This window comes from Myotis brandtii, unplaced genomic scaffold, assembly GCF_000412655.1.
Source record: "Myotis brandtii unplaced genomic scaffold, ASM41265v1 scaffold125, whole genome shotgun sequence".
Lineage (NCBI taxonomy): Eukaryota > Metazoa > Chordata > Mammalia > Chiroptera > Vespertilionidae > Myotis > Myotis brandtii.
The window spans coordinates 13,125,699-13,186,186 of record NW_005354385.1 but is presented as its reverse complement, the minus strand read 5'-3'; the positions used below and the strand labels follow the sequence as shown (position 1 = coordinate 13,186,186).

The window sequence follows — 60,488 nt, the reverse complement described above, 5'->3', positions numbered from 1 at the left end:
CGGGGGGCCCCAAATTGGGGGGGGGGGGGGGTGGGGGGGGGGGCCCCCCCCCCCCCGCCCCCGCCACATGCACGGATTTTGTGCACCGGACCTGTAGTTAGAAAATAATTTCTCCAATTTCCTTTAACATGTTTTCTGAAATACCAGCAATTTCATTCTTGCTAATAATCTGCCTTGGTAGCAGGTAAAGCTGAATTGGCTTGAATGGTTGTGCATATCCATATCCAGTGAAAAAATAAAGTATAACAACTCTTTATACGTATTTACTTACATTTAAAAAAATGTGTGTTGTCTACAAGACACTTTTTCAGAAGGAAGTTAAATTGGTTGAGAAAAGTAATCTGCTTCTTTTCAAATAAATTGTTGGTGCCCACTCATCTAATAAGTATGTATCATTGAGGAGAAAAGAGAAAAGTTGAATTGTATGGGATCCTAAATAATAACTATCTAAGGAATAGATTCTTCTCTTTTAACTAATAATGAATCACTGATAAACTCTCTTTGGGTGTGTCCTCTCTATTTCTTATCTCTCCCATGACAACACTGAGCCCCAAATGGAATCTCCTTAGTTTGTTAAGATAATTCAAGACAGAGGAAAAGAACCTAGGAAAAGTCAAAGGAAAAGAAACTTCCAGAGGCCAAAACCTGCTGGACTCAATAGAGATAGAAAGAAATACACTACATGATTTCACTTCTTGTGAAATATATAAAAAATAAGTAAATAAAAATAAACAAAACAGAAACAAACTCAGATACAGAGAACAAATTGACGGGAGGGTGTTGAGGGGATTGGTGGAAACTGTGAAAGAGATTAGGAGGTACAAATTGCCAGTTATAAAAATAATCACAGGGATGTAAAGTAACAGCATAGGGAATCTAATAAGAATGTAATAACTATGTATGATGTCAGATGGTACTAGACTTATTGGGTGATAACTTTGTGAAGTATATAAATGTCTAATCTTTATGTTGTTTACCTAAAACTAATATAATATTGTATGTCAAGTGTAATTGAAAAATAAATTTTAAAAATTTAGACTCTAGAATCTAGATCAAAACCAACACGTGTATGTCTTTAAATTTATTTAAAGCTAAAAATCAGGAGACTTAATCCAGGAATCTGGATTTTTAGCATCTTTGGCAATTCTGAAGGTGAAGCAATAACGGGCCTGCAGTCCTACTTTAAAACCTCATTGCCACTATGAGGGGCTGAGTTATGCTGCTCTCTTTGGATGAAGCCTGGATTCTTCAGTTCCTACAATTCAGAGTTTGCATGAAAATTCAGTTACACCTGGCTCTGCTTCACTAGTGTACATTATCTTCCCCCCTCACGAGTTATTTGACTGGGACAGGAAATCAAAAATAGAAGTTCCATAGTCAGGTATGCTGTACATTTACTATGTGAGCTTAGGCATTTTCTTGCCTGTGTCTTAGAGTCTTCATGTGAAATGTCCCTGGTCTTAGCAATTCTCTCCAAGTTTCTTTCTTGATCTAACATTCTATGGTCCTGACAATCTCTAAGTGTCATCTCATTCACAGAATTTGTAATTTTATGGAAGCAAATAAAGTAGGAACAATTTTTACTCCATACACAGCAATTTTCAGCCTTGAAATAATAAATAATAATTATATCTATTCTATCTGACATAATTTTCAAAACAAGTGGACTTTTTTGATTTGTGTCATAAGTGCAAAAATAATATCCATTGCTTTTTTTTTCTTTTAAACCAAACAAATCATAGAGCTGAAGACTACATTCTTTGAACTGAAAATATTCAATAGAAAGATTCAACATCAGACTAGGTCAATCAGAAAAAAAATCAGCAAATTCAAAGACAGGACATTAAAAGTCATCTAGTCAAATGAACAAAATAAAAAACAAATTTAAAAAGAGTGAAAATAACAAGAAACTTATGACATAGCATTAAGTGAACCAATATACACACTTTAGGGATCCTGAAGGAGAAGAGAGAGTGAAAAAAACCTGAAAGTTTATTCAAATAAATAATGACTGAAAAGTCCCAAATCTAGAAAAGGAAGTAAACAGACACTCTAACCATTGAGCACTGGCCAGAGCAATAACTATTGCTTTTAAAGAACAGCTTTGATATATAATTCACATACCACAAATTCACGCATTTAAGTATGTAATTCAGTAGTTTTACTGTATACACATATATATGCAGCTATCACCATAGTTGATTTTAGAACATTTTTATCACCTGGGACATGCAATTGGAATCTGAAGTTGAGGGGAGGTGGTTTTGTAGGACGGAGCCCTTAATTTGTGGGTTCTGACATTATCTCTGGGTAGGTAATGTTATAATTGAGTTAAATTGTGGCATAACCTGGTGGTGTTACAGATAATTGCTTGATGAGTGAAAAACCTACACATATTTGGTGTCAGAAATATTGCCTGTGAGTAAGGGAGAACACAGGAAGAGTGTGCTTTTACTTTATAAATATTTTCATCTTTTTAAAAAATATATTTTTATTGATTCAGTGAGGAAGTGAGAGGGAGAGAGAAATTGAAACATCAATGATGAGAGAGAATTATTAATCAGCTGCCTCTTTCTTGCACACCTCCTGCATGAAACCCGGGCATATGCCCTGACCAGGAATTGAACTGTGACCTCCTGGCTCATAGGTGGATGCTCCACTGAGCTATGCCAGCTGGGCAATATTTTCATCTTTTCACTTTACACTAGAATTAAAAATAATTTACTCATTGCCATTACAGTAATTCAGAATTCTGTGTTTGTTTATATATTTACCTATACCCGTGGTCGGCAAACTGCGGCTCGCGAGCTACATGCTGCTCTTTGGCCCCTTGAGTGTGGCTCTTCCTAAGCCTTAGGAGTACCCTAATTAAGTTAATAACAATGTACCTACCTATATAGTTTAAGTTTAAAAAATTTGGCTCTCAAAAGAAATTTCAGTCGTTGTACTGTTGATATTTGGCTCTGTTGACTAATGAGTTTGCCGACCACTGAGTCCTATACCAAAGAGTTTCATACTCTCTTATGCTGTTGTGTTGCTGTTTAATGCCCCCTTTTAAACTTAAACTCCCTTTAGCATTACTTGTAAGGCATGTAACTGCTGAAAAATTCACTGATAATTATTATGAGATCTTTCTCTCAGAGGCAAGTTGCTTTCTCTTTCAAAATTCTCTCTTTGTCTTTGACTTTTGACAAATTGATGATGATGTGTCTCAATGCAGATTTCTTTGGATTCCTCTTAGAAATTCTGGGGACTTCATGGATCTGTCTGTCTGCCTCCTTTTCCAGATTTGGGACTTTTCAGTCATTATTTATTTGAATAAGCTTTCTGGGTTTTTTTCACTCTCTCTTCTCCTTCAGGATCCCCAAAGTGTGTATATTGGTTCACTTAATGCTATGTCATAAGTTTCTTGTTATTTTCACTCTTTTTAAATTTGTTTTTTATTTTGTTCATTTGACTAGATGACTTTTAATGTCCTGTCTTTGAATTTGCTGATTTTTTTTCTGATTGACCTAGTCTGATGTTGAATCTTTCTATTGAATATTTTCAGTTCAAAGAATGTAGTCTTCAGCTCTATGATTTGTTTGGTACTTTTTAACATTTTCTATCTCCTTGTTGAAATTCTCACTTTGTTTATACATTGCTATCCTGATCAATGAGCATCTTTCTGACAGTTATTTTGAATTGTCTGTCAGGTAAATTACGTATCTCCATTTCATTGGGGTTAGTTTCTGGAGATTTCTCTTTTTTCTTTTAATTGAAACATACTGCCTTGTTTCTTCATTTGCCTTGACTGTTCTTACTGGTGTCTGCTCAATAGCTAAAACAGACACCTCTCCCAGTCCTCGCATATTGAGGGCTCTGATTTGTCTCTTTCCTGACCACACCTAGATATTAAACTCTACTGATCATTCAATTGAATGCAAAAATTCCCTGGGTAATAATTTGCTCCATATACTAAACCAATAAAAGTTGGGTTCCTTTGAAGAGAATGTTCCTCAGTTTGAGATTTGTTCTGACCCCAGAGTGTCCTCCTTTCAGTTATCTCTTCACCAGTTCTTTTGGTAAAACTACTATATTTGTCCAATAAATATACCAATCTTCTAATTCCCGTTTTACCACAGCCTCAACTGTTTTTAAGAATGTCCTCAGGCTTGAACTTCTCCATGCTCTGTTGCAAATGAAGGCGATTTCTTCTGAAATAAATTAGAAACTCTCTCTTTCATGGCTTCTCTTTCCAGGCAAAAGTTCTGATAGCACTGAAGGTAAGGATAATAGCATGCTTCTCTCTGAGGCAATTGCCCCTGTGTTAGTAAGTGAGAGATCGGCAGAAGGGGCTCAGTAACCTCATGCCTTCTTGGCTTACCTCTCTGAGCACAGAATCACCACTCTATAAATGGGGCTAAGGGCAATTGGGGTTCCAGTATTCTTAGCAGTATCATGCCCAAGCTAGTGCCTTCATTTCACGAGTGGGCGCTGGGCTAAAGAAGGAATTCCCACCTCCCACCACATATAGGCTGAAATTAGCCTCAGCAACAGGTAGTTTGGGGAAAAGGAGAAATGCTGATGCCCTGAACTCATGAAAGACAGCACTCCAAATGGGAGCGAGGGGGAGAAAAAGCTCTGTGTTCTTGGCTGAACTAGTCCAGAGTGGACTTTCAATCATGCTGATGTAGGAGGTGGGAGATAGTGAGCAGGTCTTGTTTCAAATACCACAGGCTCGTGCTGTTATTGAATTTTAGATTTTCTTAAATAAATGTTTCATCTGCTGTGGTATTCTTGGAACCATTTTCAAATATGTTAAATGGTTATTTTTATTTCTAATTTTCACCAGTTTCTCTGGAGAGCAGGTCCACTGAGCTCCTCAAGCTGTCATGCCAGAAGTCCTTCCTTCATCAGTTTTCAAAGTGATGATGTCACTGAAAAGTTTGATTTAGAAAAGAATGACTCTGTTAAATATTTGAACATTAGGATTATATTATTGTTGTCAATTCCTGAAAAAGGTAAACATGGAAATACTTCATAACAACAAGATGTCAGCATTATAACATATTAGTATCGTTGTTGATTCAACTTACATTCAGTCAACATTCACTACTCTATAATGCCAGTTATTGGGAATAAAAATAAAGTATGTACCATAGACTATATTTTTTAAATCATAAATTTAATTATATTTACAAAAAAAGTTACATACTATCTCTGATGGTAATGAAAATTGGATCATTTCTGTTAAACCTCCACTTACATTTCTATAGCTACTATGCTAATATATATCTGCCTACTTTTCTTGACTCTTATTTGCCAGTATGTATATGAAGAGAAATGTTATTTTTGACAACTTACATTTATTGTCGGGTTTTTACTCATCTTATAGGAAAACCAAATTATGAAAAACTTCTATCATTTGACCTTTTCTAGGTCTCATTCTTAAATGCAATGCTCTGTCTTTGCAAATGCACCACTCATATTTAACATAACTTTTCTGCTAGTTCTAAATGTAACAGTGCTGTTTAAAAGCATGAGATTTAACTAATAGCTTTATCAAACCACTTTATAATAAGTTATAGAAATTTCAAAGCCCAGAACTTTGTTGCAATAATGTGGCCTAAGTACAATCAGAATCTTTGTCTTCCATCTATCAAGGTGATACTTAGCACAGTCAACTTCTAATTATATAAACCTTTTCTACATCAAACTTTGTGTCATTTTCCAGGGCATTTTTGGATCATCCTAGCTTGCCCATAATTTAAGAAATGTAAATAACTTTTACTGATAATGTTAAAATATAAACTTGTGAGGATTTACTCTTCCATTCTTGAAAGTCACATGATTTATTGTATAAACCTAGAGGGACTTTTTTTTAAAAAATAGCCCTTATCATTTAAAAACTATACCACTCTACCTGCTATTAATCAGAGTCATTGAGAGTTTATGTATATCAATGAAATTTTAAAAAGAGGCTTGTCAAATATATGTAGAACATGAAGATATTTTTAACCATCCACAAATTAAATGATATAGAGTTATTGGTTGTTATTGTAGATTTTCTTATATAGCAAACCAGCTTGAGCTAAGAACATGTCAAAGAGATTTGAACTAATGCCTAAATTTGCACATTACTCAGTTAACTTTTTCAAGTACAGTTAAAAAATTTTTAGGAGAGTTGTGTTATATTAAAGGGTGATGATGAACTTGTATCTACTGTAAGATTTTCCATATGGCTCACTTTCATACCAAATTACCCCTATTATTTTTCATTGGAAACTACTTGAAGGCATGGTCTATGCTTTTCTTTTCTCTTTTCAATGTCATATCCAACATCTAGAACATTTTACACAAAATGGGCAAAATAAATGCCTGAGTATATATTTAATTTTCTTGTTTGTTAAAATTGCGGTGAAATTCACATTCAGATGACATGCACAGAATTAAGTGTATTATCGGTTCAATGAATTTTGACAAATGCTTATATCCAAGTAAATATCATGCCAATAAATATATAGAACATTGTTATTGCCATAAAACTTCCCTTATGCTCCCTTCCTGTCAATATTGACCATCCAAAGATAATCAATGTCTTTACTTTTACCACTACATATTCATTTTGACTTTTCTAGAATTTCATATAAGTAAAGTTATGTAAGTTTTCTTTTATGACTGGCTCCTTTGTTCACCATGATGATTTTAGGATTTACCCATATTTTTGTGTGTATCACAAAATTATTCTTTTATTTTTATTGCAGAATAGTATTCGATTGTATAAATATACCACAAATTGTTTATTCATTCTCGTGTTGATACATATGTAGAATGTGTCTATATTTGGGCTATTACAAATAAAGCTGGCATTTCTACATTACATAATGTGTGACATAACTTTTTTTAAGTTTCTAAGAAATTACCTATATTATTGCTATCTCCCAGGATTCTTGCCAGGATGTCAAATACTGTATCATGACAGGGTGCTCCCATATCAATAAATTCTCTTCTTTCAATTTATATTCTGTTTCCCCTGATCCAGCACATTTGGAATCCAATCCCAACACACTCTCCCAGTTATTACTGGTACATGAAGGCTAAATGTTGCAGTTGCTTCAATGTATTGTTTCCTTCCACTCTTAGTTGACTAAGCACTTTCTCAGCTGGATTTTGTTGTAAAGAATCCTAGTTATTAGTCTTTCAGCCAGGAGGGAAGATGGAAAATCATTGGAGGAAAGGAGAGGCAATGCATCTTGTTTTGCAAAAGAGAGGCTTCTGCAATTCTTGGAAGCAAGTTCAAAGCACTAACCTTTAATAAGAAGGAGGACAGCCCTTCTGCAGGCCCAGAGGGTTCAAGCAATCTAGGATTTCAATGTGCTTGAGGGTATTGACCTGAATGTTGTATTCCAGGTTTCAAGATTCCACTCCTTCTCTGCAATAGCTCAATGAGCTTAGCAAAAACAGTCCTGCCTAAGCTAAGTTAATGTTCTCAATAATTGAGTTGGGTGCCTTTTCCTCAGTATTTGTGACCTCTGGTGCAGGAAATGAGTCTCTTTACATGTTTATAAGTAGGCCTTCTGCCTTATAAATTAGTGATTAATTACACTCAATTATTAATTCTTTCTCCAATGCATTAATAGCCTTCAGCGATCACATTTTATTGTCCTTACAATTACTACTTCCCCAAACCTCTCAAATGCCTGAAATATTGTACCTCTGACCCCTCCCCAGCACATTCTTTTCAAATAGTATCACATTGCATTTCACAACCAGTAGAAATACAACTGCACAGGTACATCCATACCTATAATTAGTAATTGAATATTCATGACCAGTCTGCTAGGGGGTGACCCAGCTTCAAAAGCCCATTTTAGGATTTGCTTAAAACTAGTAGAATTGAAACTGATCTGAGATGAAAAGTTGTATGCAGAAACATGGGACCAGGCCTTGTACTATCACACCATCTCGTCACTGGACGCAACTGCTCTCCAAGCAAGGGCGTAAGTTTGTGTGGGGAAGCTCTCTTCAACTGAATGCAATTCTTGCGGAGGAATTCAGATGTAAGCCATCAATAGGCAACTAAAAACCAAGTACCACAGTTGGATGGCAACAGAATTTTATTTTCTCATAATTCTGAAAACTAGAAGTCTGAGATCAAAGAATCAACAGAGTTAGTTTTCCTGAAGACTTTCTCCTTGGCTTGTAGATAACCATCCTTGTATCTCCACATCCTTGTATCTTCTTTCTGTGTATGTCTGTCTTAATTTTTTCTTCTTATAAGAATATCAATTATATTGGATTAGTGTTCATACCAATGACCTCATTTATCCTTAATTACCTCTTTAAAGATTCTTATCTCCAAATTATAATAGAATTCTGAGATACAGGGACTTATGATTTTAATATATAAATTCGAGGGGAGCACAGTTCAATCCACAAGAGTAACACTCCCAGAATCTGTAAGAATGAGTACCTTAGTCCTGAAAGAAAATGTGGGCTGTGTACCACAGTATCTTCTACATGTACATTGTGAGATAGCAATCAAATTTAATTTTATTCATACACTTTTCCAGTTGCTTTAGTAAGTTTTTGGCCTCAAGAATTGCCTTGGTGTTATTCTAGAAATCAATTGACATTACACATGTGGGATGACTCCCGATCTCTCTATCCCGATCCATGAATCTTTTGTCTAGATTTACTCCAACACTATTCTGTCTTAATAACTGTAGCTTTAACCTAAGTGTTGAAATCAGATCATATGAGCCTTTTATTAACATCTCCCCTTTTATTGGTCAAGATTGTGTTGGCAATTCTGCGCATTTGCATTACCATGTAAATTTTAGAATCAACTTGATGATCTCTCAAAAAAATACATACATGTGTACATACATACACACATACATACATACATACATAAAGAATGCTGAGATTTTATTTATGTTTGCATGGAATTTAAAGTTCAATTAGGGGGAAATTTATATCATAACAACACTGGATATTTTGGATCTATGAACATGGTATATTTCTCCACTTATTAGTTCTTTTTTCATCTCAACAATATTTTGTAGCTTTCAGTACAGAGGTGGTATTGGGTATTCCATAGTTTGAATGTTATTGTAAATAGTATTTTAAATTTTTATTTTTCCAACTTTTGGCTGCTAATGCATAGAACTATAATTAAATTTTGTCATTGACCTTGCACTCTGGCTTTGATTAATTCATTTACTAGTTCTATTACTGTTTTGTAAACTTTAGAAGATTTGTCATATAAAAATTATGTTGTATAAGGATAAAAACAATTTTATTGCTTCCTCTGCAATTTATTACCTTTACTTCTTATTTTGCTTTTTAAATTACATTTATTGTTGAGCATATAACAGATGTCCCCTCTTATTTTTCTCCCATTGCCCCCCTCCACCCTGCTTACACCCCACCACAGGCTTTTGTTTGATTTTTTTATTGTTTTAGTCTATTGAACATGCTAAGACTCCAATATAATGCTGAATAGAAACGGTGAGAAAAGATATCCTTACATTGTACTTGATATTAAGGGAAAAGTGTTCAATATTTTACTATTGAGTGTAATGTTAAGTGTAGCTTTTCTGTAGATGCTTTTTATCAGATTGATGAAGTTCCCCTCAGTTCCTAAATTGCTGAGAGCTTTTTTTTTTTTTAAGAAAAAAAAAAGAACATTTTTATTGATTGCAGAGAGGAAGGGAGAGGGAGAGAGAGATAGAAACATCAATAATGAGAGAGAATCATTGACTGGCTGCCTCCTGTACGCCCCCTACTGGGGATGGAGCCTGCAACCCAGGCATGTGCCCTTGACTGGAATCAAACCCGGGATCCTTCAGTCCGCAGGCTGACGCTCTATCCACTGAGCCAAACCAGCTAGGGCTGCTGAGAGCTTTTTATCAGGACTTTTGTAAACTGTTTTTTTCTGCATTTATAGAGATTATTGTTTTATAGCCATATTTTTTTCTGTTAATGTAGTGAATTACATGGAGTAATTTTCAACTGTTGTACTAACCTTATAATCCTAGAAGAAAGCCCACTTGATCATGATTTATTATCATATTTTATTTATTGTTTTATTTGATATTTTTAAAAGACTACTGCATGTGTATTCATAACTTATTAGCTTTGGTATCAGTGTTATGCTGGACCTCATAGAACAAGTTGGGAAGTTTTCCTCCTCCTCTATTTTCTGAAAGAGCTTATGTTAGATCTATTAAATTGGTGGTTTGTGAACATTTTTTTCTTCAAGATCCACTTAAATTTTAGAAATTGCTGAATCCCCAAAAAGCTTTGTTGATGTAAGTTACATTTATGTAATTTTTAATACAGCTTACATTTATAAGCTGTATTAAAAATTAAAACAGAAAAATTTTAAATGTTTATCTACCAACTTATTCAAAAAACAGTACATTGTAATAACATTTTTAAAAACATAAGTCTCTTCCAATAAATCTTTTGTGAGAAGGAAGGTGTTGTTTTACTTGTTATCAGTCTCTAATATATAGCTTAATAGAAGACTGCTAGTTCTCACATCTGCTTCTGTATTCAAGCTATTACAATATCACACATTATGCCACCCATGAAAAAAAAACTCCACTGGAGAGAGACTAAAAGTAGAAAGTACAAAAAGTTCCTAGTATTGTTATAGAAATAATTTTGACTTTGCAGGACCCTGCCATTTTGGATTAATTGTTTCTTCTTGTGTCCATCTTTGTAAATTGTGTTACTTAAGTAATCTGTTCATTTATTTACGTTGTCAAATGTATTTTCATAAAGCTGTTCTAAAATTCCCAGATTACCTTTCTCATGCTAGTAGGATCTGTCTGATAGCTCCTGCTTTGTTCCTGCTATTGGTAATTTGGGTTTTTCTCTTTTTCTTAAACTGTCTATTTAGAGTTTTATCAGTGTAATGATTATTTTGAAAACTACTTTTTTTGGATGTTGAATATTATGTATGACACATTGTAAAAAGTCCAGATTATGTTGTCTTCCTTTAAAGGGTGTTGAATTCTGTTCAAGCAAATAATTACGCTACCTGTGGATCTTTTTTATCCTGTCAAGGTTAACATTATTGTTTGTTAGTTCAGCTCTAGTTTGGTTTTGCCTAAGTCCTGGAACATGGCTCTCACTTTAGAGTATAGTGCATACCTATAAGGTTTGGCCTCTCTAGGGTTCAAATGGAATGTCTGAGATATTTAGTGAGATCTCTCCGTTGTAACGTAACAGAACTCCCATGTTGTCCAGCACTGCATGTCTGCTGCTGTCTTCGTTTAGCTTCTCCTGGTTCTCTCTCCTCTCCATGCAGCTTCTTCCTACCAGGTCCCCTTTCCTGCTAATTCCAGTCACTTCAGTCACTCCTTACTCTGACCTCAGCTTTGTCCACTCCGCAAAGCTGCCCTCTTTGCTTTGCCTCTAGCAGCCTGTGCTCACTGCCGGTGTCTCCAGGCAGAAAGTGAGGGAAACATGGGACTTAATGTATGTGTTTTCTTTCTCTGGAAGTTCACAACCCTGTGGTCACATTGTCTAATTACTGAGAACATTCACCTCCTGTATATTGTCTCATTGTTTATGGCAGAACAAGTCTGCTGCCAGTTACTCTGGCATAGCTGTAACCACAAGTCCCTGCATCCCTGCTTTTTAAAAAGTACTGGTTAGCAAATTAAACTTTTGGATTTAACATCATGCTTTAACACAGGAATGAAACTTTGAAATTTCAAGAAAACGAAATTTTTGGTCTCAAACAATTAAATGTAAAACAATAATGTCACTTGATTTCTATGACAAGATGATCATCACATACTAGATTTTTGCAATCCTAAATCTTCTTGTATCTAGTTAAATGTCTTAGAATTTTCCAGCAATTAGGATGCATGTTTTACATGTTCTCTCTGTGCAGTTGGCATTATTTATTCTCACACTATCTTACACTTTCTACATTTTTTCTCTGATCATTCCTTTCTGTTGAATACCATTTCTTCCTAAAGTTGTCCATAACATCTACTCTTGCCTAGAATTCATATATATATATATTTGAATGATAAGCTCCTTGATTCTTCTGGATCTTACATCTTCTAGGAGATGTCTTATTTAAGGTTCTTCTGAAAGCAGAGCATGAGACAAAGTCTCATTACTGATGGTAAACTTGAAAGTGGTCCCAGGAAACTGGAATGAAGGGGAGAGAAACATGAAAAGGGGAAAGAGAAACAGCCAATATTAAGGTTGCTGCTGTAGAAACAGGTGCTTGATTTTTGCTGAAATCTCCTGAGAAACTACAAAAGACCTACCAGCCTCGTCCATCTGAAGACTGGGAGACTGCAGCATTTATTCATTGACCCGCATTGCCTATTGGCTGTGCTTGTGCTTTGGTGAAACAGGCACCTGTGGGGCCAGAGAGCACCCTGGAGCAGAAAGTAGAGCAACAAGTAGGGGTGCTGAGAAGGGTTGCTCTTAGGGAGGTCAGTTTGAGCTGCAGGGAATTGTCCATCGCAGCTGCAATTAGAAACAGGGTGGGCCAAGGGACTGTGTCATGTGGCCCCAGAGGCAGATGCCATGGGTGGAAATATTATACACAGATAGTCCCTGAAAGATGTAAGTACCATGATAAAACCCTGCAGTAGGATAGAATAAATGTGTGTGTGTGTGTGTGTGTGTGTGTGTGTGTGTCTGTGTGTGTGTGCACGCACGTTCACAGGGATGTAGGTGTGTGTGTGTGTGTGTGTCTGTGTCTGTGTGTGTGTGCGCACACGTTCACAGGGATGTAAATTTAGATTGGCTGATTTGGGAAGGAGTCTGGGGAGATGGTATTTGAGCTGATACCTAAGGAACAGGGAGAAGGCAGGAGGCAGAGGAAGGGGCTTTTAGGCAGAGGAAGAGCAAGTGCAAAGGTATGGCATGTTTAAGGAGCAAATGGCTGAGGCCTCCTGAGAGCAGAAGAGGGTGGTGAGAGATGTAGGCAGGAACTAGATCACTCAGAGTCTGCAGGGCCATGTAAGGAGCTTGGAATTTATTCTAAGTCATATGGAAAACTTTATGCAAGGGAGTGATACGATTTTATTTTTGTTTTCAATGATACTATGGGCATATAGTGATTCTTTGATTCATGCATCTCAAGTATTCCTAAAGGCTTAAATGCTATTATAGTAGCTAACACTAGAAAATATTCCTTATTTTGATTTTATGCCCAATTGCATAAGTCACTGTCTCTGACTAAAATCCCAGTCCCTTGTGTTCTGCTATAACCAAATACAATTCTCATACTTCAGAGTTCATTGAGATAGCAGCAATAGCAACTAATGGATGTCAGAATGTCCCAGCACTCCTAGACTATAAAGATTCACTCATTTAAATAAATCATGAAATAAGTCAGTGTAAAAATGCATTTGAATGGTAATTCACCAAGATTATTTAGGAATACATTTATTGCTAGCGGAAAGATGGTTGCTTTTTAGATCTTATAAAGTTTTACTAAATGTTAAGACACAAAAAATTCTCATATAAACTCTTTAGGTTAATACAATTTGCTTTTTCCCAATCAAAGTATTTTTATTGGTGATCTCATAGAATAACAAAAATCCTAAACTGGGGCATAGAATACCCAGTTTTAACTTTAATTTGTTCTGTGACAGTGAATGATTGATCCCAAAATGATCACAAAGTATTTATTAAGTATCTACTGTGCATGTGTCTTACAGACTGTGTTGAGTCACAAGTTATAAAAATATAAAATATACTTAAGCCCATATGGATAAAAAATATAGTCCTTACCTCAAATTTCATTTGAAATGTACAAGAAATATTGCATTGGCACTCTGACACATGATTAATTAAAAAAAAATAAAAACAAAAAGACTTGAGTTTGAACTAGGCTCAGAACAATGTGTCCTACCTACAACCCACTATAAGGGTTAAAACTAGGCTTAATAGGTTTTTGAAAGTCATAGATCATATTTTCAAGGGTTAAGATTTTCCTGTTAAGTGAAGCCCTTATAGAAGATATACTGCCCTGTTCCCCAGATATCCACCCTTGATAACACCTGCTTAATGGTCCATCTGTCTGAGGACAGTTGTAATTCTAACACTTTCTCTAGAATTACAGGCGACAGTGAAGACACCTTCATTTCCTTGTGGTTTGTTCTCCCCTGATTGAGTACTCAATGGGATTCTGGCCTGACACATTATTGTCCTGGGCTTAAAAAGGTATAAACTCAAGTGATCAGAATGCCCAGATCCACATATAACATTTTTATACTTATTTAAGTGTCAAGTGATTTTTCTTGCTTTGAAGTTTTCACTGTTCTTCAATTATTTGTGATCCAATTTGCTTCCTTTGATTTACAAATCAACATTTGAAAAGGTGTAACCACTAATGTGGGTGACTTTGCCAACCTCAGAAGGAAGATGACTAGGAGAAATCTGTGACGGGAAGCAACTCTTTGATCTGTGAATTGAAATAGCCTCTTATAGGAAAAGTAATATATACATTTGTATATACCTACTGATCTTCATGAGTTTAAGAGAGGTTTTGCTTCCTTTTAATTTACTATGTGTGTCTCAAGAATTAGGAGTTATTAGGTAACTACTGTCTAGTTATCTAACTAGATGCTGATGTCTTGGTAAGGTCATTCTATAGTTTATTCATCACTATTGGGTAAATAACTACTTTGTAATAGCCAGTTTATAGCAGTTTTTTTTAATTTTATTTTTTATTGCCTACTCTTTATGTTCAGGTCCAGCTCAAACCTTTCTGTATGTGCAAAGGGAAGTAGGTCAGTGCCATCTCTTTCAGAGACAGAGCTATGGATTGAGTTGGGGGGTATGAAGAAAAACGGAAAAGTTTGCTTATAGGAAATGCATCAGGAAGCACTCATAAAGCAGAAAGGACACAACTTATGGATAACTCTAATGCATTTGAAATTGATGAATCACTCACCTCTGTAACCTCCTAGCATTGTTAGAGCTTGAAAACCTTTATGGTATCAGATAAGATACATTTCAGTGGAAGGAACAAAAGATCACACGAGAAAAATCAGAGGAAAAACAGGAATTTTGCTCTAAGCCAGATTGCAGAGATCTGTTGCCCTCCTTCCCCGCCTCCCAACACATGCCTAAGTCAGAGGGAGCTTTATGAAAAATAAAGAAGAAAGGTCGCTCTTAAAGTGACTCTTGGAGAAAACAATACTAATTAGATCAAGAGGAAGGGAAAAGTTGGGCCTGAGTAAAGAAAACATGGCAAAAGTGCTACCACTTTTTCTGCAGCTCTGCTAGAACAGACTGAAGTCTGGATTTCCAAGGGAGGCATTCCAAAGATCAACAAAACACAAAAGGATGAGGTCAGGAGAAGAGTAGAAGCTAATGAGCTGAGGGCTGGGAACAAACATTAACGAGTGAGGCTTAGGCCAATGTGTTTGCCAGAAAATCTGAATGCTTGGTTTGAATCACCCAGATCGATTGCTTTACCTATGCCATAATCAGACAAACATGGGTGTCTAAATATATTAACACACTGACTCTAGCTGTCGCATGATTTTTTAATTTCCAGTTTGAAAATGCTTACATTTGTGATAGCTACTAGATGCTGTAAACAGTTTGCAGGGTGTGGGAGGAAGAGACATTTTTCTGTTACGTCCTCCAGGAAGACACCAGTGTCAACATTCATTTAGGCTCAGCATTTCAGCACATGGTGCCTCCCTAAGCACAGTCCCAAGCATGTGAGGACAATTGAATTCAGAAGGACTTTCTAAAAATTCTATCTTGTAGGATGATGAGAAGGAGAGGCTATTAAGGACTGCCAGCCTTCAACTTTTATGTGTGCTCAAGTTTCAGAGGGCTAGACTATATCGTCCAGTCATTGAAAAGAAGTAGCTTAATATGTATTTGTGCAGAAATTCAGCTACAATACTGATCCTTATATGGGATGGACTTAGTAAAATTAGAGATAAAATATGCAAAACCTGTTTCCAAGTACCATTAAATAGTTGGATGCTTGGCAATGTGAGCACAATTTGCAGATGTGTGATACCATACATTTTCCTAAAATGTAAAAAGTAGTTTCCAAATATACTTGCAAAAGCATCTTGATGATGGAGTGTGCTGGCTTTCTCTTGGCAGAATGGTAAACATTTTCAATTACATACCAGGAGAAAATTGTGAAATCTATTAAATTTTTAAAAAGAGTTGAATATATACTATATATTATATATACTCATGGGAAATAGTAGCTACACTCAATAATTTTTCAAATGATGCCTCTATTGTTAAATAATTAGAGCTTTTTTTCCAGACCCAACCCAAATGGACAAATTCCATGAGCAAGTTTAGATTTGTGTTCAAGAATAAAAGCATCTTTTAGACTCAGTAAAAGGGGGGATTAGAACAATTCTACCTAGTGGCACAGAAAGCAAAAAGAAAACTTTGGGATTTGTTGTAGTAAAATATAGAAATGTTTAAAATGCTTAAAGAATGTTAGAAAAGTTTTAAAATGGTTAAGCTAACTTTCTTTAAAACTTAAAGTGTAATATTAAAGACACATTCCCCACTGCCTTGAAGCGTGTGTACCCCAGAGATAAGGATTTGAACTGATGCAGAGTGACTTGTCAAGATAAACACTAGCGTGAGTGATGTACTCTCCTTAGCCCCCTCGCCTTGAGATTAACATATGTGCATTGACATAAATCATTGATAGCCACCTGAGCTGCTATGGGTACAAACAAGCTTTAATATGGACCTCGGCCAGCTAACGATGCTCGCCTGTCAGGACAGCTACAAAGGCCCGTCCCTTTGTTGGTCTGAGAAGCGACGCCGCTCCACGCTCCTCTCTCTGCCAGAGGACAGAAGAATGGCTAACAACCCCGGATCCAGCCGAGCTCTCGGTGAGGAACACCGGCCCCCGGCACCCGGACCAGACCAGCCTAGCTGCCGGACCCCAGAGGACAGCATCACGGGGATCCCTAACTAAGTTTGTACCCACAGCTCAGGAATTTGTGTGAGTAATAAAAGAGCTGTGTTATTTGCAACTGCATATGTTTCATGTGGTGTAATTCCTCCAGCAGTTAATTGAATTATTTTGCGTACGATTAAAAGTTAAATTAAAGCTTCTGGTCTGTTTATGGTCCTAAAGCCTGCCACTTTGGTCCTGCTTGCGTAAGAGCAGACTCTTCACTAGCAACTACTTGAATGTCCCACACCTGCACTGTTAAAGTTTATCTCACGGGATGCCTTAGATAAACACCCCAGGTCCTTTCCCAGGATCTACTTGGGGCAGGATTCTAATTGAGAAAAATAAAATTCATCTATGAAAAATAAAAACTACAAGTCTGTCCAAATTTCTGTTATGCAAGGGTGTGGACATGTCTAATCTGAGAAATTAACAACAAGACTGATCTCAGTTTGGTGAACTTCCTGAGCACCCAGCAAAATCAAATACAATTCCAGAAAGCAATTCTGTAAGTGCAAGAACTCCAACAAGAAAAACAAAACATACAAAGAAGAGAATGCTCTTCTGTTATAATAACGAGCTCTCACACACAGATAAATAACAAGCCAAGAGGAGAAGTAAGCATCACAGCATATATGAGGATTGTGTAACCCTCTCACCCCAGTTATGGTATAAGCAAAAAATCTGAAATAACCTATAAAACAAAATAATTAGAGTAAAAAAATAAGGAATAGAACTAAATCTCAAAGAATATGATACTATAAAATATATGGCAGATTTTTTAAAAGAAAAATACATCTTTAGAAAGGAAAAAGAATATTTAAAATTAAAAATTCAATTGACATAGATTAACATTAGACAGTTTGAGAGGGAATTAATAAATTGGCAAGCTGTCCTAACAAAATTACCCAACTGCAACACAGAGAGAAAAGAAAAGGTACAGCCAGGTCGGTGTGACTCAATGGTTGAGGGTCTACTTATGAACCAGGAGATCACAGGCTGGATTCCCAGTCAGGCACATGTCGGGTTGCAGGCTCGATCCCCAGTAGGGAGCGTGCAGGAGGCAGCCAATCAATGATTCTCTCTCATCATTGATGCTTCTATCTCTCTCTTTCCCTTCCTCTCTGAAATCAGTAAAAATATATTTAAAGTAAAGAAAAAAGAGTACAAAACAGAGATTAGAAATATGAAATATAGAAACTGTAATTTATGTTGAAATAGGAGAATAGAGAATGAGGAAGAAATCACATTAAAAAATATATTCTCTGAAAATTTTTCATGGTTGATGAAAGATATAAAGGCACAAGTTTCAGAACCTCAAAGGCAACAAGAAAATCTTAGAAGTAATCAGAGAGAAAAGACAGATTGTCTACAAAGGAAGAGTTAAGCTCTTGGCATGGAGAAAAAATGATAGAATTGAAATAAGCACTTATATTTGTGACATTTTAGTTCTTTAAAAAGTGATCTGGAGCACATATAAAACATATAAAATCTGGGTGATAAGTAAAATGGTGTCTGCTACATTACTGTCCTGCTTATCTACCTGTCTAACATATTTCAGAATTAAAATATAAAAAATTGAAAAGAAGTACACAATATTTACTGATAAAATATTAGTTGCTTATCACAATAACCTCAATCCCTCCATTTCCATGTACCTACTCCCCAACCTAAGTAGTAGTTAGTTATAAGTAGAGATGAGAAAACTTATACTGATGTTCAGCTTGAAAGATGCTTAACAATTATCCTATTTGCTACATCATTTAGATGAGGAATTGTCAAATTACAAACCTGGTACAGTTACCTGTTTTTATAAATAAAGTTTTATTAGAGCACAGCCATGCCCATTTTTTTCTCTTTTCTTTTTCTTTATTTCCTTTTTTTATGGCTGCTTTTTTTTGTTTGTTTGTTTGACTCTACAACAGTGGAGTTGAGTAACTGCAAGTCTAAAATATTTATTATCAAACCCTTTAAGAAAAAGTTTGTCAACCTCTGGTTTCAATAATGATGCTTCGTGTTATTTCCTTTTAACAAATTAGCAATATATATTGTAATTGAAGTCACAAATCTTACATAGATATAAAGATAATAATTAACTAAGTTTAATGGTCTTAGATTTGTACAGAGGGGAAACTTGAGGTAAAAATAAATACTGAGAAATTCTAAAATATTTTTGAGTATTTATTTAGCTGTATTTCCCACCCTTAAGATATGCCATAATCAAGCAAAGCTGGTTTGGGTAACATGAACAGTCAAATAAGTTATCTGATTCTGCAATTCAACCTAATTAACCTCTTGTGTATAGCACATTTCCCATCCTCGCCAAAGCTGCATTAATTTTATATTAGCTTAGAAAGCAGAGGAAGAAAGCATTTGTCTGGGCCTGTTATTTAAAAAAAAAAATCTCTTTCCATGCATCTTTTAGTTTCCTATGGGAAGGCTGAAAATATTGGCTCTTTATATATAGAAGATGCCTGAAAATCATGTTACACCATTTAATATATATTATGATGTTTGAAGAGAATAACTCATCATTTAATCATGGCTGTTAAAAGTGACTGGATTTCTCACCTTGATGTTGACTTAAATCTTGGAAAGAATTTGTTCTTTCAATTGGAGAAAGTCAGATTTTTTTTCATTGAAGACTAGAGGTTGTACTGATTAAATCACTTCCGTCAATAAAAACTGTAATTGTTTCTTTGAAGACACAAGTTACTACTTGCTGCACATGCAGTAAGAAAAATTGCCCTGTCACATCACTACTTCAAATCCCTTTGTCACTAGGCTCCACCTTCCTTCTCTGATCATATTTCATTCTTTGGACTTGCTCTTCTCAACTGCAGCCTACCCTGTCTCACTTCCTTTCACCTTACTCACCCCTGTAGTCAGCACATGTTTAGAGCTTTTCTTACATATCTTTGCTGAAGCCCAGCTCCAATTCCACTATCCTTATAGTAGTTTCATAAATAAATATTGAATTAATTAATTAATTAATCTTTGACAAATCCCATAATCAGGAATGATTTGTGCCCATCCCTGGATTCTTATAGTTCTTAATTATTATCTACTAATGGCCCAGTGCATGAAATTTGTGCACGGGGAAGGGGGTGTTCCTCAGCCCAGCCTCCCTGGATTCTTATAGTTCTTAATTATTATCTACTAGTGGCCCAGTGAACAAAATTTGTGCACGGGGGAGGGGGTTTTCCTCAGCCCAGCCTGCACCCTCTCCAATCTGGGACCCCTCGAAGGATGTCCTACTGCCGTTTTACAGGGATCGGGCCTAAACCAGCAATAGGATATCCCTCTCGCAATCTGGGACTGCTGGCTCCTAACTGCTCACCTGCCTGATTGCCCCTAACCACTCTGTCTGCCAGACTGCTCGCCCCCAACTGACCCTGCTGCTGGCCTGCTTGCCCCAAATACCACCCCCCCACCAGCCTGATCACCCCCAACTGCCCCCCCTGCTGGCCTGCTTGCCCCGAACTGCCTGCCCCAGCCAGCCTAAGCACCCCAACTGTGCCCCCCCTGCCGGTGTGCTTGCCCCCAACTGCCACCCCCTGCCAGCCTGCTCGTTCCCACCTGCCGTCCCTGCTGGCCTGCTTTCCCCCAACTGCCCCCCCTGCCAGCCTGCTCACCCACAACTGCCCCTCTCCACTGGCCTTATCACCCCCAAAGCCCCCCCACCACTACCAGCCTGCTGGGGTGCCTGGCCAGCCTGGGTGAGGGGCTGATGGCTGTTTGCAGGCTGGCCATGGCCCCTGGCGACCCAAGCTCCCAGCCCCTCTTTTTTTTCTTTTTTTTTTCAGCACCTCCTTGAGCGAAGGGAAGCAGGTATCTGAGATTTATTTATCTTCTATAATTGAAACTTTGTAGCCTTGAGCAGAGGCCAAGGCTGGCCAGGGTGGGCGGGAAGCTTGGCTTCCTCCATTGCCGGGGGCAACCCAAGCCTCCTGCTCACTCTAGCTCCATAGCCACCGCCATCTTGGTTGGGTTAATTTGCATACTAGCTCCTGATTGGCTGGTGGGCGTGGTTTGTGGGTGTAGCAGAGTGATGCCAATTTGCATATTTCTCTTTTATTAGTGTAGATAATAACAAAAGCATAATATGCTAATTAAACCAGACATTCTTCCCAATCCAGGACTGCTGGCTCATAACCACTCACCTGCCTGCATGATCACCACCTGATCGCCCCTAACTGCTCTCCCCTGCCTGCCTGATCGCCCCTAACCACCTCTGCCTGCCTGACTGATCGCCCCTAACCACCTCTGTCTGCTGGCCTGATCACCCCTAACTGCTCTCCCCTGCCTGCCTGATTGTCCCTAACCACCTCTGCCTCAGCCCCCGCCACCGTGGCTTTGTCCTGTCTAATTAGCATATTACCCTTTTATTAGTATAGATAGTGGTGAAAATCATGGTACATTAGTGAACTATACCTGTAAGTCCATTAGATGAATTTGTTATGGTCAAATAATGCTTATTTAAACACCCATCACATGTAGAGAAGAGCAAAAAGCAAACAATGCAGCCCCACTCAGATTCCAAGTCTATTTTTCAAGGTGATTTATTCTTGGGTTTATCTTTTAAGGGCTTCTAGGAGAATTGAGCCTGAAAACAGGCAAAAGTGCATAATTGTTCTTTTCAAGCCAGAAACAATTTTTCTTTCTCTTTGAAGGTTAAAGTCAGAATCAGTAGATTTGTAACTTACAGCTTAAGCCTCTTTACTATTTTCCTTCCTCTCCCCTTCATTTTATCCATCGACTTTTCTAAGACTTCAGTAAGAATTCAGTGGGTAGTTAATCTGTGTGTTAGCCCTGAGCTAGATGTTGTGAAGGATATTCAAGAGTTTTCTTTGAAGAAAAAAGGCTAGAGATATACAAATGGCGCAGAAAGTTTGTCCTCATCAAGTAAAACTGAATGAGACCTAGGTATTTCCATGGAATGACTCACCAGTGGTCCACACAGAAGGAAGAGTGTTGGAGAAAGAATAATGACCAAAATTCAGACTGTGACCTTTTGGAAGACAAGAACCCTATTTTTCCACCTTTGAGTCTGCAAAAACTTATAAATATTTGTTGAATGATTAAATGAGTTCTATTTTCCTTGGCTTTTCTGAGCAACACCAGTAGTAAATTCTGTGAGTGTTTGACTATATATTTTGTGAGTGTGTGTGTGTGTGTGTGTATTGACGTAGGGGTAGAATGACTGAGGAAATAAATTAATATGAATAGGTGTACTTTGAAGCAAAAGCAATTTCAACCAAAGAGTACAGAAAATGATTATTATTGATTACTAATCTATGTGCCTATCAAAAGATAAAGCAGTATATTTATTTATGCAGTCATTCAGTAAGAATTCAGTGGGTAATGTGTGCCTTAGCCCCGAGTTAAAGGTTCTGAATGATACGAATATGTCAGATGTCCAGCTGTCCCCACAGGTGATTTCTGTGATATGTCTCGCCCACCCTACCCCCAGGTCTTCCATCTGCCCTGGGCTTCTCTTTCCATTGCCCCAGGGAACAGCTTTGTGTCACTCACTCTCCTCTCCCATGACTTCTCAGAACAAACATTTTAGTTTCTTGTCTCACAAAAGAGCAGCTCCAACTATTTTTCTCAGTCCCTGGTGCCATTAACTCACTGGCCTGGAAAGCAAGATTCTTGTACAACTTTTTCCATATCTGTTTTAGTCTGGGTCCTCCCACAAGCAGATCCTGATTTTGAAGGATTCAGTGCTGGTCCTTTATTTGGAAAGTAAACTTAGAAAACACTGGTAAAGGAGACAAGACAGGGTAGGCAGCTGCTATGTTCTGAAGGAGTATGTCTCCTGCCCCCAATTCATATGTTGGAATTGTAACCCTCAAAGATGATGGTATTAAAAGGTAGGGCCTTTGAGAGGTACTTAGGTCATGAATGGGATTAGTGTTCTTATAAAAGAGACCTCTGAGGTCACTCCCCTGTTCAGACACATGAATGCACAGGCTCAGGCTATGAGAGTGAAAAGGACCCTCACTAGAACTTGACCAATGCTGGGCACCTTGATCTTGGACCCTGATTCCAAAACTGAGATATAAATTTCTGTGTTTTTTTTATAAGCTACTCAATCTGTATATTTTTTTTATAGCAGCCCACATGGACTAAGACAGCAACCAATACTGGTAAGGTGTGCCATTGTTATGCCCAGAGTTCGGGGTCCCCAATAATCAACCACCAGGGAGCCTTTTCCGATGCAAAAGCAAAGACTCTTTATTCAAACCCGGGTTTGGCCCCCAGCCTCCTTCCGACGCAGCAGTGAGCCGAGCGCCCGATCCCCCGGAGAACAAAGGTTATATAGGGCTAGTCATTTGGGTGGGCTTAGGTAAGTGACGTGGGTTACAGAGACTGGTCACTTAGGTAAGGGTTTTTCAACAGGGTCTTACAGCACAAAGGTCAGGAAGTGACCAGCACATTCTGAGGCTTGGGCCGTCCCCCACTATAGCCTTATCAGGACCTTAGCTGCATTCCTGGAGCTTCATTGGTCCACTCAGGTGGTGGTTGGGGGAGTTAGGACAATACCGACATTCTTGTGGTCACTCAGAAAAGGAGGGGGCTTGGGCTGAGGGCCCAGCCCTACAAGACAAGATAGAGGAGAGGGAGGAGAGTATGTTTCTGCTTTGTCCTTTCACCATATCAAGTTATCCCCTGTAATTGGAGCTAAATCTTGCTGGTAACTAACAGAACATCCACCTTATTTGTCTCACCAAGGGGGGAGGTATTCTACACCAATTCCAGCATTTACTGGTTGAGGGCTGCTCTGGGTGGTGAATATTGATCCTCTGACATTTCTGGCCTGCCTTGTGCAACTACATGGTGGGACCTGGCGGAGTATGTGCCAGCTGCCAAAGAAAGTCCTTAGGCAAAGAGATGTGATCTTGGATCTGGAAGCTGTGTCTGTGTGCACACAGTGGTAACATCTGAGGAAGGAGGAGCAGGGCACTGGTGGCGACTGTAATATATTATTAGACAAACGTAAATAAATATATTTTCCTTCTCAAGGAGTTTCCATTCTGGGTAGGGGGACACGGCATAAATGTAAAGAGTTAAATTACAATCCTAGATTATCTGAGGCAGTGTTTTCACGAGTATGATACATGGGCACCACGTCCCACCAACTGCTGTTGAGAACCGATCGTGTGCTGAAAGCTGGGATAACTGCTGTGAACAAAGGTCCTTTCTCTACCAAAGGGGCCTGAGGTGAGAGGAGCACAGTCAAGTGTGACAAGAAGAGCCAGCTAATTGGAATGAGAGAGAGGGAACAGAGATAAGTTTGAGAGGCATTCTAGAGAAAGAGAGTAGGATTTAGCATAGAAGGGGTGGAGTCAGAATGAAAAAGAGAGGACAAGGGCTCAAGATGGAAGCCAGTGAAGAGGTGTGGGCCCTGGAGAGCAGGATGCCCTTGGGAGACACTGAACTGGCACAGCAGGGAGGTGGAGGTGAACCAAGTTGCCTGAGTATGAATGTATTTAGTAGCTCTTAAGACAAAGGACGTGCCATTCTCTATTATTCTTATTCTCCCTTGGTCTCAATCACCAGAACTCATTTGAATTGTAGTAGAATTGACATCTTCCCCTACTTGACTTCTTATTCACCATAATCACCATGGGAGAACAGATATATTGTTCTTATTGGCATTATTAATAGTGATCATAGCAGCAAATCATATTTATTGAGCATTTATTAAGTGCCAGGCACTGTGATAGGTGCTTTACATGCACTTACTCATTTCATCTTTTCCTAATCCCAGAGAGGTAAATATGATCATTGTCATTAAGGAAACGGAGGCAGTAACTTCCCCCAGATTGCACAGAAGGTTGGAGCTGGGATCTGAATATGGAGTCTGGTATCAGAGCCTGCACTCAGTCAAAGAGATTAGACCCCGTCAGCCCGTGCCTCCTGACTTTCCCACACTATTTGGAGATGGTGGAGGTCAGACATGCCTGAATGAGGATGTGTAGGAAGGTGTGCTGCCCACTGCTTCCCCCACCTTCTGAGAGGAATTTGGGGCTTGAGTTGATCCCAAGGGACTTTGAGACCTGACACTTCTTCACCCTGTACTCATCACCTCCAAGGTCTTCCCACAATCATAAAAGGGAAAGCAGGTCATAAAATAGTTACCTTGTGGAGATGGACATAGAGAAGTCATTCTCTCATTTTGCCTTGTATTAGCAAATTTTAAAAGACCTTTTCTCCTGACCTAGGGTCCAAAATATTGGGCTAGGCTGCAATAAACTTGAAATCCCACTGTGACATCCTAACCCCTATGTGATGGTATTTAGAGGTAGGGTCTTTAGGAGATAATTAGGTCATGAGGGTCTAGCTCCCCATGAATGGGATTAGTGCTTTTATAAAAATAAAAAATAAAAGAACCAGGAGTGCTCTCGCCTTCTTTTTCTGCCAAATGAGAATACAATGAGAAGTCAGCAGTGTACAACCTGGTCTGCAATCCAGGAGCAAGCCCTCATCAGAACAGCCCTTGCTGCCTTGATCTTGGACGGAAGTAAATATGTCAGTTACTATCACAAAGGATGGCTGCTGGATGTGGGCAGTTTTACAGACGTGAAGACCCACCACTCCATGTTGACATGTCTCCAAGCAGACATCAGGTCGTTACAGACAGATACAAGTTCTGTTGTTTACATGCCACACAGTCCATGGCACTACATTATAACATCCTGAAATGACCAAGACAAGGGCCCTAATGGTAATCTCATTTCAGAGAACTTCTTGCCCTCTCTCTTCCCTGGCCATGCTTAGCATAGGGAGGAGTGTGACACCCACCATTATGAAGGTCTTTCAGGGAAATGTCCCCTCTCATCTCAAGAGCCATGACTTGGAAGAAACGCCATTCCAGGCTTATTCCCCACCTTCTTGCAGTATTTTTCTTCTCTTCATGCATTAACCTCAAGAACATGCTATTCCCTGGCACTTACTTGATTGTCTCTCATTGTGCCCTTCTAAAAGATAGATGAGAACATTATTTCTACTCAAACTGATATCTTCACCCTGTCCTGGGAAACATATGGTCCCCTCCCGCCTCACATGACCCTGGAACTTGACCTGCACTGATTGAAAAAAACAAAAAACAACTAGTGAGTAAAGGCTCTTCTTTGTACTGTAAATTGAGCAAGTTATAAATTCTGCCTCAACACAGTTTTGGGGATGTAAGAAGGTTATTGCAAATTGAGAAAGTAAAGAATTCTTCATCAGCTTTCTGATTATACACAGTAGAGATTATTTTTTTTCTGGATTGAAACAGCTCCCTTGAACACTTCCTGCCCTTTCATGTGGATACTGATTTATTTTTCTTGGAGTGAATTGAGGTAATGAGAGAGGTGCCTACTTGACATCTCCAGAGAATAAATCCTTCTAATTATCCACTAGAGAAGAGAGGCAGAGGGCAGTCACAAAGCAAATGCCTCCTAAAATATTTTAGAAATATGTCTTAAGTTTGAACTACGCAGAAAACTACTAAAAATTAGGAAATTACTCAGGCTGAGAAACTTGGGGAAATCCTGATTATTCTGATAGTTGGTAGTAAATATGTCAGTTATTATCACAAAGAATGGCTGCTGGATGAGGGCAGTTTTACAAAAGTGAAGACCCACCACTCCACGTTGCTCACGTCTCCAAGCAGACATCAGGTAGTTACAGACAGATACACTGCATCCCCCACCGAGTTTCTCTACCTCAGCACTATTGGCAGCGGAATAAATCTTTTGTGTGTGTGTGTTGGGGAGGGGAGGGGGGTTGTCCTGTGTATTTCAGGATGCTTAGTAGCATTCCAGATCTCTACCCACTAGATGCCAGCAGCACCTCCTCCCTTCCCCCAAGTTGTGAAAATCAAGAATGTCTTTAGTCATTGTCAAATATCTCCGGGGGAAATTCACCCCCAGATGAGATCCATGACAGGAGAAACTTTGGACTCACCACTTGAGGCCCAGAAATCCACCTATGTGCACACTATATAACTGAAAATGTCTTTCACTAGATCCATTTCAATTCTTTTTAGGGATATTGCTTTCTGAATTTCTCAGCTGTATGATATATTTTTTTTCACTTTAGTTTATTCAGATATCATTCTTTGTAATGCTTTCAGAGTACTCTACTACATAACTAGACTAGTTTATTTAACCAGTACATTATTGTTTTCAATATATCATAATATATCAAAATATATTTTCAATATATCATAATATATTGTTTTCAATATATCAAATAATGTTGCAATTTATTTATTTCTTAAAAATTTTTTGTATGTCTACCATTTCTAGCAACTATATTAGGTGCTGATGAATAAGGCAAACAAACAAGAACCTTGCCATCATTCAGCTTGCATTTCAGTAAAGAAGAAAATATGTAAATAAAGAAATAAAGTGATTACAGATTGTAAATAGATACATATTTTAAATGACTCAGCTAATGACAAATGCCATGAAGGAAATAGAGGGATGAGACAATGAGTAACTGGAGAGGCCTGTTTAGATTAGGGAGGTCAGGAAACACTTTTCTGGGTAGGGGACATTTGAGCAGAAGCTTAAAGGGTAAGAATTAGTCACTATCTATAGAGCAAGATCATTCAGAGCAAAGGGAAAAGCAAATACAAAGACCCATGAGAGAGGAAGGTATTGGGGTGCATGACTGGGGTTCAGAGAGCAAGGGGAAAATTTGGTAACAAGAGGTGCATCATATAAGGAAGAAACTGGAAAAGGCAGGGTTATAAATCATTGTGGGGAAGAGTCTAGATTTCAATTTAAAAGCAATGGGAAACCATTTAAAGTCTCAAGGAAGAGAGTGGCATGATTTGGTTTATGATTTAAAGGAATACTCTGACAAGAAAATGAACCACAAAACGGAAGAACTGAATTAGAGAAACCATCTAAGAGCCTCTTTAAATCAACTACTTGGGATTTAATGACTCTAATGATAACAGTGGAGACGAAGAGAAGTGAGCAGATTCAAACACAATGTTCATCTTGAAGAAAGATTAAATGGACAGTAAAAAAAGGGGGGACAAGTAATGGATTAGTCCTAGATATGGGTCCTAAACAACTGGGAGGATGACAGTGTAATTTTCTGAGATGGAGAAGACTGGACAAAAATGAGCTTGACCATGCAAGATATGAAGAATTTTATTTTGAATATATTAAATCTGCTACACCTGTTAAATAGCCAGGAAGGAATGCCAAGCTGGACATTGGATTATGAACCTAGAGCTTAGGGGAGACATAGGGACTAGAGAAATAAAATTGGGAGCATCTAGAAAGCACCTAAAGCTACTAGACAGAAATAAGTTATATGGGGAAAGAGCTTAGAAGGAAGTGATGAGGGCACAGGGCAGAGTTGTGGGGCCAGCAGAGGGGTGGAAGAGGAGGCAGCACCAGTGAAGACCAAGAAGAAATGCCGGAGAGAAAGGGTAAACTAAACCAACATGGTGCCATGAAAGCATGGAATGACAGTGGGCCGACAGAAGGGAATAATCAATGGGGCAATGACCTTATCTGTGTGCCTTTGTTTGAGTCTTATAGGAGGGTAATTTCCTAAATGTGAAATTGCCTGATTGAAGGCTATAAATGTATTAAAATTTTCATGGATATTGCCAAGCTGTCTTCCATCAAGCTTGAATTACTAGTATGTGCAAGTAAGATAATGACTTTTTAATGAACCTTTTATTAAAGTATAGAATAATATAGAAATGTAAATAACATAAATGTACAATATTGAATTTTCACAAAGTGAACATACCCATGTATCCATCATCCCAATGGAGAAACAGTATTACTAACTCTTCAGATAGCCTTCTCATGCCCTCTCTCAGTCACCACCCCATCAAGGTAACCGCTATTTTGACTTCTAATTAGCTTTGTCACTTTTTGAGCTTTATGCATATGAAATCATACAGTGTGTAACTCTTTTTGTGTCTGCTTTTGTTAAACACTATGTTTGTGATAGTCTCCATATTGTTACACATGGTGATAATTTTTTTACTCTATTGTCTGTATATGACTCATTCAAATGATGAACAATGCATTATTTTCAGATGTACACTATTATAAATAGTGCTGCTAAAAATATTCTTATACATCTATTTTGGTGAACACATATGCAAATTTCTTTGGGGCATATATATTCAGGGGTAAAAATTGCTGGTAATAGAGTAAGCTTATGTCCAAATTTATTAGATACTTCCACCAACAATTTATGAGCATTCCAGTTATCTATATCTTTGTTAACACCTGATATTATCAGTCTTTTACATTTTAGTAAGTGTGAAGCTATTTCTCACTGTGGTTGGTTTTTTTTTATTTTTGTTGTTGGTGGTGGTGTTTTGCATTTCCCTGATGACTAATGAGGTTAATAGATTTATTGGCCTTTCATATATTCTCTGCCCAAATTTCTTGTTCATTTTTCTATTGGGATGGTTTATTATTTCTTTATTATTGATTTATTTGGGTTAGCTTGCATATGAGCTCTTTGTAAGTTATATGTTGAAAAAATCTCCCTCTCTGTTCCTTGCCTTTTCACAATCTTAATGATGTCTTTTGGTGAAAAATGTTTGTAATTTTAATGTAGTCTAATTTTTCAAATTATTCCTTTATTGTCAGTACTTTCTTCATCTTATTTTAAAAATATTTTTTCTATGTTTTCTTCAGGAATTTTACAGTTTCAGACCTATGTTTACATGTCTTTAATCTATTTTGAGTAAATTGTTGTGTGTCTATTTCTGTGTTTAGTGTAATATAGAGGTCAGGATAAACTTCTTTCCTTTATGGATAGCCAATTGACTTACTGTCATTTATTAAAAAGACCATCCTTTTCCCTCTGCACTGCAGTGCCACTTTTGTCATGTTCAGGCAGTCATAAATCAAATGACATATGTGTGTAGTTCTGTTTTTGGAAACTCTATTCTGTTCACTGGACTATTTGTTTATTTTTACTGCCATATTACAGTGTCTTAATTTGGGTAGCTTTACAATAACAAGTTTTTGTATCTGGCAGTGAAGGCATCCAGCTTTATTCTTTTTCAAGAATGTCTTGTAATTCTTGGCTCTTCATTTCAGATAAATTTTAGAGTCAGATTGTCATTTACACACACACACACACGCACACACACACACACACACACACCACACACACACACACACACACACACACACACACACACACTCCTGTTTAATTATCACTGTGATGGCATTGAGATCAATTTGGGGGGAAACTGACACAAAATCTTCTAATCAATGAACATGGAATAATGAATATGATAATACTTTTACATTCAATAAAGATTTCAGTCAAGGCATCCTTTGCCAGAAAATGGTACCTGCTGACTCTGATCTCTTTGTTTTGGTTTCGTTTGGTTTGAAGTGGAAAGGAATGTTTCCCAAGGCTTAACTGATCACCAGAAATGTGCTCTTTGCAAAAATATCAATCAAGGTAACCCAGAAAGGGCTGGCTTTTAATAAACCAGCAAAATGTTGGAGAATTTCATCAAAATATAAGTTCAAAAGACCAATCTGCAGCTGTATTGTTGTTATTGCTATTATTGTTGTTGTCTATGGCAACAGCTAGCCAGCAGGAATTTGCATATGAACATTTTCAGGACATAAGAGCTTTTGTTTTTACCTGGATGCTCATGCCTACCTTCCGACTTAACACATGGCTGTGCTGACCCAGCTCTTCCCCTCCATTATGACCCTGCATTCAGTATTCCACAGAAAGGCTTGTGTTTTTCCAGATGATACTCTTTATTAATAATTAACAATAATGTTTATTATTAATCATTTCACGCTCTTAAAAATATTTCACTGAATAATAAAGCCAGCTTCTATAAAGCAATTAAGTTTACACACAGTTTAAGTGTTCTTCAAGAGTTCTGGAAACATGTTCTCTATGTATATTCAGTACTCAGTGGATCATTAACCACCAAATGTCATACTCAATAGACATTCTCATTTTGTATACAAGGAAATGATTAAGGAATTTACTATAATTTCAGTTTACAATTTTTTCCTATTGAATACCATTGTATGTCTACCTTGAAATTCACCACTGGTAAACATGATTGATAAAAATGTTTTTCATTGATTAAATATTTAAACAATTATGTATGAACCCTATCATTTATAATTAGATACCATACGAGCCTTTATATATCATTTCAAAAATTAGTTCTTAGTGTGCTTCTATTCACCCAATCTTATCTAGATAATTGTCTGCCGTTACCTCAGGACAAATTCTGAAAAAGACTAAATGTTTCATATTTCTCAGTCTCAGTCTTTCCAGTTTTTCCCAGATTTTTAGGTGTGCTCTACATTTCTACTTCTTGGCTAACCCTCAAGATTTCTAATAAGATAACAACATAAATCCCAGAATTTGTGCACAAAACGTCATGCCTCCAAGATTTCCTAGGTGGATATAAATCTTTTCTCCACAGGGTTCACAAACTCAATACAAATTTAATTATCCCTCACACCATAGCCTTGAGGGGAACAAAATGAGATGAAGTTCAGACCAAAAGAGAACAAAACAAAACAATAACAACGGAACATACCCTCAATACAAGTATGTTCCCCAAGGTTAAAAACAAAAGCTTTTTAAGTCATGTTGGAATGAATCATTCATATTATTTTGTAGCCTAAGAAATATTTGCAGTTCATATACATTACAGGGCTAAATACTACCAAAGAGTATACAGGATTGTCCTTATTTCCTGCATTTAGAGAAACACACGCCCTACTTTTAAAAGGACACTAGAAATAGAACCAACTAATCACATAAATTTTAACCCATATAATTTAAAAAAAGAAAGTATAGTAATTTATTTATTCTCACAAGTACAATTTTGGAAGCACACAGATTTAATGTCTCAAGATCTTCTAATGCTCATGGGTAGTTCTAAGTCGTGTCTGCTCTAGTGTAGCCAACGCCATTGTCAACATCTGTCAAGGTGCCTCGTGAATTTTCAGTAGTGAGTTTTGGGTTATTTTCCATTTGACACAGTGAACTGAGATGCTGTGTGCAGCTGTTTGAGCCAAGATCATCAGGTGACCATGTGCTGTCAGAATCTGCGAACACTGGTTTCCACGGGAACCAGAACTTGTCCAGCACATCCTAAGCCACTGGATTTTTGTTTGTTTCTCTACCATAAAGAAGCTATTTTTCTAATATGGGTGCAATGTAGGTTGTATATGTTATCCTTGAAATTGTCTGCTCTTTGAGAAAGAGAAATGTTTCACTGGTCTGAAAATTAAAAATTTTTAATTATCATGGTCTATAATCCCAGAAGCAGAAAAGAAATACTGTCATTATTTATTTAGTATTGACAAAACTTAGTGCTTGAAATACAACTCAGAGCATTAATTGCCTAGCTAATGGGCTAAAAGCAACAAGCATTCAAAAGTAGGAAAAGTAGAGAATTCTCTGTGAGAAGCAATTTGGTTCATAAAAAATGTATTGAAAAATAAAATAAAATTTTCTTGAGAACCTTCTTCAATTCCTTACTTTTAAATACTTTTATTATAATTTTTAAGAACTTTAGTTAGTATATAAGGGCATTAAGAGTACTTGTAAGAAAAAAAATCTTTCAACTTTGGGACCATTGCACCATAGAGGTGGAGTTGAAAGGACTTAAATCTTCCATCTCAAATTTTTAAGAACTTTAGTTAGTATATAAGGGCATTAAGAGTACTTGTAAGAAAAAAAAAATATTTCAACTTTGGGACCATTGAACCATAGAGGTGGAGTTGAAAGGACTTAAATCTTCCGTCTCGTTCTCCTTTTTCCAAAAATGAAGAAACTGAACAGGATTAAATGGCTCTATGTCATGCTGTTGTTAGTATAACCAGGACAGCATAGATCGGCTTTAAGAATGCTTGTGAACATGATCTCAGTGATGCTGGGTGCTCTGAAATCACTGCCAATGGAAGCATTGGAACTCTGTTCCCCACCCTCACAGTGCCTAGTACAACTGTCCCTCAATTGTTCAGAAATAATATTCTGCTACTCATATAGATAGTGTCCTCCATAAGTCAGAAATAATGAGTTCTGCTAACTCACGTGCATTTGTGTCTCAAATGTTTGTTTTTAAGTAGCTTGCTCTTGTCTATGGAAAAATTAGTTTCCCTACTCTCTCCTATCTCAAGTCATTCATTGACCATCCCACTCAAGAATGCTGGTTTCTCTTTTTACCAAACAATGCCTTTTTCTTATTTAATGCTCTGTTTAAGACTTATCAATGACATAATGCCTCTATAGGCTACTTCTTCCTCACTCTTCATTTCTCCTCACTCCAGTACTTCCTTCCTCTACCCCTCCTTTCTGTCTGCCTTTCTAAATGTGCCCTTATTTGATATGTTCTTGGTATAGGATTTCTTTTAGCTGCAATTAATTAAAAACCAAACTAACAGTAAACAATGCCTTTTTCTTATTTAATGCTCTGTTTAAGATTATCAATGACATAATGCCTCTATAGGCTAATTCTTCCTCACTCTTCATTTCTCCTCACTCCAGTATTTCCTTCATCTACCCCTCCTTTCTGTCTGTCTCTCTAAATGTGCCCTTATTTGATATGTTCTTGGTCTAGGATTTCTTTTAGCTGCAATTAATTAAAAGCCAAACTAACAGAGACTTAAACCATAAGGACATCTGTTTACCTAAGCAGAAGTCTGGAGGTAGGACTGTACCTGGGAGACAGCAAATCAAATTAGGCCCAAAGCTGTTTTATGGGTTTGGTGGTGGCAGAAACCAGTCTGATTGCTGTCAGTCTGGCCTGAGTTGGTCATTGAAAACACCTAGCTGAAGGGGAAGACATGTGAACAGAAGAAACCAGCAGGCAGATCATGTCAGAATTGGGGATGACACATACCAACTGGTTAAGATAAGCTATTATAAAGGACTTTACAAGAACTAGGTCCCACAGAAATAACAGGCAACAAATTTGTTTTCTGTGAAAATCAGAAGGAGTATTGGGGGGAAAGGGCTGTAACTTAAGTGAAAAACTTTTATTCATTCATCACATGCTATCTTCTTGCCAATCTAACCTTGGGAACTCAGGATATTGATGATGAAAGACTACCCTAGTCCTCAAGTCCATACTCTGGGTGAGAAGGCAGACATATAAATAATTACAATTCCATGTGATGATTTTTCTAATGGGTATATGTAAAATGATATGAAAACCACAACAGACAGCAATTAATTCTGCCTGAGAGTGTCAGGGAAAGCAGCACTCTTTTAAGCAGGGAAGACAGGAATTCCAAAGGCCAGAACAACACACCGGAAACATGAATACAGTGGCTTACAGAACACAGCTTTTTCAGTGAATAATGGGAAGGTTTATGTAGCTGGAATGTATTGAGCACATGGGTAAGATTGGAGGTGGAAAGCTGAATCTAAATAAGATGGTTCAACTCATCTATGTTTGAGGATTTTCAAGGTCAGAGTAGAAGGTGATCATGGATTAAGAGAATATATAAGGATGCAGGTGAGTATAATTAACTGACCAACAGAGAATACAGACATGGGGGAAAGTAACTTCAAATCAGGGGAGACTCGAAGCTGCAGGTGTTGATAAATTCAAAGAGTAGGTTTGCGGTAGTTAAATGGGGGAGAAGTGGTTCCATAGATGTGTTCAAGGAATGGATTTCTGAAGTTTCAGACTTCACATTTGGAGATGCACCAGGGAATAAAAGCTAGTCCATGACTTTAAAGACAAAAGTAACTGGACTACAAGAACTCTCATATGAGCCAAGACCATTAGGAGTTGCCCTCCTGGACTTTGAATTACTCTCTTAAATTGGGTTCTCCTTGAAGTAGATTTTGAGACAAGGACTTGAGTGCAAGAAGTTTATTTGGAAGGCAAACTCAAAAAACGGTGATAGGAGAATGTGAGAGTGGCAGGGAAAAAGGAAGGAAGCCAATATTAAGGTGCATGTTACTGTCCAAAAAAATGGAGCTACTTTAAAATGAAGCCGGGCTGCCATGCCAGAGGAACTGCCTTGCATGTCTCATGCTTCAAATCTTTGGAATGTTAAAACAAGGAAAAATAACCTCGGACTGGGCCTAGGGCAACATTGTGTCCCGAAGAACTATTTGCAAAGATAACCGGAAAGCAGATATTACTACTCCTGGACTGACGACTACTGACCTAAAATTTTAAAACATTGTTTAGAATTAGCATCATGATGTTATGTTATCTGAATCAATAAAAACTGCCTTTCTTCTATTGATGTAATTGTTTCCCTTCCCCTTTTCATAAACACCCATTGCCTTTGTCTTATCCAAACACTATCTGGGCTTCTGCCTGAATCAGTGCATTCTTACTGATCTCGAATAAATGCCTTTTTTTTGCCTCTTACTTTAAAAGGCCCTTTTGCTTATAGGTTATCATTACTACTGTGAACAACTGGGTCTGAATGCTACTGGGTACCTCTCACAGTTACCCACAGTCCCTCTATGGTAAGAAAGCTGAGGCATTTCCTTCCCAAGTTTCCTTTTGTGGTTGACTTCCTGTATGCAGCTCTGAACCAGAGTCCCAGGTGCTTGTCGTAGGCATTTCCGGTGGATATTAGAGCAGTGAGTGCATGGGGTTGAGTTGTACATCATCTCAGGGTGGAACTAGAGATAAACTTTATGAATTGGGCACCAGAATCCTCAGTGGCGTTGAGTGAGTAACATACAGACTAGGAGATGAGCAAATGAAGAAAAGGCTGGAAAGAAAGTTCTACTGCAAATCACAAATTCACACACAGCTGGTAAATAAGAAAAATGCCTGGTGAGAGAGCTGCAGTCCCTACTAAAAATCCCACCCAGTCAGGGGCTTCTGGGTGTTATGGTAATTGAAGGTAGGAACCACACTTCTGGCTGATATGCTTTTAGAATAGTGGGTCATAGGGTAAGCTGTGGGCCACACTGCTTTACTGTCAGCTGATGTTAATTAATGTTAACAAGTCAAAGGAGTCGCCCTACTCAGAGCTATGAAGAACTGGCTAGAACAGTGGTTCTCAACCTTGGCTGCACATTAGAATCACCTGGGAATCTTTTTAAAATCCTGATTTCTGGGCCTCATCCTCCGGAAATTATGTTTCTGTTTCTTTGTTATGGGGTGGGGACACAACATTAGTAACAAAGAAACAGAATTTCCGGAGGATGAGGCCCAGAAATCAGGATTTTAAAAAGATTCCCAGGTGATTCTAATGTGCAGCCAAGACTGAGAACCACTGGGCTAGAACAAGATGGCTTGAGAGCTCATCTTGTCTGCTGAAGCACATCCTCCCAGCCTTAGCTCTGCTGGATCCCTCTCCTGTCTTGCACTCAGGGACATCACAGAGGGGCCCCTCATGTAATGACTTCTCATATGTCTATCAGACACTTGTTGAATTAAGAAAAGACTTCACAGCTTACTTATGGTTGTGTCTATGTCTGAAGAACTGATCTCTGTATTTTAGTGGCCCTTCTTTTAATGTCTGTTACTCATTCTTTCTTTTCTTATCATTTACAGTTTTGAGCCATCAATCCCAGATCATACCTTTAAACAGTCTAGTAGCATATTTTGATAATCCCCAAAGTTATAAAGGAGTCATGTTTTTCAATCCAACATAATTTTGAAATATACTGTGTTTTTATGTACCGATATTCTACCAAATTTATCTACCTGAACTAAGCATCACAACTGTTTCTTCATATCTTACCATCATAATGTGTATATATGCCTATTATTTAAATGTGGTTTATTATTTAATCAAAATTTAAAGTACAATACCACATACTTCATCTCCTACTGTGTTTATGAATGTTAGTGGGTGTACTTTTATTATTTATGTCTAAACCCTCTGCCAATGGCAAAAAACAACAGTTAAAAAAATGATGTCTCTATTGTTTTATTACAGGAGGATTTTATTAAATTTTCTTTATGTTAAGGACTCAAAAGTGAGGAACATGCATTTAAAATACAAGGCTTCATAAGTTAAAGAAAGGAGGGGTGATTGTATTATTCCACATTCTTTTTTAATTTTATTTTTTCAATCACAGTTGACATTCAATACTATTTTATATATCAGTTTCAAGTGTATAGACTAGTGGTAGACAATTATATAATTTACGAAGTGATCCCTCTGATAATTCCAGTACTCATTGGCACCATACATAGTTATTACAATATTATCCTATATAATAAAGAAGTAATATGCAAATTGACCATCATGCCCTCACAAGATGGCTGCCTACAACCAGGCTGGCAGGGGGGTTAGTGAGGAACGACCAAAGGACTGAACAAGCAGGCTGCGTGGGTGACCAGGCTGGCAGGGGGGGGCACTGGGGTGTGACCAGGCCAGCAGGGGGGGCAATCGGACATCCCCTGAGGGGTCCTGGATTGGAGAGGGCACAGGCAGGGCTGAGGGGACCCCTCTGTGCACAAATTTCGTGCACCAGTCCTCTAGTTGACTATAATCTCGATGCTGTAGTTGTACTTCTTAAACCTTCACCCCCTCCTACCTGGCAACCCTCAGTTTGTTCTCTGTATTTATGAGTCTGTTTCTGTTTTGTTTGTTCATTTATTTTGTTCTTTAAATTCCACATATAAATGAAATCATATGCTATTTATCTTTCTCTGTCTGACTTATTTCAGTTAGCATAATACTGTCTAGGTTCATCTATGCTGTCGCAAATGGTAGAAATTCATTCTTTTTTAATGGCTAGAGTAATATTCCATTGCATATTTGTATAACATCTTCTTTTTTTTTTCTCTTTTTTTTCCCGCCCTTGCCAACCCTCTCTGGCCTTCCCACTGCAGTTTGACAATCAGTTTGAGGCAGCTCTGCCTCTGTATCTATTATTGTTCAAAAGTTTGTAATGGTCTTTATTATCCATGAATGAGTGAGATCATGTGGTATTTTTCCTTCATTGACTGGCTTATTTCACTTAGCATAATGCTCTCCAGCTCCATCCATGCCGTTGCAAATTGTAAGAGTTCCTTCTTTTTTACAGCAGCATAGTATTCCATCGTGTAGATGTACCACAGTTTTCTAATCCATTCATCTACTGATGGGCACTTAGGCTGTTTCCAGATCTTAGCTATGGTGAATTGTGCTGCTATGAACATATGGGTGCATATATCCTTTCTGATTGGTGTTTCTGGTTTCTTGGGATATATTCCTAGAAGTGGGATCACAGGGTCAAATGGGAGTTCCATGTTTTGTTTTTTGAGGAAACTCCATACTGTCTTCCATAGTGGCTGCACCAGTCTGCATTCCCACCAGCAGTGCACGAGTGTTCCTTTTTCTCCACATCCTCTCCAGCACTTGTCGTTTGTTGATTTGTTGATGATAGCCATTCTGACAGGTGTGAGATGGTACCTCATTGTTGTTTTGATTTGCATCTCTCGGATGATTAGTGACTTTGAGCATGTTTTCATATGTCTCTTGGCTTTCTGAATGTCCTCTTTTGAAAGGTGTCTATTTAGATCCTTTGCCCATTTTTTGATTGGATTGTTTATCTTCTTTTTGTTAAGTTGTATGAGTTCCCTATAAATTTTGGAGATTAGGCCCTTATCAGATATGACGTTGGCAAATATGTTTTCCCACGCAGTGGGTTTTCTCGTTGTTTTGTTGATGGTTTCTTTTGCTGTGCAGAAGCTTTTTATTTTGATGTAGTCCCATTTGTTCATTTTCTCTTTAGTTTCAAGTGCCCTAGGAGCTGTATCAGTGAAGAAATTGCTTCGGCATATGTCTGAGATTTTGTTGCCTTTGAATTCTTCTAGAATTTTTATGGTTTCCTGTCGTACATTTAAGTCCTTTATCCATTTTGAGTTTATTTTTGTGTATGGTGTAAGTTGGTGGTCTAGTTTCATTTTCTTGCATATATCTGTCCAATTTTCCCAACACCACTTATTGAAGAGACTATCTTGGCTCCATTGAATGTTCTTTCCTCCTTTGTCAAATATTAATTGAGCATATTGGTTCGGGCCGATTTCTGGGTTCTCTATTCTATTCCATTGATCTATATGTCTGTTCTTGTGCCAGTACCAGGCAGTTTTGAGAACAGTGGCTTTGTAATACATCTTGATATCTGGTATTGAGATCCCACCTACTTTGTTCTTTCTCAGGATTGCTGCAGCTATTCGGGGTCTTTTTTTATTCCAGATGAATTTTTGGAGAGTTCGTTCTAGATCTGTGAAGTATGCCGTTGGTATTTTAATGGGAAGTGCGTTGAATTTATAGATTGCTTTGGGTAGTATGGACATTTTAATGATGTTGATTCTACCAATCCATGAACACGGTATGTTTATCCACTCGTCTATTGATGCATACTTGGGTTGCTTCCATGTCTTGGCTATTGTAAATAATGCTGCAATGAACACAGGGATACATATATCTTCTCACCACATCCTCACTCTATGTAACTGATGAAATTTCTGCATCTAACTGATTCCTGTTATTTCTCAAAGATACCTATATAACTAGATATATTTGTAACTCAAGTGTTGCTTAGTAATACATGACTACATAGGTTTATAGTTCCAGAATTACATTTTAATTATAAAATGTGTTTAATTTCTTGTCCTATATCAAGTCATTAACTACATAACAATGATACTTTTCCCCATTTCTGTATTTTCTATTTGGATACAGCTGCTTTTGTGGGCTGCTTGACAACTTAGACATTAATAGTGTTTTGTTTAGGAAGTGAAATAAAGGAGAGAATACTTAAGCTGGAAAACTGAAATTCTAAACTAGTTGAAAAGCCTGATCACTACTTTCAAAATACAAATCAAATTCTTAATCAGATTTTATGACAAGCATTCTTAAACACAAGCATTGCTATCAATGCTATCCCCTAAGAACCTTCAGTCCTTGTTTGTGGTTCTATTTCAGGAATACAGCTGTCCCTTTAATTCACCTGCTATTCAAAATAGTTAATATGTGGCACACTCTCAACTAAACTTTTAATAAAATCTCTTTAAAATAGCTGGTGAGAATAAATAAATAAATAAACACACACACAAAATAGCTGGTGAGAATAAATGAAACCACAACCCTGAGGAGGTGGGCATGTAGATTGTATCCTTCAGAGATACAGAGCCCAGCTTTGTACTGAAGTCTTGCTCAGCTTCCTTGATACCCACAGCTCTATCACATCAGGGTGCAGGAAAAGTTTATCAATACACTTAGAGTTCCCCCAAGGCCACTGCTTATTGGAACAGCCCTTCAGAATATACACTCTATCTCCTAGTTTCATGTTTGACATAGGTTCATATACAACTTCTTGGAAATGGGAACTACTTGCACTTATTCATTCATTAATGTTAATTTTTAATAACCAAATTGTAGCCATATAACATGTATATCTAAAATGAGAGCATAAAAAGTTAGTCATTGAGTCATAGGCAATAGGGTGCCCCGTCTCCCTATCTTTAGACACATAACCTTAGAAGTGGAGAACATAGGCTTACGTAACTTTAAGGAGGATCTTAAACAAGGCGGCACCATTTCCACTCTGGCATTCACAATAACCACGCTTGGATTAATGTAATCTATCCACCTCACCATTATTGGCATTTGGGGTTGGATAATGCCTTGCTGTGGGGGCCGTTTGTGCATTGCAGGATGTTTAGCAGAATCCCTAGTCTCTACTCTCTAGATACAATAGCTTCCCCAAGTCCTGACAATCAAAACCATCTCCAGACATTGCCAAATGTCCCGTATCAAGGCAAAATTGCCCTCAAATGAGCACCTGGATTAATGAGAAGGTGGAAGGAAGCTACTCTTTTCGTATGAGTAATAAAACACACAGAACGCCAGCAGGAAATAAACTCATGCAGCGGAAAACGGGTTGGCCTTTTTATTAGTTGTACTAAACACCCTCAGGCCGTGTTCTAGATTGCAGCTTGGATGCTGACAGTGAAGTCCATCTTCTCAGTAAAAGAAACTAAAAGGGGGGGTGGGGAGCCACTGTAATGATAAATGACATGGGGCCACACGAATGTCAAGTGTAAGAACATTATAAATACTGCTACATCAGTTCAGAATCTACAAGACTTTCAAAACAAATTTTTGTGTAGGTCCTGCTCAACTTTCAGTGTGTTTAAAAAATTCTAAATAAATGTCTTGGTTTCAAACCCCTACTTGTTTAAAATAAAACTGATTATTTTTGTTTTTCTAAATAAAGATGGAAATCCATCAACCATAGACCTGATCTAATTAAGTAATTCTTTTTTTAAATCAGGAGGGAGGCAGTAAGTTTTTCATTTCCCTGAGCCATCGCTGCAAACTCAAAGCTAAAGTGTCTGTTATCTCTGCCTGCAACTGGGCTTGCCAGCTAAGGTCACATCAATGTGAACAGAAATGGAAGAATTCTGCTGTGGACACTTACAACTGTATAATTCTGCCACGGACACTTAAAACTGTACTTTTTTTTTTTACAGTCATTTCCCACCCATTTCTTTCTGCCCCACAACTATACCCCCTATATTCAAACATATGCTCAGTACTTTCAGGAAGAAAGGAAAGCTACCCAGGAGGTATGAAATGAGCATGATTCAAATGTTTTGTCAGCTGGAGTCCTAGCCAGCAACCAATTTTCACAAACTCTTGTGCATTATTCAAATTATCATAATATTATTCAAATAATCATAACACAGCATTGGGTCTCTGACCTATTAATTATCCTTTCATCCATTCCCTCCCTGCTGCCGAGTTAATTAGTCAGATGGTGGGGTCTCTGCTTTATGTACATTATCTCAGTCACAGAAAGCCACAAAGTTGTGTCAAGAACTGTAGTTAGAGTCATCCTTTTCCGTCCTAATAATCATGTATGCAAATTATTTTTAATCCTCTTTTCTTGTTAATAGCCTCACTATTCAGGAGAGAGCAGGCTTCCCTTTATTCATTTTCCACTGTGTGTCTGTGTTATTGGTTTTTTGTGTGTGTGTTTTTTTTAAAGAAATTAGTGGTAGCCAGCCACCCAGCAGCCCAAATTGCATTCTTGCCCTAGTTTTCCGTCTCCTTCCATGGAGGAAACCACTCGTAGACATATGGAATTCTCCTTACCCTGTCCTTTGTGCCTCAAAGCCATGATTGAGCGTCCATGATTGCCATGGCACTGGGGCATGGCCCTGTCCTCTGCGACACCAACACCTCCCGGCTCATCATTCAGAAATCTAATCCCCCGCAGTTCACAGAGTAGCTTCCTGAAATTCCTTTCTCAGCTACCAGTAGAACTCACCCTGTGACATCAGTCTCAGTAAGTAAACATCAAGCCACATATTTCATGTCTGAAATGCCTTGAGGGTGCTAAATTTCTTAAATATACCTCTAAGCAAAGGGAATGGATTTTCTGTCCAACTTTCTATGTTTGAAGTAAGAGAGTCCCTTTCCGATTGGTAAGGAAGATTATACGTATGAAGGCAAGATTGAAATTAGCAGTTTTAGTTTCCATTCTATTGATGAAAGTTGAGTCTGGAAAATAGAACCTACTGTGGATATTTCAAATATAGGAAATTTAATATTGAGAATGCATTATACAGTGAAGGAAAACTAAGAAGCCACCCCAGAGATTAGCAAGAGCAGGAAGCCACAAGCCTCCCTAGAGAGGGGGTGGTCGGACTAGAATTCAGAAGCCAGGCCTCCAGCCAAAGCTGCTGGGACTATAGAAATTTGGGAAACCACCCCAGGAGGCAGGAGGAGAAATGGCTGCTTCCTTCTTCTTGCTGTCTAATGTCTCACCCTGCCTCTACTATGTGATTTAATGACAAGCCAGATGCAAGGAAACCTGGAAACTATTATTTGCAGGAGAAGAGTGGGATTTAAATCTGGGACTGTCTTCTCTTCCACTGATAGCTGAGTGAATGCCGAGCTAATTAACATCAGTTAAATGACAGATGCGTGAGGCCCACATACAGGTGCACACAGAATTAAGCCCCATCAGCTAGAATTCATGAGGACTCACAAGAAGTTTACCTCAGTCTACGTAATTATAAAGTGAGCTAATGAGGTTAAAGGAATCAAAAGCAGCTTTAAAAAAAACACGCAAACAAACATCTTTTTCAAGTATTTGGTACCTCTAGGATGTTGTGCTTGGTAGAATAATGACCCTAGGCAGTGGTTCTCAACCTTCCTAATGCCGAGACCCTTTAATACAGTTCCTCATGTTGTGGTGACCCCCAACCATAAAATTATTTTCGTTGCTACTTCATAACTATAATTTTGCTACTGTTATGAATCGTAATGTAAATATCTGATATGCAGGAGGTATTTTCATTGTTACAAATTGAACATAATTAAAGCATAGTGATTAATCACAAAAACAATATGTAATTATATATGTGTTTTCCGATGGTCTTAGGCGACCCCTGTGAAAGGGTCGTTCGACCCCCAAAGGGGTCTCGACCCACAGGTTGAGAACCGCTACCCTAGAGAGATGACCAAGTTCTAATCTTCAGAACCTGTGAATATGTTACTTTACATGACAAAAAGGATTTTGCATATGTGATCAAGGTTAAGAACCTAGAGATGGGGAGATTATCTGGGTGGGTCCAATCTAATCAAATGGGTCCTTACAATTAGAATATTTCTTCCAAGTGCAAAGAGATGCGAAGTGTCAGAGAGATGTGAAGAAGACTTACCTGTTGTTGGTTTTAAAAATGGGTAGAATGTGGGTAGCATCTAGAAGCTGGAATGTCAAAGAACCAGATTCTACCCATCTCACCTGCTGCCATTTATCAATTTTTCCACTCCCTACTCAATACATCACTTCCATCAGCATACAAACAGGCTAGTGTCTCTTCCATTTTATTTAAAAAGAAAAACCTTCTTGTGACCTCAGTTCTCCAGAAGTTACTACCCCATTCCTCAGCTCCCATTTGCAGTAGGCCCCTTAACAATAACAGCTGTTTAATTCCACATTCCCTGTTCTCTCTTAAACTCACTCCAATCAGGACAACTGCCTCCGCCTCCCAGTAATGGTCAATTCTCAGCCCTCACCTTACTGGACGTAGCAGCAGCGTTTGACCTGTTGATCACCTCTCTCCTCCTTGATACATTTTTCTTTTCTGCTTGCCTTTCGGAACACGCCTTCATCTGCTTTTCCGTCTACCTCAGGGTACTCCTTCTGAGTCTCCTCTGTTCCTTGTTCCTCTTCTCCCTGACCTCTTACGCTGGTGTGCTCCAGGAGGCAGCCCTTGGCTACTTCCCTTCACTGTTTACATTCATTCCTTGAGGACTTATCCCTTCTCATGAATTTAAATACCATCTATACACTGACAACTCCCAGGTTTTATCCCCAGCCCCGGATTTTCTCCAGAACTAGAGACCCAGACATCTAACTGCCTACCTGTCATCTCCACCAGAATGTCTAATAGGCAGCTCAGCTTCTCATGGCCAAACTGAATTCCAGGTTCTCCCTCCAAACTTACTCCACCTCAGTCTTCCCATCTCAGTTTTTGGTAACTCCACCCTCCCATTAGCTCAGGTTAGAAACCTTAGACTCATTCTTCATCCCCCCCTTTTTTTTTATTCACACCTTCAGACTCTAAAAACATATACAGATCTCAAAACCAATGAGCATACCTAGCCACTGACCAATTTTCCACTAAAAGGAACCAGGAATCCTTGAAGAAATGGCTGATAGAGTCTTGGGCTGAAGCCAGGAAAATACAAAATGGGCCTGGATCATCTTATTCTGCCAGAAGTAAGAAAGTGCTCAAATTATGGTAGGGTCTGTGGAATTAGGCAAATGGAATTAGGTTTGCTCATTAACTGACTTTACAGTGAAGAGATTGTTCCGGATTATCTGGGTGGGCTCAATCTAGTCACATGAGCTCTTAAAACAGGAAAACTTTCCTGGCTGTGTTCAGAAAGAGATGTGACAACAAATGAAGGGTCAGAGAGATGTGATGTTGCTCTCTTTGAAGATGGATAAAGGGAAAGAACTATAAGCCAAGGAAAAATAAGAAGCCTCTGGAATCTGGAAAAGTCAAGGAAAAGGATTCTCCCCTAGAGCCTGTGATGCCTTGATTTTAAGAATATAGGACTTCTAACCTACAGAGCTGTGATAAAATCAATATATGTTATTTGGGTCTGCTAAATTTGTAGTAATTTCTTAAGGCAGCAGTAGAAAACTTATACATTCTTAGAATGATTATGACTCCCAATTCTCTATACTCCTCCTATGCTCTATTTTTCTTCATAGCCCCAAACATTATCTGACTTTTTGTTATATGTTTATTTGTTATTATTTGTTGTCTGACCCAGTAAGTTACAAAAGGCAGTTTGTCTGCCTTATTCTCTGGTCTGTCCACAGTACCTAGAGATGTACCTGAACAAAAAGGACACTCAGTAAATATTGGTTGGGCCCTGACCGGATAGCTCAGTTTGTTAGAGCCTCGTTCTGATATGCCAAGGTCGGTTCGATCTACAATCAGGGCACGTACAAGAAGCAACCAGTGAATAAGTGGAATAATAAGTCAAAACGATTTGTTTCTCTCTCTCTCAATTCAACTAAAAATTCTTTTAAAATGTTGGGCCCTCGCCAGTTTGGCTCAGTGAATAGAGTGTGGGCCCTGGACTGAGGGTCCCAGGTTCGATTCCAGTCAAGGGCATGTACCTCAGTTACAGGCTCAATCCCTGGCCCCAGTCAGGGCGAGTGAGGGAAGCAACCAATCCATGTCTTTCTCACATCTTCCACTCTCTCTAGAAATCAATGAAAAAATATCAATGAGGATTAACAAAAATAAATAAATGTTAGATGAAGAAATATTGTTTATTTATGAGTTTACATTAGTAAGAGCAGCCATTCTAAAACTGCTTTTATGCCAGCAATCTGAAATAGCAGATTGAAAATACCACAATCAGTATACTCTTCAAAACCTACCCTTAAACAATTTCTATATGGGTGGCTTTCATTTTCCTGTGATAAAACTCACAACATAGCAATAAGCCAATACATCCCAGGCTAATTTTTTTTTAAGACAACTCCCACTGGTCAGCAGGAGGAACTACAGAACCCACTTTAATAAATGGATACCATTTCACCAATTCCATCTAGTGTTTAGAGAACCTCCTCCAGCCGTAAATCAGCTCTATGACCTAAGGACAGAGCAGGGAATTGTCAAAGTCCCTTTGCTGAGTAATTCCAGAAATGCCTAAAGCTCAACCGAGGAGGGATCTGACATTCAAAAGCTGGAATTTACAACCTCAAGGAAAAGCCCCAATTGGGCAAAACAAAACATTGGGCTGAAATCCCCAGGAGACCTCTTCTGTCTTTGCTTACAAAAGTCTTCATATCTCCATAAAAGATGTTCTTCAATGAAGCAAATTAATCCACTAAAATTCAGCCTAAATTGTAACTATGACTGTAAATCTTTACCTTTGTCATGATTCTTTCTAAAGGAGATGATTATATAAACAAGCTGCTGTGGGTCTCTGCCTGAAGTGGCATTCTGCTGAGGACTTGACAGAAACTTTTGTCCCCATTGGTGAAGAGCTCAGGTCACTTTCTGTGACCTACAAGGTGGCATGAACTGCCTGGGTAAATACCCAGAAAGGTGAACACATTTTTAAGCACAGCAAAGTGTTTTGGAGCACAACTTCACTCAAGAATCTATCTTGGATTCATAATAAGGATGTATTTTTCCAAGACAAAACACAAGAATGATTTCCTTTCATCTGCAAACGTTATTTAGATTTATTACTTTCATCAGATGAAACAATTAGATTTTGATCTTTTGGCTCATCTTTTTCTTTAGCTTAACATATCTTAGCATCAAAGTGCCACCTAATTAAATTGAGACTCTACCAATTATTGCTGAAAATCTATATAAACTGTTCTTACCCAGCCTACAAGAGCTGCTCATTCAAACTGCACTAAAATTAGGATATATTCTTACTTGCCGGTTTGTCAAATTTTAATTTACATCAACATATAAGACACTCTGTATCTACAGAGTAAACTCAGATGTGGGGCAGGCTCCGGTAGATTTTAAACAATTAAAAATTCCATGAGGCTGACTCTTGATTTAATAAACTGAAATGTTGGGTTATAGGGCACTGTGCAATTAAACAAAGACTTATTGAACCATTTGTTCTCACACAGTCAGTTTTTCTTACCTAAAAATATCGTCTGCCAAACAATTGTACTCTCATTAAACTTGCCTCCTCACATATCTACTCATGGTCATATAGCTTTGGAAAGCAGGTAGAAACTGTGTGTTTTAACTTTCATTAATGACCTGTTTGAAGAAATAGGAAACTCATTGATTTAGCTGATGTAGTCATCCGGAGAGAAAGTGTACTCCTTAACAGATGGGATTGGAATTCAAAAATGACCTTGCTAAATTATAGAAGCAGATAGACTTAGGCAGAAAGACACTCAGAATTATAAGCACAATAATTATTGTAGAGTAAAAATAGGGCAAAAAGTATGTCAGGAGAAAGGGACATACGAAGCAAAGGTGGGCTTTAAAGAGCCTGAAAGTTGTTGAACTGAAGCTAATTAAATAACAGACAAGTTAATAAAATAAAGGCCTGGCTGATTTGGCTCAGTGGATAGAGCATCGGCCTGTGGACTGAAGGGTCCTGGGTTCGATTCCAGTCAAGGGCACATGCCTGGGTTGCGGGCTTGATCCCCAGTAGGGGGCATGCAGGAGGCAGCCAATCAATGATTCTCCCTCATCGTTGATGTTTCTATCTCTCTCTCCTTCTCCCTTCCTCTCTGAAATCAATAAAAACATTAAAAAAATAAAAATAAAATAAAGGAATATTAAAGTAAGCACAATATGCACTACAAGTATATGTCCATAGGTGGAAGAAGAATTAAAGAGAGATTGAGAAATCTCCATAGGATTCAGAGAACAAAATTTATCAGAATGAAAGTTTTACAAGAAGATTGTTTAAGAAAAGGAAAATATAATTTATTGAACACTTACTATATGCTAAGTAATGGAAATAAAAAGTATTTCCCATATGGTTTCAAGGAACTGTGGGTCTAATAAGAGAAATATAAGTAAGCAGACAATGCAACACATGAGTGTTTTGGTAGAAGATTGAGACTATATCTAGTGATAATCTTTAAGCATGAATAATAATATTATCCTATATAATAAAAGGCTAATATGCAAATTGACCAAACTGCTAAACGACCAGTCGCTATGATGTGCACTGACCACCAGGGGGCAGACGCTCAACACAGGAGCTGCCCCCTGGTGGTCAGTGCACTCCCACAGGGGGAGCGCTGCTCAGCCAGAAGCCGGGCGCAGGCAGAAGCTGGGCAGGGCTAAGTCAGTCAGACATCCCCAGAGGGCTCCCAGCCTGTGAGAGGGCACAGGCCAGGCTGAGTGACCTCACCCCCCCCCCAAGTGCACAAATTTCGTGCACCGGGTCTCTAGTTAATAATAATAATGAAACTGAGGAATAGAAAGATAAGAATGTTGCCCAATTTGGTAAGTGGTAGAGGCAGAAATTAAACCCAAGTAATATGACACCAGAGGCATGCTCTTAACCTCTCTATACACTGGCTCCTGTCTAAGGGCACAAAAATTAAAGGTTGTAAGGACAGTGAGTTAGCGACTAGAGGTATCTGACATCCAAAACTCAAGCTTAGAAAGCCAATTTCTACTGGACTTTATTTCAAAAAGGCTAGCCACGCTGCGACCTGAAATTAAAGAGGCCAATTCCACAGGCAACATGGGGCTCCACACTTTCCCTTGGTCTCAGACACATTCTTTTTCGTGGTACAATATTAATTTGGGAGGAGAGAGGAACAGGGACTTAAGAGAGCCAAGTAAAATAAGAGTTTATCCTAAGAGTGTAAGTAGAAATGAAACTCCATCCTCGGGGCAGGCCTTCTTGGAAACCCACAGGAAGATAAAACCCAGAGCCTCATGGGAAGAGCAGGAAGTGTGGAAGATCAGCCTGTGGGAGATGAACTAGCTGGGGAGTTCATATCCACAAGGGCTCTAGGGACCCCCTCAGTGGCAGGAGTTGCTAGAGCCTCTGCCAGGATGATTTGGCTCTTTGGGCTTCGTTTTTCCTGGTCCTCGTACTGCCAGCCCAAACAACTCACCCTCCCTTCCCTTAATTCTCTCCCTGTCTCACAGTTCGTGCCGGCTCATAGGTTCTGCTTCCTCATGATGTAGCACATTTGTGGGCCTGACTACCTCAAACCTTGGCTCTTTAACTCTTGCTTATTCCCTCTTAAATTTCCTTCCAACTTCTTTACTAAAGCAAGTGCTGATTGACCAAGCTGAACTCGTCTCTATTTGAAGAGAACTTTTCATACCAATTGATTGTATAGTGGGGCCTTGACTTACAAGTGTCCCGACTAACGAGTTTTTCGAGATACGAGCCGTCTCTCAGCCGATTTTTTGCTTTGAGTTGTGAGCTAAAATTCGGGTTACAAGCCAGCTTCAGATACCCCACCGCTAGTTGGCGCAGTGAACGTCACAGTGAACGCCACAACATCAGCCCAGCATCACGTGTCTCACTTGTTCACTTTTGATTTGACATACGAGTAATTTGAGTTACAAGCTCCGTCACGGAACAAATTAAACTCGTAAGTCAAGGCCCCACTGTATGGGCTGTAGGTTATCCTATTAAATGTCTGACATCTGCTTGAATTACCCATGTGTTTATAGTGATTTGTTAGTTTTTCAAGGATGAGGTGGGGTGTGAGGAGCAAGCAGGCTTACGTGGGTTAGAAGTTTGGTCACTTTTGCTCAAGGAATGGTGTAAGACTATCTACACAGATGGGAACAAACATCTGTTGTTCTTTAGAATGTGCTAAGCACATACATCCCAGTTAGTCTCATAACAACCTTAAGAGGTATCATTGTCCCAATTTTCAGGTGATAGAAGTGGTTAAGCCACTGTCTGTGGCAGAGCTTAGATCTGAACCAAGTTTGCCTGACTCTAAAGGCCTTGCTCATTCCATAATGCAAGAGCTGATAAGAACACTGGAGGCACTATAAAATTTTTGACCATGTTCAGGGTAGAAAATCAATACAAAATATATATTCCCACATATTTAAATTCTTTGTTCCATAGAGAAGTTTAAGAAAATAATGAGTAGCTAATATCCTCATCTTGCTGAAACTAAATGTTGCTCAAAAGCAAATACTTGAACCAGATATAAAAATAAGTATTTGTGTAATGCTTTCTCTGGGCAAAACCCTTTCCACAATGTACATGCACTACTTTAATCCTCACAACAACTCCATGAAGTAGGTACTTTACTATCTCCATTTTACTGATGGGAAGACTGAGGCAGTGTGAGAAATACTTGCCTAAGGTTATCCAGCTGTAAGCAGCAGAGGCAGGAGGACTCAAATCCAGTCCACTTAGCTTCATTGTCCATGTGGGCTCTGTTCATCTGCTATTCTGCCGTCTTCTTGGGTATGTGTGGAAATACTTAGCTAGATGAACACATTTTAGCTGTCCTCTGAAGAAATGAGAGTTTTGTTTTTTTAGGTTCAATTTTTGAAGTTTTACTACAATAAAAAAAAGATGCGTAAATCTATCATGTGTAATCGCCTGTCAAGATTTTTTAAAGCAGCTCTGTCTACCAATATTTGAATTATTGTTTAAGCCTTTATAGAATCTCTCTTCCATCTGCTTGAGATTGACATGTGAAGAGCTATGAGTCACAAGAAAGTCTGTAAACAATAGTGTATCAAGCATTAATTGTATCATTTACTCTTGAAAAAACATGGTTCCTGAATATCAAAGTGTTCTCACTGTTGCTATAACAACTTCAGCTTACTATTGTGACTTCCTCTGTTCAAGGCAAATGCTTATGTTTACCAGAACTAAGGTTCGGGGTGTTTAGAAATATTATGTATCTGTAATGCACGTCACTTAGCCAATTCATTTATAAAGAAAAATAATGAGCAGCTGAGAGAAGATAATGAATGAAATTCCTCCAGAAATGAGCTCAGAGAAGTTCAGAGGGAAGCATGCTCTGAATGAAGCACTGTCTGACCATGGCCATACATTATTTCTACATCAGAACACAGGCAGCATTTGAACCAAGACTCAGTTGCTTGGCACCCGTTGTAAACCCACCACCCAGAACAATGCCTGGCACAGCCACTCACTGAGTAAATGATAACTGAATGATGGAGTCCTCCCATTCAAGGTCACGATCAGTCTTTGGTCTCTTTAGTTATCGTTGTATCAAGTAGAACACATGGTGCTTGCCTTACCTAGGAAGTTAGGTTTTTGAGTCCTTGATTTTCCTGCATTGAAGTAATTAAACTCTATTTATTTACAAGTAATTAAACACTGCTGAACTATTAATATTCAAGGAAACAGAGACTAGAGTTCAGGAAAAGTGATAAATTGTTTAAATTATAGAGCTATTTTAATCATGATTGCTCCCTTCAAATATAAATGAGTCTGATCAGCAAGAGTACAAGGAGCATGTCAGAGGCACCCATAAACCAAGTCCACTTGCAACTCAGAGACATTCTTCCTGTGAAAGAGAATTTCTCAAGGCGCTGTTGAGCATAGTCAAAAAAGCTCGTATCTTACCACACCCCTACTCTGACAGTTGACATGTCAGCAGACATTGGGGCAAGGAGCAGATATCCACAAATTTCAGAGGAGGTCTTGCTCTGTGATCAATCGTGGGTCCTTCACAAACCACAGAGATAAAGGAGAAAAAGCAGGGCCCCAAACTGTAGGCAGCAAGGCCTGCCAAACCCTATGGGTATGAACTGATAGGAAAGAACCAACCAGCATTGCTACTGCATTGCAAAGCCTCCTGTCTCACACATACTGTGATTGAGGGCAGGTGTTGGGGACCATACTCTGGGGGAAAGCAGGGTACGCCTGTCAGCATTTTTTTTGCCCTTCCTCTTCCTCCTACATCTCTTTCTTCACTGTCAGCTCCCTTACCCCTCCTCACCCCCATATCCAGTAAAACACATAAAACTAGGGCAAATGATTGAAAGAAATTGTGTGTGTGTGTGTGTGTGTGTGTTATCATATAAGAGGTCCTATTCAAATACAAAATCAGAACAGTTTAGGATATTTGGAGGTCATGAGAACAATATTGGAAAAAAGGGGTGGGACCAAAGAAATACACTAGTCAAACATCTTCATGAATCTCTTGGAAGAAAAATTTGGTAACTGGAAAAATTACTTTTGGAATATTTAGAACATGATTCTAAGATGCCATAAGTGTATGAGGCATCATAGATTTAATAGTAGCTTTTTAGGAGGAAAAAGCCCCACAAATTAATTGTGCAAGTATTCACTTTTAATAACTGACAATAGCATCCATATATCCATATACTTTTAGACTAATTTTCGTCTTCAGGGTTACAAGCAAAGGTTGAGTCAAAGTTCTGTTGTATATGTTCTTTAAAGAATCTTTGGATTCACTTTCTCCCCTGACAGATATGCCTGGCATCATGGTGACAGCTGTTTCTTATAACCCTTGCTCATCGTTTTGGTTTCTTTAGCTCTTGAAGACTGACAGTATAATTCAGAGGGATATTGAAAAATGTTAGCATTTCTTCTGAATTTCCTATTTGGTTAAACTAATAGGTTCATATTTTTCCTTCATTAAATTACACATCACTGGGAGTTAAACAGCTTTTCTTGAAAGTCAGGCTGAAGCTTTTGACAGATATGTTACTCATGAATGTTGAGCTTCTTCGCGGCCCATCTTGGCATGGTGTCACCTTCAAGGGAAAAACCAATCTTAATGTCCAGGAATAATCCAAAAGCAATTTAAATCTTTAGTGCAAATCTTTTTAAAATGTCAGAAGAGACATTTACTTATATCACATAGAAAAACACATTCAAAATTTTTTTTCTCCATCTAGTTCAGTCATTCCAACCACTCTGCTCCCCACCAAACAGAAAAACAACAAAAACAACTCCTAAAACTCTGCTGAAAGCCCATCCGCTACTGGCTGTTCTCCTCTCTCTTCTCTTCCCTCCTGCTTTCTGAATCTCGTTCTCTTTTCCATAAGAAACCTCTGCCTTTCCCAGTGTGAACTAGCCATGCTGGCCTTCTTCCTCTCATTCATGACCCAATTGTCAGACAAAAAAAAAAAGAAAGAAACAGAAATGAGGGGGGGTCCAGAGATTTCTTCATGGCAGCAAAGGAAAGTCAAAGACTTATAGTGTCAGAAAAAAAAAAAAAAAAAGAAACAGAAATGAGGGGGGGTCCGGAGATTTCTTCATGGCAGCAAAGGAAAGTCAAAGGCTTATACTGTCTTGTCAAAGGTGGATATTCAGTGCTTGAGTAATGTTTTTTCAAATACTTAAGTTGAATCATCTTGTCTCTGCAGTACTTCGCAATTTCTTCTGCCTTCCAGGTGTCAATCAATCCTCTGTGTGCAAAATAACATGAAAGCCTTTGAAGCAACAATCAACAAACCTAAGTTTAATTAGAGTTCAATATTAATTACTCAATGGTTAGTTTTTTATATTTTATATATTTGCAGATAATAACTACATCAAAACTTATTGATCTACATGCAACTGGCAATGTTATCTTACCACCAGTTGTAAGAAGCATCTTAATTTCAGAATGGTTACTTAATTAAGGAAAAATAGTATTTGGGGTCCCTTAAGGCCCCTGTGGGTTATCTATAATATTAAAAGGAAGTTAGTTATTAAGGAACTGAGTTCATTTTTTTTTTTACATTTTGTCTAAAAAGCATAAGTTAGTGTGTTTCTAATTAGGTTAATAAAGAAGCTAATTCTAAACAAATTTGAGTTTTTCCCCATTTAAAAAATTAAGGTATAATTTATACACAGTATTATTCACCCGTTTGGTGTATAATCTTTGACAAACACATACAGTCATGTGTTTCAAAATATAAAACAATCTCTATAATTTGCCTTTTCCAGAGTGTCATATAAATGGAATCATACACTATGCTTTTTAAGTATGGCTCTCTTCACTTATCATTGGGCATTTGCATTTCATCCACGTTGTTGAGTGCATCCGTAATTCATTCCCTTTTATTACTGAGTCGTCATATCCCAATGTAATGCACCACCAGGGAGGAACATTTGAGTTGAGTAACTTTGTGTTGTGTTTTCTGAGAGAAGTGAGCTCCATGTTATCTAGACCATAATTTTTAGACCCTAGTTATCAGTCCAAATGTCCCCATATAGGTTTTAGCTGGCCTAATGTAATTTTAAATAGCTACTTTCCATATTTCTGATTTGTTCCCTAGCTTTTAATGACTATTCTTTTGGTAGGGCTGTGAAGTGGAACAAAGTAAATAGAGAAAAGTATGGAATTTAGAAATTTAATGACCTGACTTCAAATTTAATATTGAGCAGGTTATTTAATCTCTAACCCTCAGTTTCCTGGCTGTAAAAGGGAGATAAGCACATCCATTCACAGTCTTATGATGATGAAATGAGGTCATATATCAGAAGGAATCAAGCAGAGTGCCTGGAACATAGAAAATACTTGATAACATTTGCTTCCATTCACACCTGTGCTCTCAATCTGATTGTGTTGTTATTTTGAGATATTTACTTATGAATATTTTTTCATTTTTTTATGTTTGTTTGGATCCCCCCACCCCACCCCCCACACCTGCTTCTTTGTCAGTTTCTCTTTCCCTTCCTTTCTTTGAAGCATGGGGTCAGTCGTCTGTAAGGAAGATAAGTGGCAGAGCGGAGCATTCATGCCCCTTATAAGCCTTTCTTACATTTGTTTCACTAACAGCCTCAGACTGGGTGTCTTGGGGAGAAAATATAAAGAAGGCTCTTCCCCCTGTTAGATATCACCATCCAGATATCTTCCTGGAGGTGAAGGAGTAGCAGGAGGAGTGAAGGATTGTATAGAGGAAGCTGGGATGAGAGAGAGAAATACATCCCAACAAGGCCACCGGATGGTGGCTAAATCCCACAGAGGAAGACCCCCGAGGGGAAAAGGAGCAGGGAACACATCTCGAAAAATGGGACTCTCAGCAGCCTTACCAAAAAATTTCTGTGCTCCAAGCATGAGCCAGGATGCCATCTGGACCTGATGAGGCCGTAGGAGCAGATGAGAGACATCTTGGGAGATCTGAGTACTGTTAGTTCCAAGAAACTCAGCACAACCCCAGGAACCAAGTGTGTAGGGAAGGAGCCCAGCACAGATCTGAAGTTGTCTTCCCCTTTTCTGCCAATCTAATAGAAAAGAAGCTCAGAGCCAGAAACTGAGTAAGAGACTATAAAGAGAATTTTATGTTAGGCATACCTGAGCTTGTAAACTCACTATGGTTGTAATTACAAAGATAGAACACAGATGTAATTTTTCCCTTTTATGTTGTTTCACAGGTTTATCAAAACTATGTAAATGAAGGTTCAAAGTGGCTAGGAGGTGCATAGGTATATATCATCAGGTAAAATGGTCATAAACAAGGCCAATATCTATAAGGAATAATAAAATCCTTATAATCCTAAATTAGTATCTCTAAATAATCATTTTTTTAAATGAAAATGCATTACTAAATTACATTGCCTTAGTCCTTTTGAAAAGGAGCACATTGGAGAAATATTGCATTTTTTATAACAGTCTCTGTTTAGCCCAGGCAAACACATTGAAAGTAAGACATTTTACCTTGCATATAATGAATTGCTTCCCTGAATATTTGCTGTCATTTTTACTCACTATTTACTCACTCATTTGTTCGTTCACTCACTCGCCAAGGGCCTAACAGGTCCCAGACACTATGGTCAACACATTAACATCATCCAGACATGTGCAAAGTCTTTAAGTACTCGAATCTGACCCTTCCTTTATTCTTGACATGTATTGACCTCCATTTTCTGAGGATAAAAATCAGGCCCAGGGAACATGCCTAAGTCCCTGACAGAGTTCAAGGGTTCAGCCTCCTTTCATTAGGAGAAAAGAATTCTAAATGGTGAGAGCCTCACTGTTAACCTACAGTGAATTCCCAGAATCCTACTAAAGGCACTTTAAAAAATAGAGTTTCTGCAATAATGGGAAGACATACTAACACTGTCATCCTACCTATATTACGAGGAGCCCCTGTAATAGCACAGGCTGACAAGTCTGTTTAGATAAATTAAGCACCACCTTGAAATAAAACTGATATTTCAGACATTTGAAAAGAAAAATGCTACACATATTTGGTGATTGTTTTATCTAAATTAAAGACCTCCTACTTACAGGCATCATGAATGATTAGAATAAGAAATTTAAAATATCTGAAGAAGAGTCCTTATTTTGAACCTGAAAATATATTTAGGAAGACATTTGAGCTTTGCACAATTTCAATCTTGTCTTCTTTTTTTTATTATTTATTTTTTTTCCAATTCAAGCTAACCCTGAAGTTCTTATGCCTTTGTTAATAACTTTGCCTAGAAAAGTCAGGTCTGAAATAGCTGTTGTTCATTGCCAAGTTGTAATCATTTATGTAGTAAATCTCCTAGCTGGAAGTAAAGGTACCCAGGAACAAAGAGAATGCTAATTTCACAAAAAGTGATCTACCTAGGAATTGGCAAATACAATTTGGCAATTTTAGTTCAAGAGTAAAAATTGTAAGATCTGAAAATTAGCACAAGAATGTTGAGAAGTAGCTGAAAAAGAGCTTAGACACATGGGACACACCTCAAGGTTGGGACCGCTTATTTATTATACTGTCCCTTTCCCCTTAGCACAGAAAGCATTTCCTCTCTTCTGCTCATGGCCACTCGCAAGCATTAATCTATGTAGATGCTGGGATAGATCTTACTGGTAAAACAATCACAGAAGCAACATAATGATGTAACTTACTCCATTCTGCCAAAAGGACAGGGAAAATAGGATCTGATGTATGGAAATTGAGCCATGTTACTCTTGGTCTCAGATTCCTCATCTATGAATTGAGAATGTTGAACCTGATCTCATCTAAACTCTATTCTTGTAGTCAATCAAATCATTGCTATATTAGGGCATAATCATCACATATGATGAAGTGAACCTGCCTGGATTTATGAAGTTTGCTGAAATTCAGGATTCTTCTATTCAGTAGTTTTATTCTCCTGGACTCTTCTGTCCCCTTAGCTACATAATCATGTCTCAGCCCAGGATGTCCAATACTAAATAAGTGTTCCTGAAATAAGTAACTTTAAGAAATGAATATTGTGACTCTGAGAAAGTCCAAGGAAACTATTTATAAAAATGTTCTGTTACATTACATATAATTCAACAATTATATGTATTTCAGGAAGAAAAGGACCTTGACTTCATTGGAAAAAATGTCAGGAAAATAAATCAGTTGTATTGATTTATATAGATAGAAAACTATAAATATATTGATGATACATATAGTCATATATATGCATTGAAAACATATAGATTATCTGGTGTCATGCATTTTTATGATGATGAAAAACATATAACATACAATTTTCCATCTTTTTTTTCATTACAAACTTGTTGTAATTAATATTTATAGGACATTCTACCTGACAATAGCAGAATACCTATGCTTCTCAAGTGCAAGTGGAATATGCACTAAGATACACCACATTCTGGGCTATAACTAAACCTTAACACATTTAAAATAATAGAAATCATACAAAGTATGTTCTTAGACCCTCAACAAAATTTATCAAGAGAGTTAAACTAGAAAACAGTACTAGAAAGATACCTGGAAAATTAAATATTTGAAAATTAAAAAATACATTTTAAAATAACACATGGGTTGAAGAGAAACCTGAAGAAAAATTTTAAAACATTTTGAACTAAGTAAAAACACAAATATAAAAATTAGTGGGATGCAGCTAAGCAGTGCTTAGAGGGAAATTTATAGCATTAAATGCATGTATTAGAAAACAAAAAAAAATCTAACATAACTAACCTAAGTTTCTAACTTAAGAAAGTAAAAGGAGAGAAAAATTAAACCTAAAACAAGCAGACAGAAGACTATAATAAATATCACAGCATAAATCAATGAATTTTCCCCTAAGATCAGGAACAAGTCAAGGATGTTTACTCTTGCCACTTCTACTCAACTTTATATTGGAGGTAGAGATAGGGCAATTAAACAAGGAAATAAAACAAAAGGTATCTAGGTTGGAAAGGAAGAATAAAATTATATCTATTAGCAGGTAACATGATATTGTATAAAGGAAATCCTAAGTAATCCACTAAAAAAAACATTAGAACTAATAAACATGTTCATCATAGTTCCAGGACACAAAATCAATATATAAGGATCAATTGTGCCCTAACCAGTTTGGTTCAGTGGAGAGAGCATTGGCCCATGGACTGAAGGGTCTGGGGTTCGATTCCGGTCAAGGGCATGTACCTTGGTTGCAGCCTAGATCCCCAGTAGGGGTTGTGTAGGAGGCAGCTGATCAATGTTTCTCTCTCATCGATGTTTCTAACTCTCTATCCCTCTCCCTTCCTCTCTGTAAAAATCAATAAAATATATTAAAAACAGAATCAATTGTATTTCTATGCTCTGGCAATGAAAAATTAAAAAATGAAATTAAGTAAACAATTGCATTTATAATGGCATAAAATAGAATGAAATACTTCGGAATAAATTTAACAAAGAAGTGTAAAACTTATACTCTAAAAGCCACAAAATTTTGTTGAGAGACATCAAAGATCTAGGTAAATAGAAAGAAATTTCAAGTTGATGGATTGGCAGACTACATATTGTTAAAATGGCAACACTTCCCAAATAGATATCTAGATTTAATGCAATTCATATCAAAATTCCAACTGGGTTTTTCCAGATATTGATAAGCCAATCTTAAAATTCATATGGAAACTCAAAGGACCTCCAATAGCCAAAACAATCTAGAAAAATATGAAAAAAAATTGGATAACCCCAATTTCAAATTTTAATGCAAATCTACAGTAATCAAGACTATAGCTCTAGCAGAATAGCAGTCAGTTGATGTTCAACAATGGTGCCAAGACAATTCAATGGTGAAAGAATAGCCTTTTCAACAAATGGTCTTGGGACGACTGGATAGTAACATACAATAAAGTTAAACCCCTTCTTCATATCACATGTAAAAAGTAATTAAAAATGGACCATATATCTAAATGTAAGAGCTAAAAACATTACATTCTTAAGAAAAATATGGGAATAAATCTTTATGACTGTGAGTTAGAAAAAGTCTTCTTAGATGTGACTCTGAATACACACATACACACACACAAAGAAAAAGAAAAACAACAAAAACCACACTGGATTTCATCAAAATTAAAAACTTTTGTGCATGAAAACACTATCAACAAACTAAAATAAAAACTCACAGAATTTGAGAAAATAATTGCAAATCATATATCTGATAAATAGTCTAGTACCCAGAATATATAAAGTTCACTTACAACTCGACAATAAAATGGCAAATGACCCAATTAAAAACTGAGCAAAGGACTTGAATAGACATTTCTCCAAAGAAGATATACAAATGGTCCAACAAACACATGAAAAGATTTTCAACATCATGCTTATTAAGGAAATGCAAAATAAAACCAGAATAAAATACCATTTCACACCCCCTATGATGGCTTTAGTAAAAAATGAAGCCCTGGCCAGCTTGGCTCAGTGGATAGAGCATCAGCCTGCAGACTGAGGGGTCCCGGGTTCGATTCCGGCTAAGGACACATGCCTGGGTTGCGGGCTCCATCCCCAGTGCAGGGTGTGCAGGAGGCAGCCAATCAATGATTCTCTCTCATCATTGATGTTTCTATCTCTCTCTCCTTCTCCCTTCCTCTCTGAAATCAATAAAGAAATATATATTTTTTTAAATGAAGTACTGAAACATGCTACAACTTGGATGAACTTTAAAAACTTTATGCTAAGTAAGAGAAGGCAGTCAACAAAGATCTTTTTGTATGACATATTGTATAACTCCTTTAATGTGATATCTTCAAAATAGACAAATCCATAGATATAAAAACAGATTAGAGTTTACCAGGGGTTAGGAGGGAAAAAAATGAGTGATTCCTTAATGAGTATGGGATGATGAAAAGGTTTTGAAACCAGAAAATCTGGCTGTTAACAACATTGTGAAAACACTAAATACCATTGAATTATTCTATTAAAATGGTTAATTGTATGTTATATTAATTTTACCTCAGAGAGGTACATATGGAATGAAACCTTTGAACACTCAAAAAGTATATAAATTGATTAGGAATACATATATATTTGGTAAGAGCATACATATATGCAAAACAAAAACTATAAAATGAGTGTAGCAGTTACCTGAAGATGGGAGGAAGAAATGTACTCAGGTAATAATGCACAGGGTCTTCATGACATTTTATTTCTTAAACTGGATAGTGGATATGGTGGTTTGTGTTTGTTGCATTATTCTTAATACATTATTGTATGTCTAAAATATTTTAAAATGAATATAGCTTAAGTAAATCAAATTTTTAATTTAAGTATAATATAGGTCAAAAATAGTTAGTATAAAGTTTGATACATTTTCACAAGTTTGATACAACTGGCATCTGAATCAAGAAACATAGTATCACCAGTACCTCAGCACCCTAGCCCTTTGCAAGGGTTAAGCACTGTACTGCCTCCAGCACTACC

The 60,488-nt window shown here is 37.8% G+C and overlaps 1 long non-coding RNA gene across 1 annotated transcript; it reads left to right on the top strand.

Moving 5' to 3' along the window:
• The first annotated feature begins 23,102 nt into the window (after positions 1 to 23,102).
• On the top strand, positions 23,103 to 42,206 carry LOC106724938. Its single transcript, XR_001360763.1, has 3 exons — positions 23,103 to 23,600; positions 37,946 to 37,952; positions 42,195 to 42,206. It is a non-coding gene; the product is annotated as an uncharacterized LOC106724938 (long non-coding RNA).
• The last annotated feature ends 18,282 nt before the right edge of the window (positions 42,207 to 60,488 follow it).